The sequence below is a fragment of the Solanum stenotomum genome, chromosome 5 (genome assembly GCF_019186545.1).
Source record: "Solanum stenotomum isolate F172 chromosome 5, ASM1918654v1, whole genome shotgun sequence".
NCBI classification, from domain to species: domain Eukaryota; kingdom Viridiplantae; phylum Streptophyta; class Magnoliopsida; order Solanales; family Solanaceae; genus Solanum; species Solanum stenotomum.
Genome location: NC_064286.1, coordinates 30,571,357 through 30,643,445, shown reverse-complemented (window position 1 = coordinate 30,643,445; position 72,089 = coordinate 30,571,357). Strand labels below are relative to the sequence as shown.

At 37.8% G+C, this 72,089-nt stretch overlaps 1 pseudogene; it reads right to left on the bottom strand.

The window, feature by feature from the left end:
• Nucleotides 1-37,063: 37,063 nt before the first annotated feature.
• Nucleotides 37,064-70,159, bottom strand: LOC125863856 (high mobility group B protein 13-like; annotated as a pseudogene).
• Between the last annotated feature and the right edge of the window lie 1,930 nt (nucleotides 70,160-72,089).

Here is a 72,089-nt window from a genome sequence, read left to right as displayed (position 1 = left end):
TTGTGTTGACATATCACGGAAGAAAAGGCCAACCCGTTGTGGCGCGTATTTCTCTTTTAGATACCAGATACTATGAATACCAACATGCAAACTTGGGTACATGGGAAATCACTCTCAACACAGGGTTTGTCTTTGTTATTATATTTCAAAACTTCAACATGATCTGTATCTGATGGAGGCGTTGAAGATACAAGTCCAAATACTTGGAGCTCCTCAGGCTAGAGATGCCATACATGCTACTCTTCATTGTCAGTTGGCTTGGAGAGTCCAAAACTATGCTATGGGCCTATCTCTTCCTAGTGGCCAAGTTGCTTTGTTCCTAAATGTAGATGCCACCAATGGAACCACTCAGTGTATCCAGATCCCAAGGAAAATATCTAGAGAAGAGCTTGTCAAAGTTCTACCTAACACACGGATCACGAAATATGAGAAGTTGAGATTCCATCCTCAACATCTCTTCTTTGATGAGCCTAGCTTGACCATTCCAAAAGTTGATATGCTTAGTCACTTTCCCCATATAGGCCAAACCAAACAATTTCTATCCATATGTACCAATCCCATATTGATCTTCCTTAGGATAAGGACCCACAAAGTGTATCTTGGTTTCTAAGTGGCTTTAAGTGTGAGCATGATTGGATTTGACAATTCGATCATGATGGACGTGGTATACAATGGTTCACTCCATGGAACATAGATTGTGACTGCAAAGGATACCAAGAAGATGACTTGGATAATGCCGATACAAGAAAAAGGTATGGAAACTCTGAAAAGGAATTCAAAAGAAAATATGATGACGAACACCCAACTATTGGTTCTTTAAGCTATCCTGACAAATACGAATTCCTTGTTTTGTACAAAACACAAAATAAGTCAGCTTTACCCACTCAAAACGATACTTCCAGAAATGAACATGCTCTTTAGTTATTCATGATATCCCTATGGGTTCCATTCACACATATAATCTCCCCTCATATTGCACATTTGAAAAGGATAATCTAATCCATGCTCCAAAAATACCTCAAAATAGAGTTATCCTACAGTCGGGACAGATTCTGCCTACGGGCAACTTATACACAACTTCTAATTGGCAATCCAAAGATATCATGAGCAAAAATGGATTGTTGTCCACAAAGAGTCATTCTGTCAAGAGTATTACTCCTACACAACACAAAGGTAACTACATGGGAGAATAAATTGATAGATTCTTCTGTCCAGAATGATGCACTTATCAAAGCACTGGAACATAAACTACAACTTATCTGGCTTGATAAGTGCCCACAAGAGACATCACTCTTCTGATTTTTCGATCATCAATGAAAAGAGATGGACTTTATAAGTGATTGAATCTTGGAACTGAAATATGGTAGGATTGAATCAGCAGAAACCCTAATCTCTCTCCCTACATCATTTCCCTCGTCTCCACAGATATACCCCATATTGAGGCAAAATAATCCTTTCTTCATTTTCAATGATCATTCACATATGCCAATGTAATTCACCCCTGTAACAAAATATGAAAACAAGTTTGACATTGCCAAATTTGTTTGGGATCGAAAGGAAGCAGTTGCTCCCCAAAAGAAGACTTAAGCAACACTACGACAATCAAAAAAGAAAATGGATCTTCATACCAAAGAAGAAAACAAGGACGTACCTATATCAAGTTGCATAGCCCCATCTGGGGACCTTGTTTCCTTAGACCCAAGTCCATTCATCCAAAATGTTGACTTGGAGGCATCCATGTATGATATGTCACCTGAAGACCTCAACCCAATTGGGCATGGTCTTCCTGATGATGATTTGGTCTTCCATGAACGGAGCATCCTAGATAATTGATCAACCCTGATCAAGAAGTTTCACAACTCTACAACCTAGATAAGGATGATAACCCTAATTCTAATCTCCTTATAAAAGATACTTCATCGAGCAATGAAGAGTTCTATGATGTTGTTGATTCATCTTTAGATGAATATCCTGAACCCAGTATTGCTTAGATTGACTTCAATGAAGAATGTGGCATAATCTTTAGATGTTGATGAGCCACCTTAGCTCACCAAATGCCAGCAAAGGAATAAAAGAAGAAGAAAATGCCACAGGCAAGCTCGAAAGGCAAAAATGATTAAGCTAAGAGAGGAAGCATCTACCTCAATCGAATGACCCAATCCGCTAGATGATGAATATCCCTTAAATAGGCGATCCAAAAAGAAAAAAGAAAAGATATGTTTCATTTGCTGGAGGAACTCGCACCTTACAAGAGATTGTACATACTCTAGGAAAGCAAAGAGAGCCACCCAACTCTTAGCTGATGTAGTAGAAAATAGTAGCATCTGTACCATTAAGGATGATAAAGATGATATAGTGGCAAGTAAAAAAACACCAGAAGTGACTTCTATTTCCCATAGTCCCGTATCTCAGTTAAAGGATATTCTATTTCAAACATTTGATTTGAAAGAAACTGAAGTCAATGTCATCTCACGCGTTGAGACTTCTCATGTCCAACTTGCAATCTATCTGGCCAAATGGGATAGACCTATCTAGGTAATCGCTTTCATGGATACATGAGCAGTTGCATCAACCTTACTATCCTTCCAAAGGGGCAATGGATTCCACATTTTCAAAATTTTAATATGGCTTCTAAAGGGATCCTCACATCTAGGGTGATCACAAAGAGTCTTATCACAAATGAATTCTTCCCAGGTGTATAATTTATAACCAAGTTACTTGGCTCCATTATACCAGGGACTGATCTTATAATTGGATTTGACATCTACAAACAGCTCATGATAAACTCAAGGTAAAAACACAAGGTATTGCCTTCAGGGACAAGTTTAAACCCTAAAACACAACCACAAGGCTATTTCCAATCATTGAGGATGAATGGGTCAAAAATATTAAGTGTCAGCTAGTGGAAGAATCAAGTGCTGATTCCCACAAAGAGTTCATGAAGAAGCAAGATATGCTACTTGTGTGAAACATCCAAGTAGGTAGATAAGGTACTAGTAGGTATCTTGCAAGTAGGTGGATAAGCAGTTTATTGGCAAACTTTTGTAGGAAGTCTTGTGACGAACTTTGCTAGGATGTTTTGCGGTAAACATTAGTGGGTGGGTGGTAAGTGGTAATTCCTTGCACATGTCATCAGGCGTCATCCGATTATGCAGAGGTTTGAAGTGTTGAAGATGATATTGAATATCCTTCTTCCATCCACCAATCGTCACCATATTTGGTGTGAGGTCGAAGAAGCTTAGTGGCCAGTTTTTTCTGTTCCTTGTCGGGCTCAGTTTTGAGTCTTCTTGAAAATGTCTCAAGCCTTGACAAGAAATCTTCCATGATATTGTCTTTTCCTTTGAGATGTTTCACTCAAAATTTATAAGGAGAGAACTATTGTTCCCATCAAAGGATCTGGGGTTCGGGATGAACTTTGGGTTTATCTGGATCAATTTTGGGAAAGCCCTCATATCCATTTCAATAAGAAATTCCGCATGGATTAGGAATAAGTTGAAATTCTTAATTCCATTTTGCAGCTAGAATCTCCTTGAATGTGGAATGATAATGTTGTGCTGCATCCTTAAATTTTTCATTGACATATCCACATATTTTGTGCTGGCCATCTTTTCTTTCTAAAAGGATAGCACTAAAATATTCATTACTAGCATAAATCTGCAATATCTTCAAACCAATAGAAGGAATATGTAGGGTTTTAACCTCTTTGGATTTGTCTTTGATTTTGCAGACTGTGATGAGTATGAGATTTTGACTCATTTAGGGCTTTGTTTTCATAGTTTTACTGTCCTCGATGCCTAATATATGCTCTAAACTAATGTTAAAGTGTTGATTTGCAGCAATGAAGGCTAAGGAGCAAGGAAAGGACATTACCGGGCAAAAGGAGTGAAAAGGTTGAAGAAGTTGAAGGAAGGCAATCTTGGTGATCGCCAAGACCACTCGGCAAGCCGCTGAGTGGCTCTTTAGCTCGCCTAAAGTTCCAGTGTGCCATACCTAGTAAAGAACCTACTTGGCAATGGAAATGGACAGTTGGTGGACCATCGAATGGATCGGCGACCTCGACCCTGATCGCCTAAAATCACAAAACCCTGAGGGTAAAAGGCCAAGGCAAATCGGCTATGGAATGGAGCAAAGGGCGCGTCGCTGATTTGGTCGGTGATGCTCAATTTACTTCGCTTAATGGTCCTGAAGGCCAAAACTTAGGATACTATAATTGAAATTTGAAAAGCAAAAAATATATCTGGCAATTGGGAATCTAAGCTGAGTCATATCCAATTTTTCCTGAGTTTTTCTATTGTAGAACTTAAAGCTTTTGAGACTTGGTTTTGAGGAATTTTCAATTGGGTTTGTTAATCAAGTTGATTTGAAGCATTGTAGAGATTTGGGAACCATTACCGAGTTCATGGATAACATAATTGGTAATTGTTTCTTCCTTTTTATGATGTGTGGTTAAAACCCCAATTCTTGGGGTGTGGTCATGTGATTATTGGCTTAATTAGCTTATGGGTATTGTCATTTACTGATTTAAATGCTTAATTGAAGTGGATTTAATCGATAGTTGTATATTAATATATGAATTTAGGTACAAATGTAATTCTAACTTAGTGTTCTGGGCTTGCTTGAGAAAGAGGTTTTAAAACCAAGGTTTTTGATTGATGATTGTAGTTATTGGGTTGATGTGGGTTCAGCTTGAGCAAGTGAATTCTAAACTCGATTCTACCTATCTAGCTCGAGAGAGTAGATAAATTATGGTTTTGTGTTGTTTATATTGTTAAGCTTGTCGAGGTTCGAGAGAACTCATTGAATCGTATAGTTGTTCGAGAGAAAGCTATTGCATTTATAGTCTCGCCTATCCACTGAGATTCTGCATTTGTTAGTGAATTTCAATTACCCATATAGTGAAATTAGCGTATAATTGATCATATCCCAAAATTCCTCTCTACTTATTGTTTCCCCTGTTTTTGCAATTGTTTGAGTTGTTAATTGACAAATCAATTCCCCTATCTGACATTTGTGTCACCCCTTTCGAGTTATCTTATTGTTTTCGATAATATTTATTCCTATTAGACCACATTTAAAACTTCATAACTGAATTCAAACTTGTACCGCTCCCTGTGGGTTCGACCCCAACTCTTCGTTGGATTTTATACTAGATTACGATCGCCTACACCTAGTATTGGATGATGTGTAGTTGAGCGTTTATCAATATGGCCCTGCTGCCGGGTGATGAGTCCATAAATTGGACTCATTTAGGGCTGTATTTTGATAAAATTAGTGTCCTCAAATGCATATTTTGTCTCAATATCTAATGAAAACCCTTAAGTTTTAGGTATTTGGAGTTGGAGGGAAAGCATGGACACTACTTAGCAAAAATGAACAAAGACAGCTAAAAGAATGAAGAAATGAAGATCTGAGAATCGCTGAACCCGTTCGGTGAGTCACCAAAAGTCTTATCCTCACCTTTTGTTCCAATGTGCTGAGCCCTGAAAGAAAGGAACAAATCGGCGGTGAAAAGGAGCAATCGGCGTGTCGCCGAGTAGTTTTGCGAAGCAGTACTATGTCGCCTAATGATCCAAAACACGACGATGCTGAAGGATAGAGCAAGACGGCGATGAAACCTACCAAAGGGCGGATCGCCGAGTTGGTCGGCGATCTCGACTAATGACGCTGAATGATCCGCTGCAACACAGATTTTTGAAAACTATAAATATTCGTTGAGAGTTGTAGCTTAATATCAAATTTTTAATATAGAATTTTTAACATAGAATTTTGAGTTCTAAGTTTGGAGAGGGTTTTGAAGAACTTGAAGATTCAAAGGGTTTCAACTCCAAGAATTTAGACTTGGGTCTTGTGGATTCTTCACTCTTGGCTTGTTTTGAGACTTAAATCTTCATACCCATTTGAATGCAAACTCATATTGGTATAAATTCCTATCTCTTTTACATATCTAGCTAAAATCCCAATTCTTAAGGTGTGATTTTGTGAATATGGGTTAGATTATCTGTTGGGTCTTGTTTGTTATTGATTTATTTATTGTTTAGATGTGATTTCGTTTAGTAGTTGTGGTGGAACTTAATGAAATTGTAGTCGATTTCACCTTTGTGTTTTCAGCTTGCTCGAGAGAGAGGTCGTAAAACTAAGACAACTGATGGCCGGTGGGATTGGGTCGACATGAGGTTCAGCTCGAGAGAGTGAACCCTTGTCCTTCTCCCACACACTCAGCTCGAGAGAGTGAGTGGGCTAAGGCGGAGGCTGTTCTTCATGCGGCAACTCGGTGTTCGAGAGAAATTGAGTTGATTTGGGGTAAGTTGCTCGAGAGAGAATTTACCCCACTATAGTCTAGCCTAGTCACAAATATTCAATGGATTTATTATCAAAAGCATGTACCAAATAATTTAGTTTATCCCGTATTCCTATCACATCCCAAGAATCCCATCTCCTTGATTAGTACTCTTTGCATTTTTGTTGTTTTTTCTTACTTATTACAAACCCCCATTGTTAATTGACACTCTTGTGTCACCTCTTAGATTTAACATGTTCTTATTCGATAATGTTTTTAGCTATGACTAGTTAGGACTAAATTTATTTTTCTATTAATTCTCAAAACCACTCCCTTGGGACTCGACCCCAACCCTTGGTTGGGTTACTTTACTATTGTACTATCGTAGACACTTGCATTGGAAGTTGTGTCTTGATTACGCAAACATCACCGGGGAGTGGTGTTTTGAATTATGTTATTGAAGTTTAGATTGTGATCTTCTTGTGTTGTAGTTCAATCGACTTACTTTTTTTTGTGTTTGTGTGTAACAACCCTAAAAATGAACTAGTGAAACTAGAGCCTAACGTGTGTGCGTTTGTGTTTGTTTTGAGTTTTGAAGTGGTTTAATGTTGTCCTGAGTAATGGTTGAAGCGTTTAGGGGCTAAACATCAAGATACGACTTCCCTTGGACCACCCTAGTGGTCCTTGAGGAGGACCCTAAGTCTAATCCCAAGACCCCTTGAAAACCACAAGGCTGCCCCAAACTTGGTGGACCACGGAAGGGGACCACTCCCCGTAGGTCCATCCAGGTCCCAAGGATGGCCTCCGTGGGTCATGGCCCCCAAGTGCAAGCGACAACCACCATTGACGGATGACCAATACGGTCTGTTAACCCATCCACGGTCCGTGGATGGGGGTCCATCAATTGGACCTGGTTTGCTGTCAAGTGACACAACCAACTTAGGAGTGAGTTAGTAAATTAACCCCAAGTCCTAATTAATGTATGGACGGTTATTTTTAAGTGTTTAAGGTATTTTAAGAGTATTAAAATATTAAAATGGTATTTTAGATTTCATCTCTCAAATCAAAACCCTTCCCCTCCTAAAAAGTTTTCTCTAGAAACTCCATTGGAGATCAAGGTCAAGTTCAAGCTAGGGTTGGGGATTTCAAGGTGTTTCTTCTTCAATTTTCATGGGGAATCAATAGCAAGGTATGGTGATCCTTCATCTAGGGTTAGCTTTCACCCTAAAGTCAATTTCGAAGAAGTTTTCATGGTTTTCAAGTTTCACAAAAACCCTAAGTTTCACTCAATCTCATGGGTTCTTGCATTAAACGTTTACAAATGATAAATTACGATTATATTGATGTTTAATTGATGATTTAAGATGAAAGTACTCTAGGAACCCATGATTTCTCTCAATTTCTAAATTGTGACTTATGAAGTGGGTATGTTGATTATGCATGAATGTTGATGGATTTATGCCTAGATTGATTTAAATTGTTGAATTCTATCATCATCTATGCCTAATTATGGTGAATTGTTGGTGAATTAAGGATTTGTGATCATAGCCTTGAAAGGGCAAGTTTGACCCTATTTCATGTTAAAGTAGAATTGTGCTTGAATTGTTGGTCCACTTGAAAGGTGGAGGTGTTTACTTACTATGTACATTGTGATCATGGCCTTTAAGGCATAGTGTGAAGGATTGAAGTATTATCATGATGTTATATATGTGAAGGATTTCCATGTGATTTCAATGATAGAATGATGATCATGTTTAAAAGCTAATTGTGTTAGGATTGAATGTTATCTCTCTACTAACACTCATGAATGTTGATGATGGAATGTGAAGGGTTTTATAATGTAATGCTGTATATCTTGAATAGGTAGACTTAAGTGCCCTCTTCTTGATAAATGAAAGTTATGTTGAATGTGATCTCTTGAATTAGTAGGCTAAGGCATCCTTTTCTTGTATTGATGAATGTGACCATGAATGAAGTATCTTGACTTGGTAGCCTTAGGCATCCTCCTCTTGAATAATAAATGTATCTTGACTTAATGTCTTAATGATCATGAATCGGTAGGCCTAGTGTTGGTAGACCTTTCATAATGACTAATGAATGTGTTGATGATGTAGAATTGGTAGACCTAGTGTTGGTAGCCTTCTATAAAGGACTAATGAGGTATTTTAGGCTATGTCTTGAACATGTAGACCTAGATGTGGTGGCCCTTCATGATGAGTCTAGAACCCAATGCGAATGTAAAACCTTGAATCGGTAGACCTAATGGTGGTGGACCTTGTGGGTTTGTTGATTATGAATGAATATTGATGGATTTATGCCTAGATTGATTTAGATTGTTGAATTCTATCATCATCTATGCCTAATTATGGTGAATTGTTGGTGAATTGAGGATTTGTGATCATATCATTGAAAGGTCAACTTTGACCATATTTCATGTTAAAGTAGAATTGTGCTTGAATTGTTGATCCACTTGAAAGGTGGAGCTGTTTACTTACTATGTAGATTGTGATCATGGTCTTGAAGGCATAGTGTGAAGAATTGAAGTATTATCATGATGTTGTATATGTAAATGTATAATGTGAAGGATTTCCATATGATTTCAATGATAGAATGATGATCATTTTTAGAAGCTAATTGTGTTAGGATTGAGTGTTATCTCTCTATTAACACTCATGAATGTTGATGATGGAATGTGAAAGGTTCTATAATTTAATGTTGTATATCTTGAATTGGTAGACTTAGGTACCCTCTTCTTGATAAATGAAAGCTATGTTGAATGTGATCTCTTGAATTGGTAAGCTATGGCATCCTTTTCTTTTATTGATGAATGTGACCATGAATGAAATATCTTGAATTGGTAGGCTTAGGCATCCTCCTCTTGAATAATAAATGTATCTTGACTTAATGTCTTAATGATCATGAATCGGTAGGACTAGTGTTCGTAGCCCTTTCAGAAATGACTAATGGATGTGTTGATGATCTAGAATTGGTAAACCTAGTGTTTGTAGCCTTCTATAATGGACTAATGAGGTATTTTAGGTTATGTATTGAACCGGTAGACCTAGATGTGGTGGCCCTTCATGATGAGTCTAGAACCCAATGTGAATGTAAAACCTTGAATCGGTAGACCTAATGGTGGTGGCCCTTTCATTTGTGAAATGATGAAGCTTGTATCGGTAGACCTAAATGTGGTGGCCCTTCTTGGAAAGTCAATGAGCCATCCTTAATGTACCTTGAATCGGTAGACCTAATAGTGGTGGCTCTTTCTTGTGTAATGTACTTTGGGTCGGTAGACCTAGTGATTGGTAGCCCTCTCAAGTACAATGATGTTAATGTGAATGAACTACTCTATGGGAATGGAGGCAAAGCACCGAGTGGATATGGCTAAGATGGTGGCTCTCCCAATGTTAGGCTAGAGTCCAATGAACATCTTTCTTATCCCATAACTATGTGCCTACATAGGATGCTTACTAGTTCTACCTTAGGCAAGTAGAACAACTTTCTTCGGTGTGGGGTTTCATGACACCAGATTCCACGATGTAGCTCTCATGGTCTATGTTGGTTAATGCCTATTCCCATCATGTGAGATGTGCATTATGGTTTCTTGAGGAGTTCTACAAAGTGTGAGTCGTAGTATGGGATGCCATCCATGCATTGCACGAGTAGGCTTTGAGAGGGTCATAATGAGTTCTCTAAGTTTTAATGACTATTGTTTGAATGTCCTCCTAGGAAGAAGTTAAGGAGAATATTTATCTAATGTCTAATGAATGAAAGTCCTCTAAATTATGTTATTGAGTAATGTTGACTCTTATATGCTTAAATGTAAATGATGCATACTATAGTTGGATTGTATTATGAGTACTTCCTTGTCATGACTTATTGTATATGAATGTGCCTTGTCTAGGGTGACTTCAAAGTAGTACTTATTGTGAGTAGTAGTACGGGATGCTACTTGAACATTGCACAAGTATTAGTTAGAGTTGTCATAGATGTTGGTCTTAATGTGATGATGTGATTCATGTATTGTTTATGTCTTTTATATGCTTTATTGTGTAAAGGTGGAAATGATGAATGGTAAGTTCACTTATGGTGACCTTAAGGTGGTTCCTTAATGTGGATGGTGGTATGTGACACTATCCATACATTGCACAAGGTATAGCTTGAGGGTTACTTGAGGTGAAGGCTTAAGGTAAAGGTAAAGGTTTATATGTTGATCCTGTTCAAATGTGAAAATGTGACTTGTATGTTGGTTGTGACTTATATTATGCCTCTTTTATCAATGTTCATGAAGTTTTACCAAATGGCATAAAAGCATGACTTTCAATTCAAATGTCATTTTTAAGCATGTTTTTGCATGGTCATCATACTTAGTACATCTAATGTGCTAACTCCATTCTTTTCCCTTTTTACAAAAGTGTAGGCTTTGGAGATGTTGGTGTTCTATGCTTGATGGATAGGTTTCTAAGGTTCTTGAAGATGAAGACTTGGTGAGTCCACATAGTTTCGAGGACAAAACCCATTATGTTCCTTTTATGTCTTGTAGTTTATGTTAAAGCTTTTGTATGGGCTAAGTCCCAATGTTGTATTCAAAGTATTAGATGGTTTGAGACATAGTATATAAAGTCTAGAAAGTCTTCCGCTTGCTTTTTAATGAAATGTCTTCGATTGTAAAGAAAGTTTTAATTCCTCTCTATTTCCCTATGTTCTTATGTTCAAGAATGCTATGAGACTTGTATTAGACCCCTTTGGGGTCGAGTACATTGTGTTACGACTAGGGGGTGCTCTCGGGTCGTGACATTGTGTTGGCTGATTTTGAACAGATGATGAGATGAGTGTGAACAGAAGTAACAGTAGCCAACTTGGCCACCAAGATGATATTGGAAATATGAATAATGTCAATGACCCAATGTAATTGGGTGGCGTTACTGCTATACGTTTACCTCCGGTTGAGGGGAATGTTGTCTTCCATGGCACTAGCACAATGTTGCAACTCTTGCAAATGAAAGGATTATATGGAGGACTAGCTCATGAGGATCCCCATGATCATATTCAGAACTTTTTAGGCGTATGTGGTCCATTCTCGTTCAAAAAGATCTCACAAGAATCAGTTTGTCTCCGGTTGTTCCCTTTTTTATTGATGGGAGAAACCACTAAATAGTTAGCTGATCTACCAAGGGATTCCATTACCACTTGGGATAAACTTACAGAAGCGTTCTTCATAAGGTTCTTTCCTCCTTCAAATATGATATCATTGATAGACAATATTCAGGGCTTCAAATGTTTGTAGGGTGAGCCAATCCATGAGATATGGCTAAGATTTCAGAAGTTGCTACTTATGTGTCCGACTCACGAGCTTCCAGAAAATGTTTTGTTACAACACTTCTACAGGAGTCATGACTCGATGAACAAAGGTGTGGCTGATCAACTTGTACAAGGAGGTATAATGTAACAACCTTTCGAAATAACATTTAATGACCTTGATGGGATGACCAAAATTAACAGTGCATGGTACACTCGATAGGACCAGGTGTCTCCTCTAACCTTTAGGATGACAAAAGAGCAGATCAAGAAGGACAATGAGCGAGACCAAAATATGGCCAAAATGATGACCCAACTGGATATTTTGTTGAAAAATATGGTGGGTAGTGGGTTGAAAAGTGTAAATGTTGTTGGTGTTAGTGGAGTAAACCCTGAGGAGGTACACTTTGATGCTCTATATAACGAGGAAGTGAATTTTCTTGCAAATCAAGTAGGAGGTTTCCATCCGAGCTATCCAAGGCCGGGCGGGAATCCTAGTTGGAATAGTGAAAGGGATGATGGATGGAGAGACCATGACAAAGAATGGCGTGATTGTGGGGCTAATTGGAAGGAACATGATGGTGAAAAGGAAAAATACGTTCCTCTTCAATGAACGTCAAAAGCCAAAGAGCAAAGGGCTGACCTGAGAACTTTGGTACGGAAGAAATGCTTGCACGCATTCAAAATAAAGTGGAAGGGTCAGACAAGGTGCTAAAAGAAATGAAGGATGATGTTTCCACACTTAATCAAACAGTCACCTCTTGCTCAGTGTCCATCAAACAATTGGAAACACAAATGGGTCAAATCTCATCTTAGTTGAACCCAAGGCCGAAATGGGGTCTACCAAGTGATACCTTGGCTAATCCAAAAAATGAACCTAGAAAAACGTATCCACGATGTTAAATAAGGTGCTTCTTGGGAGGCAACCTAAGTGTTTAAGCTTTTAATGTTGTTGTTTGAATAACGAGTGTTAAATGTGCAAGTTGAAAAGGTGAAATATTGGGAAAATGACAGTTAGGCGAGCCAAAGGTTCGGTAGGCGAGCTCGACTTGGATCGCCGTTGGAACCACCTAGTTTGCTTGGAGTTCTGTAAAACTCAGTTAGCTAAAGTACAACTTGGCGCATCGCTGAGTGGGTCGGAGGCGTAGGTTGTGGTCGCCGACTGGCATGCGAACTGAAGAGTTTTAAAGGCCAAACTGTTTTAAATTCAAAATCTTTTCATTTTCATACTTTTCGACTTCTAAACTTTCACAACCGCTTTTACTTTTTTCCATATTGCATTTTAGTACCTTTTTTGTGTGTGATTTACGACTTGGGGAGGGTTTATGGATTCTTTGCTTGCCTAGCTTTTCAAATATTCGGCATACAAGGTTGGTTTTCCGAACCCCACTTTACAATTGGTTGAAATCGAATGCATGATCGTTTTGTGGTTGTTACTTTTGCTTGGTGTTGATTTGTGCATCGTGTGGTGGTTTGTTTGCTTGTATTTAGTTGAAATTGTGATTAATTGGCCTTAAATAGTGAATTCCCGTGTCTATGATTGTTAAAATTGTTGGGTTGTGTTGAAATTGTTGTGGGTCTGGTGGGAAAATGTTTGAGTAACCCCGAATCATGACAATTGTCGAATTTTGTCCAATGATAGAGTGGTTGACGTCATTCTTAAGGGGAAAAGACGTCAATTAGATATTTTTGGCCAAATTGGGGGAAGTTTGAGTACCCCGTGGGCATGGGTCTTAGTTGAATTGCATGTAATGAGTGTTTAATTTTGTTTTCGTGGGTTGCGGGTTAGATTTTGAAGTTTGTGGTACAAAAATGGCTGGTTGGGCTATTCGAAGAGCTGTGTCGAGCTTGCCGAGTTGTTCGGTGGTTCACCTAACGTCCCCTAGATCACCTTTTCATTCTCTATTTTATGAGTCTATGTTCTGTAACTTTCGGCGATATGCCTGATCTTGCCGAGTTCATTCGACGACTCGCCGAAAGAAACTCCTGATCATCTTTCTACGCTCTTTATTTCTATAATTGTTTTGTAACTCTTGGAAAATGACTTTTAGTTCACCAAATGGAATCACCGATCCACCGATTGGCCTTGGACATCGCCGACCTGCTTTTAGTTTTGATCATTTGTTTTTTGGAATTTTCGGCAAGCCCGACCTGGCTCGCCAAAAGGGTTCGGCGAGTCTTTCTGTTAGTTTTTCATACTTTGCTTTTTTTAATTGAATTTAACATGTGTTATTTTATGTTGTAGAAATGGCTAAACCTAGAGTAGCAAGAAGGAATCATTTGCCCCGAAAGAGGGCATGTTGAATCGTAATCAATGAGGAGGCTACTGCTTTCCATGCCCCGACTACTAAACTTCCTTCAAGAAAGGAAAAGGGCCCTATGCAGCCGACACCTGCGGAGGAGAGCTCCGATAGTGAGGGTATCTATTCTACATACCTCACTTCCTCCGGCAGTGAGGGTCAGCCTAAGGATAGTTCTCCGACATCCATTTTTTAGTCGGAAGATGACCAACTCCTACATGCTAGGAGAGTGGAGCTACGCTCCAAGGTGATGCATGATCCGTCTAGGATCTCGGTGCCTCCTACGCTTCCTACAACTGCAACTACAGCTACAGAGCAGACAGTGGAATATGCACCACCAGTTCAGGGTTTTCCTCTCCGGTCACTCAACAGATTAATGGCCAAGAGTTCGAGCACCATTTTGGAAAAAAAGCATTTTTCTACTGACAGTGTGGTGGACAAATATCCTGAGGTATGGAACACCTTCAAGTTCCACAAATTTTAAGTGTTCACTAAGCCCCGAAGCTTTTATATCCCTAATTGTGCCCGCGAGTTTTACTCTTCTTATGAGGAGCTGGTTCCTAAAAGAAAGAAGAAGGCCAACATGTTTAAGCTGGTTGATGAGGTGATGGTTCGAGGCCGAAAGGTGAAGTGCAGCAACTTAGATATAAATGCAGTACTTGGGTGTTCCGAGGACTTCATGCATGATTATATAAACCTCATAAAGAAGAAAACCCTAGATGATATAAAGGGTTGGATGGCACCCCTTATTTCTGATGTGATACCGAGGTGGATCGAGGCAGGTGCACTGATTGAGAAGAAGGACGTGAACGTTGTGGCTAGTTACCGGTTCAGGTTTATTAACAACACCATCATGCCTTCACAGAATGAGTCGATCCTTCGACACTCGAAGGCTGCGTGTCTTGGTTCCATCATGGCTCGACAGAGGCTGAACTTGGGGCTGCTTATTGAACAAGAGATGGCCATAAGGGCCAAGCAGAGTTAGACCTCCCTTTCATTTTTGGTGCTGATCACTGAGCTGTGTAGGCAGGCCTATGTCTCGACAAATGAGAAGATAGATGTAACGACCAGTAAAATGGTAGGATGAACTAGAGCCTAATCGTGAGGGTCAACGTCAAGGTACGTGTTAGACTCTATAGTTGAAGGGCCTTTAATTTTGGTTAAGGGTTGCTAGGGCATGTGCCAAGCCAAGGGAGCAGGGCCTAAGCCAAAGGCCAAGGCTACCCAACCTTGGCCAAGCACTACCTCATCACCACGACCACTTTTACGGCCAGTGGTCTTGACCACGCACCATGAAGTGGTCCGTGAAGATCACTTGGGCAATTGGGAGGCAAGGCCTTGAGGCCAAGCTACTGCCCCAAGACCATGACCACTTTCACGGCCAGTGGCCTTGACCACGGACCGTGAAGTGGTCCATGAAGATGCCTTAACATCTTGTGGCTTGGCAAGGAAAAAAGGAGACACTACCCAAGAGGACCACGTGCACCTTCATGGGCCGTGGTCCCCTTTCACGGTCCGTAGGAGTGGACTTGGTCCTTGACGGGGCTGCCCAAGTGAGGGGTTTTTAAGTAATTTTGTTTTAATATTTTATTATATGGGGTTGATTTTAGATGGTTTATATAATAAATATAAATAGTTTCTAGTCCTAAAACACTTCATTTACTCCTTTATTCAAAACACCCAAATCAAAACCCTCTCTCCCAAATATCTTCTCTCTAAGAACTCCATTGAAGACCAAGAGGAGAAGAAGACATAGGGATTGAAGAGGAAGGCTATTGGGTAGATTTTAGTGGGATTCTTCAAGTAAAAGGTATGGTGATCCTTCATCTAGGGTTAGTTTTCACCCTAGAGTCAATATCAAAGAAGTTTCAATATTTTCAAGTTTCATGAAAAACCCTAAGTTTCACTCAATCTCATGGGTTCTTGCATCAAATGTTTTCAGATGATAAACTATGATTATATTGATGTTTAATTGATGATTTAAGATGAAAATACTCTATGAACCCATGATTTCTCTCAATTCCTAAATTGTGCCTTATGAAGTGGGTTTGTTGATTATGAATGAATGCTGATGGATTTATGCCTAGATTGATTTAGATTGTTGACTTGTATCATCAACTATGACTAATTATGGTGAATTGTTGGTTAATTGAGGATTTGTGATCATATCCTTGAAAGGAAAAGTTTGACCTAAGTACTTGTTGTAGTAGACTCGTGTTAGAGATGTTGATCCACTTGAAAGGTGGAGGTGTTTAATTATGATGTAGTTACTTGATGTTAGTATAATTCTACATGTATTCTTGATTAACCTAAGATTCTAGGTTTATGTCATGAAAGAGGCAAATTGAGGGTTTAAATGTGATCCTCCTAGAATGATGAATTCTCACTTCAATGCCTTAGATTAGATCACCTAGACTCGAATTGGTTTAGGGTAATGCTTCTAAAAATGAATTGACTTGATCATGATATTATGTGAATGTTGATGAATACTTGAAGTATAAAGTGTCAATCATGATGTGATTAATGTATTGATGAGTTGTCGGATCATGGTATTCCCTTATCTATTGTGCTATTGCTATATGTTGGGATGAGTTGATCCATAACCCTTGAAGGGCATATTGTGAAGGTTTGTGCATGTTGACAAGATTGTGTGTGAACTCATGATTTACGAAGTTGAAGGTCACATGAATATTATGTATATTGTGGTGTTGTTGAAAGGCCATTCTTCCCTTACCCTTACACTTAATTATGAATTAAGTGTCTAGGATATAATGTTGTTGTTTGTGTCATTGCAAGGACAATTACACACAAACACACACACACTCCATGCATAAACATGATTACGATGTATCAATGGTGTTTATTGAAAGTATAGTTCTCATATGCACCTTTACACATTATTATGCATGAAATGTACATAACCATGTTGATCCTATTGTGTTGATTGAAAGTCCATTCTTATGAGAACACATGATCTTGGTGTGATAGTTATTCTCACACACTAATGTTAATTCTAAGGTTAAAGGTAGTTCTCACCTAAATGAATCTATGGGCTACTTTAGTGAGTTGTATTGAACGAAGGGTAAAGTATGCCTTCACACATGTAGATACAATTCCATGCTAATTATGTATAATTGGGAAATAATGCCTAGTACTGAGTGGATATGGACAATGAGGAAAAAGGCCCCTCCGCTAATGCAATAGGTTGGGTCATCTATAGTAAACTCATGAGATGGAAGCTCCTCCGCTAATGCGATAGGTTGGGCTTCTAGTAGCAATCTCCCTATCCCATAACTATGTGACAAACATAGGACTTAGCTAGTGCATCCACTTAGAATCTAAATATAACTAGTTCTACCTTCGGCAAGTAAGAACTCCTTCTTTCGGTGTGGGGTTATATGACACCGGATTCCACGTAGCTCACATGGTCTATGTCGGTTATGGCTAATATTCCCTAATAACAATAAGATAATGGATATGATAGGAACTATACTATGACTTCTTAATGGGCTTACTTAGTAGGAGTGGGGGTATGGGACATCACTTTTACATTGCCCAAGTAGACTTATTAGGATGTTATGGAGTGGTTTCCTTATGGTATAACGAGATATGAATTTATGTATGTATAATGAATGAAAGGTGTTAAAGATGACTTTCCTTATATTTAGTTCATGTACTTGTATAATTCCTCATTTATGACTATGGATTATGGTAAGCTTGAAGATTATGGAAATGAATATATGGCTTCAAGGAATGCTTAGTAAGGTTGGTATGATGGGATGCCAACCATACATTGCACAAGTGTTCTTAGAGGTTGCTAAGATTTTGATATTACAATGTTAGAAGTGTATTGTGACTGTAGCTTGTCTTCTATGTTTGAGAATGCATATTGGCTTTCCAAACATAATGTATTAAAGTCCTCTAAATGCATGAATTTGTCCTAAATGAATCTAATGAAGAAGGTTATCTTAAATGCTTAAATGTAAAAATGCATGCTATACTTGGATTGTATTATGAGATACTTTCTTGTCATGTCTATTCTATATGAATGTGCCTTGTCTATGGTGACTTCAAAGGAGTACTTAGTGTGAGTAGTAGTATGGGATGCTACTTGCACATTGCACAAGTATGACTTAGAGTTGCCTTAGATGTTGGTCTTAATGTGATGACATGATTCGTATAATGTTTATGTCTCTTAAATTCTTTATTGTATAAAGGTGGAAAGGATGAATGGTAAGTTTACTTTTGGATGACTTTAAGGTGGTGCCTTAGTGTGGGTGGTGGTATGGGACGCTACCCATTCATTGCACAATGCATAGCTTGAGGGTTACTTGAGGTGGAGGCTCAAGGTGAAGGTAAAGAGTTATATGTGATTTTTCTCAAATGTGAATTATGTGACTTTGTATGTTGGTTGTGACATATTATGCCTCTTGTATCAATGTTCATGAAGTTTTACAAAAATGGCATAAAGCATGACTTTCAACAAAATGTCCCTTTTAAAGCATGTTTTTGCATGATAATAATACTTAGTACATTTTTGTGTGCTAACCCATATTTTCTTATCTTTACTACAAGTGTAGGTTGTGGCAAGTGATTGCTTTCTCTAGCGAAGCTTGGGATTAGAGTTTCTCTCAAGACCTATTTTGGTATGTCCTCATATGTCGAGGACAAAGATTTTATGTTTCTAGTTTTTTTTATGTTTAAGACTTTGATTGTAAAGGGCCGTGACCCTATCTTGTTAAAGTTTGTCTAAGGTGGCCATGTGAGACTTAGTATTTTGCTGCTTTATAAATGTCTTTTGATGTTGAATTTATTAAAGAAAAGTTTTAAATTCCGCACTATTTTTATGTATCTAATGTTATGAATGCTAAGAGGCTTGTATTAGACCCCTTCGGGGTTGAGTACGCTGTGTTACGACTAGGGGTGCTCTCGGGTCATGAAAATAGATGTGGAGGTGACCCCCACCTCTTCTACTGACATCACACGTATCGAGGCTGAGTACTTGAGGGATGAGGCCGACAGGAGGAGGGCTACAACAGTGGATACATCCCGGGAGGTTGATGTTGATATGTTGCCGAATAAGGCAATCATGCCCCCTCAGGCCAGTGGGCCTATAGGTACATCTGGTCCCTCTACTTTTGACACTCCTAGTTATATTGTTGCACTCCATCCTAGTACTTCTGCTACTGCTGCCTCCCGACCCCCTATCACCTAGGCTATGTTGTACAAGATGGGCGATCTGGCTCAATCTACTGATGTGCGTGCCTCTTGGGTAGAGGCCACTGTGCCTGGGGTGATAGAGCGGGAAATTGCTGCTGTCTTGTCCCCGATTAGGCTGAGATGAAGGAACATCGAGAGTTGATTGACAGCCACAAGTTTTCTTTAGATGCCCTTACTGTGAGGATTGAGGCTTGTGAGCAGATCCATAGTGCTACTGATGCTGTGATGTTAGGCTGTGCAAGGATTTGGACGAGCTAAAGTCCACAGATTTGTCAATGGTGTTCGACATAGTTGAGATTCCCGACATTCCAAGCACCGCTATTCCAGCCAAATTTGAGGATCCTCCAGCTACTACGACTAGAGATGTTGCTAAGGCTGATGATGTAGATGCTGAGTCTAAGGTGGAGACTGATGAGGAGGAGCTCGGTGTCCGTGATGATGCTCATATGATTATTTGGCATATCTGGAAGATGCCATGGTCGAGACTACTATGCAGGCATCACGTAGAGAGACGTCGATGGTGGGCTTTAGTGGAGCCAAGCATCATAAGCGGGGCACTGGTTCCCCGACAGATGGACTTACAGACATGTAGACTTCACCAAAGCTTATCTTGGAAGGATGATTCACTCGATGATTCTCTTCACTCTATTTCTGTTACTTTTTAGACTATTTTTATTATTTCTTTACATTTGAGGACAACTGCTATTTTTGTTTGGCGGGGTGAGGTATTTCCATACCTACCTTTATTAATTTTTTTTATGGATATTGTTGTGTTGTTGATTTTGGCTTTGTGAATGTTAGATCATTTTGTGTTATATATATATATGATTTTGATCTATTGTTCTTGGCCGTTGTTTTGAATTGCAAATGTTTTTGTATTGATTTAAAAAAATTTGCCACCTCTTTTGTGACTTGAATAGTGCAGCTACGATGAGGCAAACAGAGTTACATAATTCATATGTGAACTCCTAGCATCTTCTTATGACTAGCTGGTTGTCGAATCAATCTCTCGTGATGATCATTGCACGCTAGCTAGAAGTTGTGAAGTCTTGTTTGATAATTGTATCGAATGCCATGTGGGGTGAGGTTGTCTTGAATATTGTGCTTGATGTTGCCTAGAACTTTCCCCGTTAGTCCAATTGATTGATTGAAGCAAACGATTGAAATAATCTTAGGCAAAATTTGTGAAGAGTGAACCTAATTTGATAGTATACCTCTTTGTGGCTACCTTGTGAGAAGTGTGAACCTTTTTTGGCGCCCTTTGAGCCTATCCTTTTCTTTGGAAGAAACATGTACAACTTTGACCTCTTTGTCCCATCACCTATAACTTTCATGAAGTATTGGTTAGTTGAATAGCCAACTTAGGCCAAAAGCCTAAGTTGAGGGTGTGGTGAAAAATAAGCAAAGCCATGAAGTGTAAAAAATCCCCCTTTGAAGTAATGGTTTGAAAACGATGGAACCCCTCCATGTAAAAAAAAGAGAAAGAAAAGAAAAAGGTAAAAATGGGAAAAAACTAAAAAAAAGAAAATTTTGAGAAATAAAGTTTGTGAACGGAGCAAAAGAAATGGGGTATCCAATGAATCATGCTTAGTTGAATAATAGGGAACATGTTTGAATATGAAAGAGAAGGAGAAAAAGTGATTGTCACGCAACACTTCATGAAGGTAGAAACACTAAGCCAAAATGATCATACCTTTACTCTGAGCCCCGTTACAAGCATTGAAAAGACCTTTGTGATCCTGAGTGAGTTGAAAAGGATATTGATTGGAAAATAAGGGTAAGCCTATGGGTAGAATCATGCATGTGTTCATCTTTGTGAGTGTGAGAGCTGTATTTGATTCCGATATTATAAATTGTTGATGTATTTTGTATGGGCATGGAATCGTCCATATTATGAGGGCATTTGAATGCTTTTGTTGAACTTGAATTTGCATTTGAAGCAAACATTGTGAGCTTGAGTCTATTTGATAATAGTGAGTCACAATTTGAAACTTAGAGTGCACAATTGAACATTGTATGTGTATTTTAAACCTTTTGTGTGCATTTGTGTTGAGTCTTGAGTAGCACTGTTTGTGTCACGACCCGAGCCTACCCCCCGTACGTGACACGACGTACAAAACTCCGAAGAGCCTAATACAAGCCTCATGGCATTCATAACACAAGACATAAAAAATGATGCGAAATTAAAACTTTTTACAATCAAAGTCTTTTCATAAAATCAAATGGAAGCCTAGACATTATCTCATTAACCATCTAATAAAATCTAGTATCAATAAGGGTCACAACTCTTTACAACATAGTCTCAAAAGAGAATGTAAGAAAGAAACTAGAAATGAACAACTCTCGTCCTCGAACCATGAGGACTCACCGAAAGCGTGCAGAATAGTCGATCCAAGCTTTGATCAAGAAGGAATCACACCTCAACAACTGGGCTCTACACTTATAGAAAAATGTAGAAAATATGGGTTAGCACCAAATTGCATTAAGTATGGAAGCCATGCATAAAAATCCTTAAAACATGCAAAAATGGACATTTTAGTTAAAACCATGCACTTTACCAACTTCAAGAGTCATCATGCATATTAGTGTAAATACATAAGTCAAACCATCTCATAAGAAACCCTAAGCTATACATGTGCAATGCATAAACAAGATCCCATAATCCTATCTATTGCCAAGTACCACTTTTAGGTCACCATGTTCATGCATATAACATCTTGACCTCATTCATAGCCAACACTCATAGACAAGTAAGCATTCATGTTCATATCTTGTAACAAGGAAGCCACTCATAGCAATAATCCATATCACACATGCATCAATTCATATATTTTCATAGCATAAGAAAACAACACTATAACCTCTTTCTAAGTCTACTTGTGCAATGCATGAATGAAGTCCCATACCCCCATTCACACTAAGTAGAGCTCCTTGAGAAGTCATAAGTATAGTTCATGTTCATGTTCTTGTCATAATTCATATTCTTGTCATGTAGGGATATTGCCTTAACTTACATAGGCCATGTGAGCTACATGGAATCCAGTGTAATGCATCCACACCGAAAAGAGGTGTCCTACTTGCCTTAGGTAGAACTAGTTTGTTAGCTTAGGTGGATCCAATAGCTAAAGACCTATGTGGGCACATAGTTATGGGATAAAGAGATTGCTTCTAGAAACCTGGACTAACTGAGGTAAAAGGTTTCCATCTCATGAGATAATTGTTTTGGGAACCCGGAGTGAATGGTGTAAAAGGAACCCATTGGGAAGCCGGACTACCTGGCATAAAAGCTTCCATCTCATATTATATCCATTCGGTGCTAAGCCTAATTCCCTTTATAATCCATGTTAAGGCTTAACTTAAGTTCATGTTAATGAAAGAATTCCCTAGCACTCAAACCAACATGGCATCATGATAGCTCATGGATTCAATAGGTGTGAATGGCCTTTTAACCTTGGAATTATTAATTTGTGAGTAAACCTTTCACATCATGTTCATAGTGTGTTCATGAGAATAGCCTTTCAATCAACACAACAACATTTTCATAATCATAGACATTTCATGCATAGTCATGTGTAAGGGTATGGGGAGAATGATCTTTCAACAATACCACAATTACACTATAGTCATAGGATCTTCACTTTCCAAGTGAATCATAAGCTCATACACAATTCTCATAAACATGTACAAACCCTCATAATTTTCCCTTCATGGACCATGAATCACATTCAACCCAAACATATAGAATTTCTACACTAGATATCGATAGCATCATGATTTAATAAATTCAATTAATATAGACATAATCAATTCACATGCTTCTATAATCAATCAACCCACATCATGAAGTCACAATTTAGTAACATGGGGAATTCATGGGTTCTTGGGGATATTTCATCATAAATCAATAATAAATCATCATTTCAATCATAATCCATCATAAATCAACCATTGAAGACGTCTGAGAAAGGAACCCATGACTTAGAGTGAAACCCTAACTTTTTGGGGAAATTGAAAGCTTTGAAATCAAGATTTCAAGGGACTCTATGGGTGAAAGCTACCCATAGAGAAAAACCACCATACCTTCATAAGGAATCTCCAAGAAATTTAAGGAAGAAGACTTGATTTCTTCAAACCCTAGCTCCAATTCTACTCTTCTTCTTCTTTGAGTTTTAGAGAGAGAAATATTGTGAGGGAGATGAACTTTTGATTTTGATTTGGGTGTTGTGAAGAAGGACTTAGTTTTAGGAAATTTTGATTTAAAAACAACTTATATAATTTATAAAGTAATTCAAAACGACCCCACTTTAATAGGACTTAAAAAGGAAATGACTTAATTACCCTTCATTAATTGACCACGCCCAGCCACCACGAAGGTCCCGACGAGCCGTGGTCCCATTCGTCAAGTTTGGGCAGTAGCTAGGCACTTGGTGCCATAAGCTCACACGCCCAAGACATTCCCACGAGGGGCTCCACGAGCCATTGTCAAGACCACTGGACGTGGTTTGTCTCGTGGTCCTTGAGGCATTAGCTATGCTTCTTGGGGCGTTCAGCTCACTTGCCCAAGACATCTTCACGAGGGGCTCCATGAGCCGTGGTCAAGACTACTGGACGTGGTCCCTCTCCTGGACCTTATGGAAGTAGCTAGGCCACTTGGTGGATACTCCTCTTTGGCTAAGGCAACTCCACGAGGCCTCCCACGAGCCGTAGTCAAGACCACTGGCCGTGGAGTTGGGGCAGTGTGCTCCAAGTTTGGGTCAGCCTTGGCCTTTGGCCTTGGCTTAGTCCTTTTGCCTTGGCACTTGCCCTTTTGCCTTGACTCTTGTAGCCCCCATTTCAACTCTAGATGGTCTTCCAATCTATGGGGGGGGGGGGNGGGGGGGGGGGCATTTTTTTAATTTTTAACCCTTATGTTTAGCTCTAGTTTTGTCTATTAGTTTCCGGAGTGTTACATTATCTCCCCCTTGGGAACATTCGTCCTCAAATGACGATCTAAACACCTTAGGGAAATCAAGACTCAAGACTAGCAGCCCACCATGCATGCAATATTAAAAATAATGCACAATTCGAAGGAGGAAACATCAACTCCATCCCAAGACATAAACAATGCAATACAAGAAAGTAAGAGCTACATCCACAACCCATTATGCACAAAACTCATCATTTCACATAATCGTAGGCGGAACTGCCTTCTCTAACTCAAAGAAAGCTCAACACAACAATATGGAGCCAACATGCCATTTCATCAAAAACATATCAAAGCATGTTCATCAAATCATCTCATGAAGTCAAATATGAAATCACCATACTAAGGTGCAGAACAACATGAGGAACATATAAATCATGAAAACCCATTTTATACAAAACATGAATTTTGTCAAGAACATGCACGATCATGAGGAAATCATGGAACACATATATCACACATGACTCACAAAACTAGGAGCTCAAGAGGAATTACTTACCTCAAGCTTGAATAGGAGTAGAAGGAAAGAGATGAGGATAACAAGACTTCATATCGGCCTCGGCCTCCAAAGTTGCACCCTCAACTAAATGATTCCTCTATAAAACCTTAACATAAGCTATTTCCTTGTTTCTCAATCTCATGACTTGCCGGTTAAGAATCTCTACCAGAACCTCTTCATAGGAAAGGCTTTCATATACCCCTAATCCTTCTAAAGGAACAATGTATACCGGATCTCCAATACACTTCTTGAGCATAGAAATATGAAATACCGGATGAACCAGAGCCAACTCATTTGGCAAGTCTAACTCATAGGTAACTTTCCCAACACGTTTCAAGATTTGATATGGGACTACATACCGGGGACTAAGTTTCCCTTTCTTGCCAAACCTCATCACACCCTTCATAGGTGAGAATTTCAAATAGACCCAATCATTAACTTCAAATTCTAGATCCCTCCTTCTAACATTTTCATAAGACTTCTGCCGACTTTGGGCCGTCCTCAACCTCTCTTTAATGAGTCAAACTTTCTCAATCTCCTCATAAACAAGTTCGAGACCAATTAGAACAATTTCACCTACTTCAAACCAACCAACAAGAGACCTACATCTCCTACCATACAAGGCTTCGAAAGGAGCCATGTCAATACTTGAGTGGTAACTATTATTGAAGGCAAACTCTATCAATGGTAGATGGTCATCCCAATTACCTTTGAAGTCTATAACATACGCCCTCAACATGTCTTCTAAGGTTTGAATGGTACGTTCCGCTTGACCATTCATTTGTGGGTGGAAATCGGTGCTAATCTTCACCTTAGTACCAAGCCCTTTTTGGAATGACTTCCAAAAGTGTGAAGTAAATTGAGTACCCCGATATGAAATAATAGATAAAGGAACCCCATGCAACTTCACTATCTAACAGATGTACAATTAAGCATAGTCTTCCACCGAGAATGAAGCTTTGATGGGAATGAAGTGGGCTGATTTTGTTATTCGATCTATGATGACCCAAATGTAATCATGTTGCCTTCGGGTACGAGGCAAGCCCACTATAAAGTCCATGTTCACATCGTCCAACTTCCAAGTGGGAATATCTATATCTTGGGACAAGCCTCCCAGTTTTAGGTGTTGTGCCTTAACTTGTTGACAATTAGGACACTTGGCTACAAAACCCGCTATATCCCTCTTCATACCATTCCACCAATAGACTTCCCGTAGATCACGGTAAATCTTGATGACTCCCGGATGAATAAAATACCGTAAACTATGAGGCTTTTCTAGAATTTTCTCTCTCAAACCATCAACATCCGGAACACATAATCGACTTTGGTACCTAAGCACTCCATCTCCCCCTTGAGAGAAAACCTCAACAAAATTCTTGAGTATTGACTCCTTCAACTCAACTAATATAGGATCAAGGTCTTGCTTAGACTTCACATCCATCAAAAAGGATGATTCGAAACCATTATGGACCATGACACCACCCTTGGTGGAATCCACTAGTTGAACACCTACTCAGGCCAACCTATGCACATCACAAACCAATTCTCTCTTTTCATCCTCTACATGAGCCACACTACCCATGGACAATCTACTAAGGGCATCCACAACTACATTAGCTTTGCCGGGGTGGTAAAGGACACTCACGTCATAATCTTTCAAAAGTTCTAACCACCTTATTTGTCGGAGATTCATGTCCTTTTGACTAAACACATATTGAAGACTCTTGTGATCGGTAATGGACCCCATACAAATAGTGTCTCCATATTTTCAGATCAAACACAACCACCGCTAATTCAAGATCATGGGTCGTATAATTCTTCTCATGTATCTTAAGTTGCATTGAAGCATATGCAATCACTTTGCCATGTTGCATGAGCACACACCCCAATCCCACTCTAGAGGCATCACAATAAACAACAAACACATCGGTACCCTCCAGTAAGGTCAACATCGGAGTGGAAGTAAGCCTATCTTTCAACTCTTGGAAGCTTCTCTCACAAGCCTCCGACAACTCAAACTAAACTTTCTTTTGAGTCAAAGCCGTCAACGGAGAAGCAATGGAGGAAAATGCCTCAACAAATCTTCAATAGTAACCGGAAAAACCTAAAAAACTTCTAATATCGGTAGGAGTTGGAGGTCTAGGCCAACTCTTGACCGCATCCGTCTTCTTCGGATCTACCTCTATACCCTTGCTCGACACAATATGACCAAGGAAGGCTACAGATCTCAACCAAAACTAACACTTACTAAACTTAGCAAATAGTTGGTGGTCTTTAAGTACTTGCAACACAATCCTCAAATGGTCCATATGATCACCCTCACTCCTTGAATAGATCAAAATATCATCGATAAAAAAGACCACAAACGTATCAAGGTACTGCCTAAAAAACCTATTCATTAGGTCCATGAATGTCGCTGGGGCATTAGTTAAGCCAAATGACATCAAAAGGAATTCATAGTGCCCATACCTATTTAGCAAAACCGTCTTGGGTATATCATTTCTTCTTACCCTAAGTTTGTGATAGCCCGAACGAAGGTGAATCTTTGAAAAGTAACTAGCCCTTGGAGTTGATCAATAAGTCATCGATTCTCGGAAGAGGATATTTATTCTTTAAGGTTACTTTGTTCAATTGGCGTTAGTCGATGCACATTCTAAGGGACCCATCCTTCTTTCTAACAAACAATAATGGAGCACTCCATGGAGAGATGCTTGGTTGAATAAAACCCTTGTCTAGCAAATCCTTTAGTAGTTCCTTCAACTATTTCAACTCAGACGGAGCCATTCTATAAGGAGGAATGGAGATAGATTGCGTATCCGGCAAGAGATCAATGCCAAAATCTATTTCCTGTTCAGGAGGAATGTTGGGCAAGTCATCGGGAAAGACTTCCAAAAATTCATTCACCACGGGGACCGACTATAGAGAAGGGGTTTCAGACTCAACATCTATCACCCCAACAAGATGGTAAATGCAACCTTTAGAGATCATTTTCCTAGATTTAAGACAAGAGACAAATTAACCTCTAGGGATAGAATTTACCCCTTCCCCTCTAAAGTAGGCTCATTAGGAAATTGAAATTTAACTACTCGAGTCCTACAATCAATAGGGTCATAACATGCATGCAACCAATCCATATCCAAAATCACATCAAAATCTAACATGTCTAACTCTACCAAATCCACCAAGGTAACTTTACGGGACAAATAAATAGGAAAACTTTTATAGACTCTTTTTGCCACTACTGAATCACCAAGCGGGGTAGACACCGAAAAAGGCTCTACTAACACTTCGGGGAGTATTTCAAACTTCATAGCCACAAGAGGTGTAACAAAGGACAAGGTGGCACCGGGATCTAACAATGCATATGCATCAATATAAAAGACTTGCAACATACCAGTCACCACATCTGGGGAGCTCTCTAGGTCACCTTAAGATTGAAGAGCATATACGCGATTTTTCTTGGGAGCATCAGAATTTGAACCACTAGGAGGGACTTGCTTGCCCCCTCTTCCTTGATCCTTAAGTATGGGACAATTTATCATCATATTACCGCTCTTCCCACAACTATAGCAACTAGGCACTTACCATCATGTTTCTTGCCGCACTTGGCACAAGTAGACCTTGCCATAGATGATCCACCACTATTTCCTCCTTGAGGCTTAGGGTTAGGCTCCCTATCCTTATTGACTCTTAGAGCACTAGAGGAGCCTTGGAAGGATAACCTTTGTCAACCTTGCCCCTCGGACTTAGCATTGGAAAAATTCCCTTTACCGATTCTAGGTCTCTTTACTTCCCTACTCTTTTCTTGGAGTTTCTCATCCTCCATTTGTTGAGCATACACCATAAGATGGGATATATCCATGTTATCATTAAGCATTGTCGAACGACATTCTTTTCTCACCAATCTAGACACATATGTTACATAGCTACTCATCTCATCCCTTTGATCCGCCACAATAGCTGGAGCATTCTTGGACAATTGAGTGAATTTTAGAGAATATTCTTGAACACTCATACCTCCTTGATGAAGGTTGATAAATTCTTCCACCTTATCTTCCCTCTTCTCTTGGGGAAACAACCTATCAAGGAATGCTTTCTTGAACACTTCCCAATCTATAGGACCTGCTCCTACCGGCCTATTCCTCTTCAATTGGGCCACATCTTTCAATTGGTAAGCGGCTAGCTCCTTTTTCTCTACCGAAGTCACCCCCATGGCATCAACTATCTTGCAAACCTTTTTCACAAATTCTTGAGGATCTTCTCCCACTTTGGAACCAAGAAAAATGGGAGGGTTCATTCTTGTAAAATCCCTCAATCAAGAAGCCACAATATTCATATTAGGGTTCACACGAGGCCCAACATCTCTGTTGGCTTGGGCCGTCACAGCTTGGGTCAAAATTTGGAGAGCCGACCTTACTTTCACATTAGTCATAGCCCCCTCATCAATAGGAGCTTGAGGAGCTTGATTACCTTGAGGAATTCCTTGATTCACATTCTCCTCTTCCACCCTTCTAGCATTCGCCCTTCGTGTATTCATTTCCTGAATACATAAGAGAAGGGTTAGGGAAAGGACTTTATAGAGTTAAAACTCTAAGGCACGACTAAAGAATATTGAAAGAAGTGGAATTTCCTAACCATCTTATAGCCTCTTTGTCACACCCCTTTTTCGCACAGCGGCGGAAGGGTTTTTCCAATTTAAGTGAAGGTATTGATTTAGGAATTATTTTATTTTTGTTTCAGAGTCGCCACTTGGAATTGAATTGTGGTGTTCCAAGTCACCTTTTCGAATCCTTAATCATTAGGAAATGACTCTTTTAGTTTTGGTCTAGGAACTAGAAATTCAGGTAAGGAATTCTATTGACCGAGGGGAAGGTATTAGGCATCCCTCGAGTCCCGTGGTTCTAGCACGGTCACTTTTATTGACTTATACTTGTTTTAATATGTTTTTGGATAATTTGTGTCTAAGGTCATGGTTCACTTGTTTTTTAATTGTTGAATTTTTATTAGTCTTAAACCGGATGCATAACTGCATTCTCGATCTTGACATTTTAGAGACATAACTGTCTTCTTTGCATCACACTTAATAACCTTATTTTTTATAAGTCACTACCTTAAATTAATAAAATTTAATTGTATTTGTGGACAAGGTGTGTCACCGCATCCTTGAGTTTATTTTAATATCTCAAAAAAGATGTGTAACCACATTCTTAATTGAAACAAATACTTTTTAATTTGTTTAAGTGTTCGATCTAACATTAAAAGAAAATATGTATTCCTAAAAAAAAACAAATAAAGTAAAATACTAAACTTCTAGAATAATTTTTTTGATAATTTTTCATATGTTTTTATTTTTTGTAATTTCTTAAAGTTGAAGTCAAAATTAAGTGTACACTTTCTAATCAAAGAAAACAATACCGAATTGCGAAAAAATAAATCTCATTTTTTTTTGATAAAATAAAACAACAATAATTTATTTATATATTTATTTTTTAGCCTAACTGTACCTATTTTATCATTCTTATCTAAATCAAGACAAGAACAATGTTATGATCCGTTCATTTTTAAGAGACCACAACTAATAAATAAAAATAAATAAATAAAAAACAAAATCATCAATTAAAATTACCTTCATTCATGAAAAAGAGATATAACAACTAACAAATGAATCATTTCTATCAAATTCATGAAGGAAACAAAATATAATAAAACTTGTCATAAAATTACATCAAATTCCATGAATAAATTAAATAAAAAAGATAAAGTAAAGTTGAATACCGCAAAATCTTAACCGAAGCTCTATTAGAATACCCACAACTTTTGTAGATTGTTTGTGATGGTATATGTGTTTGTGTTTATATGAAAAGAATGGGTAAGGAAGAAAAGATGTGAATGTGTTGGCGAATTTTTAAAAAGGATAATCAAATAAAATGGGAAGGTTTTTCTTCTTCTTTTTTTCTCGTGTAATGTGTTGTTTTTTTTTGGTTTCTGTCTGGTCATTTTCTTTTGTGTATGTTGGTAAGTTTGATATATGTAGTAGTAGTAGTGTGTATCGTGTGAGTATGTGTGTGTATAGTGGGGGGGATTATGGTGTAGTGGGGTGAAATGGGGTTGTGGGGGTAGTGTAGATATATATAAATATAAAATATAATAATTAAAAATATTAACTAATTATTTTTAATTAATATAAATATAAAAAAATAGCTAGTTAAAAAAATAATCAAGAAACACTAGTTTATTTATTAAATATACATTAAAAAAAATATATGTTTTTTGTAGCTTCCTAATCTTTTAAAATAAGCTTACTAAATACGATGAAAAATAAACTAAAAAATAAAATATTTGATTTATATAAAAAAGCAATATTCATGTACTAAAAATGGTGTAATACCTTAAGTTCGGTAAAAAATTACGTGTCTACACTCTTATTCATAAATGTGGCGCGCTTCACACTCATGAACCAGACTCTACTAGACATGGTTTATGAGACATCATCCTAAAACCCATCCCAAAATCTTGTGCTATGATCCCACGTTTGTCACGACCAGAGCTGGACGTTACACGACGTACGAAACTTCGAAGAGCCTCATACAAGCCTCATAACATTCATAACATAAGACATAATAAATGATGTGGAATTAATATTTTTTACAATCAAAGTATTTTCGTAAAATCAAATAGAAGTCTAGACATTGTCTCATTAACCATCTAATACAATTGAGTATCAATAAGGGTCACAACCCTTTACAAAATAGTCTCAAAAGAGAATGTAAGAAAGAAACTAGAAATGAACAACTCTTGCCCTCGAACCATGAGGTCTCACCAAAAGTGTGGAGAATAGTCGATCCATGTTTTGATCAAGAAGGAAGCACACCTCAACAACCGGGCTCTACACTTATAGAAAAATGTAGAAAATATGGGTTAGCACAAAATTGCACTAAGTATGGTATCCATGCATAAAAATCCTTAAAACATGCAAAAAGGGACAGTTTAGTTAAAACCATGCACTTTATAAACTTTAAGAGTCATCATGCATATTAGTGTAAATATATAAGTCAAACAATCTCATAAGCAACCCTAAGCTATACTTGTGTAATGCATAGACAAGATCCCATAATCCTATCTATTACTAAGTACCACTTTTAGGTCACCATGTTCATGCATATCATATCTTGACCTCATCCATAGCCAACACTCATAGATAAGTAAGCATTCCTGTTCATTGCTTGTAACAAAAAAACCACTCATAGCAATAATCCATATCACACATGCATCAATTCATATATCTTCATAGCATAAGAAAACAACACTATAACCTCTTTCTAAGTCTACTTGTGCAATGCATGAATGAAGTCCCATACCCCCATTCAAACTAAGTAGAGCTCCTTGAGAAGTCATAAGTATAGTTCATGTTCATGTTCTTGTCATAATAAATGTTCTTGTCATGTAGGGAAATAGCCTTAACCTACATAGACCGTGTGAGCTACATGGAATCCGGTGTCATGCCCTCACACTGAAAAGAGGTGTCCTACTTGCCTAAGGTAGAACTAGTTTGTTAGCTTAGGTGGATCCACTAGCTAAATACCTATGTGGGCACACATTTACGGGATAAAGAGTTTTCTTCTAGAAACCCAGACTAACAGAGGTAAAAGGTTTCCATCTCATGGGATAACTATTTTGGGAACCTAGACTGACTGGCATAAAAGGAACCCATTAGGAAGCTAGACTAACTGGCATAAAAGATTCCATCTCAAATTCATATCCACTCGGTGCTAAGCATAATTCCTTTCAATATCCATGTTAAGTCTTAACTTAAGTTCATGTTAATGAAATAATTCCCTAGCACTCAAACCAACATGGCATTATGATAGATCATAAATTCAATAGGTGAGAATGACCCTTCAACCTTAGAATCATTAATATGTGTGTAAAACTTTCACATCATGTTCATAGTGTGTTCACGAGAATAGCCTTTCAATCAACACAACAACATTATCATAATCATAGACATTTCATGCATAGTCATATGATTTTCACTTTCTAAGTGAATCATAAGCTCATACACAATTCTCATAAACATGTACAAACCCTCATAATTTGCCATTCATGGACATGAATCACCTTCAACCCAAACATCTAGAATTTCTACATTAGATATGGATAGCATCATGATTCAATAAACTTAATTAATATAGACATAATCAATTCACATGTTTCTATAATCAATCGACCCACATCATGAAGTCATAATTTAGTAACATGGGGAATTCATGGGTTCTTGGGGGGTTTTCATCATAAATCAACAATAAATCAGAAATTCAATCATAATCTATCATAAATCAACCATTGAAGACGTTTGATAAAGGAACCATGCCTTATAGTGAAACCCTAACTTTTTGGGGAAACTGAAAGCTTTGAAATCAAGTTTTGAAGGGACTCTATGGGTGAAAGCTAACCAAAGATGAAAAGACACCATATATTGATAAGGAATCTCCAAGAAATTTAAGGAAGAAAACTTGATTTCTTCAAACCCTAGCTCCAATTCTACTCTTCTTCTTTGTGTTTTAGAGAGGGAAATATTGTGAGGGAGATGAACTTTTGATTTTGATTTGGATGTTGTGAAGAATGATTTAGTTTTAGGAAATTTTGACTTAAAAACAACTTATATAATGTATAAAAGTAATACAAAATGACACCAATTTGATAGGACTTAAAAAAGGAAATGACTTAATTACCCTTCATCAATTGACCACGCCCAAGTACTGCGAGGGGACTCACAAGCTGTGGTCATGACCACGAGCCGTGGTCCCACTCGTGAAGTTGGGCAGTAGCTAGGCACTTGGTGCAATAAGCTCACATGCCCAAGGCATTCCCACGAGGGGCTCCAGGAGCCGTGGTCCCTCTTGTGGTCCTTGAGGCAGTAGCTATGCTACTTTGGGCCTTAAGCTCACTTGCCCAAGGCATCTTCACGAGGGGCTCCACGAGCCGTGGTCCATCTCGTGTACCACTTGGTGGATACTCCTCTTTGGCTAAGGCAACTCCACGAGGCCTCCTATGAGCCGTGGTCAAGACCACTGGCCGTGGTGATGGCCGGGAAGTTGGGGCAGTGTGCTTCAAGTTTGGGGCAGCCTTGGCATTTGGCCTTGGCTTTTCCCCTTTGCCTTGGCACTTGCCCTTTGGCCTTGACTCTTGTAGCCCCCACTTCTACTCTATATGGTTTACTAATCTTTGGGGGGAGGGGGTCATTTTATGATTTTTAACCGTTACGTTTAACTCTAGCTTAGCCTATTAGTTTCCGGAGTGTTACAACTTGTAGACATCCTTGTTGAACTAATTGATCTTCAGTTTTACTTGAGGACAAGCAAAACATTAAGTCCATGTGTTGATGTGTCTAAGCTTTCAACTCATTTAGGGATTTGTTTTCATAGTTTTATTGTCCTCGAGGACTAATTTATGCTCTAAACTGATGTTAAAGTGTTGATTTGTAGCAATGAAGGCTAAGGAGCAAGTCAAGAACATTATCGGGCAAAATGAAGTGAAAAAGCTAAAAGAGTTGAAGGAAGGCAACCACTCGGCGAGCCGCCGAGTGGCTCTTTAGCTCACCTAAAGTTCCAGTGTGCCATCCCTAGTGAAGAACCTACTTGGTGATAGAAATGGACAATCGGCAGACCGCCATATGGATCAATGACCTTGACCCTGATCGCCTAACATCACAGAACCCTGAGGATAATAGGCCAAGGAAAATTGGCGAAGGAATGGAGCAATGGGGGCATCACCGATTTGGTCGGCGATGCTCGACTTACTTCGCTTAGTGGTCCTTAAGGCCAAACCTTGGGAAACTATAAATTGAAATTTGAAAATTTGAAAGTATATCTGGCAATTGGGAATCTAAGCTGAGTGCTATCCAATTTTCCTGAGTTTTCCCACTGTAGAACTTAGAGCTTTTGAGACTTGGTTTTGAGGAATTTTCAATTGGGTTTTAAATTAAGTTGATTCGAAGCATTGTTGAGATTTGGGAACCATTACCCAGTTCATGGCTAACATAATTGGTAATTGTTTCTTCCTTTTTATGATGTGTGGCTAAAACCCCAATTCTTGGGGCGTGATCATGTGATAATTGGCTTAATTAGCTTATGGGTATTGTTATTTATTGATTTAAATGCTTAATTGAAGTGGGTTTAATAGATAGTTGTGTATTAATCTATGAATTGTAGTTGCAAATATAATTCTAACTTAGTGCTCTAGGCTTGCTTGAGAAAGAGGTTTTAGAACTAAGGTTTTCGATTGACGATTTTAGTTATTAGGTTGATGTGGGTTCATCTCGAGAGAGTGAATTCTAAACTTCATTCTACCTATCTAGCTCGAGAGAGTAGATAAATTAAGGTTTTGGGTTGTTTATACTGTTAAGCTTGTCGAGGTTCAAGAGTACTCGCTTGAATCGTTATAGTTGTTCGAGAGAAAGCTATTACATCTATAGTCTAGCCTACCCACTGAGATTCTACATTTGTTAGTGAATTCCAATTACCATATAGTGAAATTAGCCTATAATTGATCACATCCCCAAGAATTCTTCTCTAATTATTGTTTCCCTTATTTTCACAATTGTTTTAGTTGTTAATTGACAAACCAATTTCCCCATTTGACATTTGTGTCACCCTTTCAATTTATCTAAATGTTTTCGATAAGATTTATTCCTTTAACTTATTAGACCACATTTAAAACTTCATAACTAAATTCGAACTTGTATTGCTCCCTGTGGGTTTGATCCTAACTCTTCGTTGAGTTATATACTAGATTACGATCGCCTACACCTAGATTGGATGAGGTGTAGTTGAACGTTTATTAGACTACATCATCTTGGTCTTTTCCCCAAGTTGGAGCTTATTTGTTAACATATTTGTAAGTAGAGAAATGTATGTAGGGACATCTAGGATAAAATCTCGAACGTAATTTATCACACCAAGAAATTAATGGAGTTGTTTGACTGTGAAGTTTGTATCATGTAATTTCACCAACTCCTGGAAAATGTTTGGCCTTGGGATATATGCTCCATGAGCAAAATGCCTTCCGAAGAAGTCTATTTCATCAGGCACAAGAATAATTTTCTTCTCAAATAGCATGATGACATATTGCTTCACCAATTTAGGGAATTTGCGAAGAATGCCAAAATGTTCCTCCATTGTATCACTAAATAATAAGATTTCATCAATATATACTAGTGATGTGTGGAGTATTGGCTGGAAAATCTTAATCATGGACTTTTGGAAAAGAGAAGGGGCCGACTTGAGTACAAACGACATAACTTTCCACTGGTAGTGGTGGTCAGGTATGTAGAAACTTGTTTTTGACTTATGTTCTAGGTGTATAACCAATTGCCAGAAGCCGGATTTAAGATCAAACTTGAGAAGTATTTGGCTTTGGCTAAATGTGAAAGCAAGGTCAAATTATTTTGAATGAGGAATTTATTATCTAGAAGGAAGTGGTTAAGAGGTTGGTAGTTGATGACCAATCGAAGTTCACCTCTTGCTTGTTCTCCACGGACCAGCAGGATGGTGGCGTAGCCCCACCTATGGTCCATAGGTGAGAGGAGTGGTTTGCACCTGTGTTGCTGTCAAATTTATCGGCCTAGTGGAGGGTGGTTTGGTAAATTCACCCTAAGTCTAGTTTGGTTGGGGGATGGTTTTAATTATTTATTTATGGTATTTTAAAGGTTTTTAAAGTATTAAAACACATTTAGACCTCATTATTTAAAAACCCCAAATCAAAACCTCCCCACCACTACAAGAAAATGCCTTAAGTAAGACCAACATTTAAGGACGAGTCTATATTCTTGTCTCTAAAAGTATATCTACTGGGACGAGATTATATTTCGGTCATTATTGATATATTTTATAGGGAAGGTATTAAATTCGGTCCCTAAAAAACATACTAACTAGTCCCAAAATGTAATTAGAGGCATTGAGGCGTGAGCGGGAGATTTTTCCACCAGATGAAAAAAAAAATTAATAAAAAATGTAGTGCACGGAAAAAATAGTACTAAAAGTAAAAGGAACAAGACTTAATCTCTTATAATCTCTTCAGCTCACCACAAAAAAAAAAACCTCTCCACTGAAATTCTTCAACTTACCATTTAAACTCAATGTGCTCTACCTAATCTCAACGATTCTCTGCCCTAATCTAAACAATGCTCTACCCTTAGATCGATAGAGGTGATCTTCTTTGATGTGTTGTTAATGTATGCCCTAATCTCAATGTCACTCTTCCATTAAATCGACAAAGATTTCTTCTTCTTCATCGATTTGTTGTTGCTCTGCTCGTAACAAATTCCATCGCAGTGGGTTTCTTCTTCTTCATCGATTTATTGCTGCTCTGCTCGAAACAGATTCCATCACAACTTTTTTGAGACAAAATTTCAGGTGGGTTCATCTTCCAATCAAGTTATTGTGTTAAATCCATAAGTTATATTGGTGGTGTTTTTTTCTTGTGTATTCAAGTTGCTCCTTCATCCTCTTTTTTAACATTAAATAGGTTAATGATTCCATATGTACAGTCAGTACAAAAAATATTAGTGTAGAGATTTTGCGAGCCATTTACACGAGAAATGCAGACATATACAATATGACTTGTAATTAGATGACTCATCTTCTTGGTTAAAAGTAATAACTTTTTTGAACAATTAACTCAGCCAATATGACTAAATCCAAAGTCATCCATTAGAAGTCAAATGAAATAAACTAACAACAGGAAAAAATGAAATGGACATCAAATGACTATTTCAAGTTTCAACTCTAACTAGCAGGCATTTTGTATGTTCAACATAACCAGTTGAACTTGTTCTAAGAAGCACCTATTTTTTATTGCTTCTAATTGTTGTTGTTCTGCTTTTCAGCTGCAGTTTTGTTGTATTCTTCCATTTCATTTTTGTAGGATTCCATTGCTTCAACTGTTGTGTTATTCCAGACTTGGTTTTCTTCTTCACTCAATTCCTTCCATTTTAGTGACATGAGAACATTAATGGTAGAATCGTTAATTCCAGAATGCTTTTCGATTAGTTTTTTTTCTTCTCTACTGAAACGGAAGAATGATGAAGCAGGCTTCTTTGGTTTGTTAGGATCCACATTGTCTTCTTTTTGTTTCTTCTTTTGGCGATTTTCTTTCGTTTTCTTGATCAAATTTTCTCTTTTCTTTCTTTTTGAGCAATTGAAGTGCTTCTTGATTCTTGAGTTTCATCGATTGCTCCCCTTCCTTCATGTGATCAGCAGCTTCTTCGTCTTTCTTCTTCTTCTTATAAACTTTCATTTCTTGCAAATATTTCCCTTTTTTCATCATTTTCATCTCTTCATATGGTGCGTTTTGTTGCTCTATCATGCTCTTCCACTCTTCACCACTAATCTTCGTCGCCTCCTTCACATTGTTGTTGTTCTCAGAGAGAAGAGCAGCTTGACGGACGTTTGTAAACATGAAAAATGCTGATAAAGGTTGTTTTGGTTTCAAGGGGTCCTTTTCTTTCTTTTTCTTCTTGTTTTCATTTACTATTGATCGTTGTTGAAATTGAATGTATTGTTCAAGTAACTCCATAGCTGTCTTTTGTTTCTGCTCGTCATCCAAGAGTCTTATCGCTTCATGTTTGCATTTCTCCATTCCAACGATTTTCAAGTATACTTCTTTCTCAGCTTGGTATTTTTCCTCAGAAGCTTTTTCTCTTCTGCACTTATTGTTTTCTTAGCACCCAATAAATTGCCTGGGCATAACCATAGACGTCATATCGTGTTGTATACCTTAATAACAACCATTCCAGTGGTTCTGATTACCCCGAGACTGGTTGCTTGTTTGAAGAACTAAGAGCCCATGAATTGTGTCCCTGTCACTTAAGAAAATATGCTCTATAGTGTCCCTGCCAGGTTTATAGCAGCAGTAACAGTCTAAAGGTTTCTTGACAAAGCTGATGAGCTTCTCATTAGTAGGAAGTTTTCCTCTTAAATTCTCCAAAGATGAAAAGAACACTTGAAAGGAATAAGTTTGTGCCAAGTATGGGAATTGATGAGGGTCTTGGTTCTTTTTCCCCTAATCTGATTCCATGCAGAAGTTCATTATTGCTAGTGCATCAAGTCGAAATTGAGAAAGTCATAATGAAATCCCCATTCACACTTTTTATAATATCTCTAATGCCATCCTTTTCATTTATTAGTATTGAAGCTGCCATTTGTGTATGCCTTAACAACACCTATTGGAGGCTTAATCCTATTAACTTTCCTCCAATTTAACACGCGCTTTAGCTTTTCAGAGTAAACAATAACATTATATTTCCTTCCATTGACAGGAACTTGATATGCAAAAGCTTCTTTATAATCACATTTGTTAAGAGCATTCTGATTTCTGCCTTGTCTATGATTAAAAAGATATATTTCCAAAGATAAGTCTTTTTTATTGGCCTTCTTGATCATGGTAATACTTACCTTTAATAAGTTGGAAAAAAGAGTAGAATGTATTCTGTCCATCAATTGTAATTAACTCTTCATTTTTATGTACCTTTTAAGGTTATAGCTCCTAGTAAAAAATGAATGCAACTTATTGATAATTGGCTCGATGAAGCCTATTTAGTCGGCGTGCAAAGAATTAGTCGAGATCAATGCAAATTAGTTTAAATATCATAGTGCTTGTGTGTTATATTGAGTGGTAATAACATGGATGTAGGAAGGTATAGTCAGCATCTCACTTTAGAAATGTATAGTTAGTATTCTGGTTCAGGTACATACAATCAGTGTTCTTGTTATGGACCTTTTAGGTAGCAATTGAAGTTGTTGTCCTATTAAAAACTGTTGCTGTCCAAAACATTGATTTGAGTTTCAATGACTTCATGGCTAAGGTCTTCATCATGTTATACCAATGATGCATTGCAGCTCGTATGCATAAATGAATTGCTTCCGTGCAGGTATTACTTTGAGATCTACTATGTATGTGTGTATTAAGTATGACTAGTTTTTATTAGTGCTGAATCGGAAAAAAAAAGAAGGCAAAAAACGTTAGAAGTCTTTTTTAAGCTCTAATTCTGTATGTTTGTCTGTGCTGGCTTTTGTGAATATTATCACTATTGTATTGTTAGTTAAATGGTACACAATTCTCAAGTATTGAGTTTCTTATTATTGGTTTTGAAGTCTTTTAATGTTGGATGCTTATTTGTTTATAAGTACTACTATATGGATAACCTATCATCCTATCCAAAGTTCTAATCGACTCGACAGATTGCCATACAGTAGATGACTTCTTTAATTTTTTTAATCCTATGTTAAAAGGTTTCACTTGATAATGCACATATTTATGGTTAATAGTGATTGCATTTTCTGAAGAATAAAAAATAAATTGTAAGGCAACAATCATTGTTACAAGCTTCAGTTCTTCGTAGTATATGCATCCAACACTTGTCTAATTAAGTGTTCTTGTATTCTCACAGCTTTGTTGATGTTTTGGACATTACTTAAAGGAAATTAGATTGCTTTTGAGGTAAGCTGTTTAGTTTTCTGTTGGTATATGTTGCGCTTGTTAATGTCCGAAATGAACTTAATCTTAATGAGGAATGCATAAGAGTTGTTATCTCCTAGTAGGTTGTCTACTAAAAGTTTGCTGCAGATTTTTTCTTCCTATAATGACTATAAATCAACAGTTACTAGTTTGTTGTATTTTTTTGTCTAGAATCATGAGTATTTCCATGTTAATATGCCATAGTTTGCACCATGGGAGTTGTGATTTGGATGCTCAGTTTGTGATTGGTAGAGGATGTTTTATACACTGTCGTTATATGATTTTTGCATTGTTCTGTATCCTTCAAAAGAAAAATATGTTCTGAAGTGCATGTTGGGTGTTTTCTGTAATATGTCCAACTAGGTATATATGTTGTTATTTGGTAACACATGTGAAATATTACCATAACAAGCAAAAGAGTACAGCATAATGAGCATCTAGAGTTCCTCAACCAACTTCTAGGAAGGGTGTCTTAAAACCACTAGATCTCCAGAAAAACTAGTTACAAATTAGTTGTATAAAACTATGACATTTATGTGCTTTTCTTGACCCCTGAAACATATCTATTCTTTCTCTCAGTTCCTCTTGTAGTTGTGCAGTAACAAATTAAACATTTACATTCTGGTGATTAAAAACTCTCTTATGCCTAACTATCCAGGTGTAGTAGACCAATGCACCCCAGGCTGCTGCGATAACTTCGTTTTGAAACTGCTTCCATCTTCTCCTTTTGATCCATTTAATTGTTTTGTTAACTCCTCTGCATGGTAATTGAACACCTAGCCGTGTACACATCATGATTTTCATACCATTAATCCACCTGCAATCCATAAACAAGTGTTGTTGTTTCTCCAGTACCCTCTTATCACACAAACAACAATTCTGATCCTCCACTAAAATGCTTATTTTTAGCAATCCCTCACGAGTGAGTAGCCTCCTTTGACATGCCAGCCATGTGATAAATCCCTTTCTAGCCTCCTCCACAGTAGCATTCCATAAGAACTCCCTACACTTCCTATCAATCTCCTTTAAAACACTTTCAGGTAAGATAAAAACTGCTCATCAATAATTATGAATGAAAAAAAGCACTGCCATAACTATTTGTAATCTACATGTTTATAACAAATGCTTAGCAGAAGTAGCTTGTATTTTTGTTATAATTTTATCCACTAGTTGTTGGCAATCCATATTTGTTCACTTCTTTGAGGTAAGTGGCAGTCCCAAGTACTTGATAGGGAGAATACCAAGTGCGAACCTAGTTTTTTCCAGAATTTGGATGGAATTTGAAATGGGGTAAAGCACTAATGTTGTTCATAATCCTTTACAAATATTCCATTAACAATGTATGTTGTTGTTTTTTGTATTATACCATTAGTTGTTTTACCCTCTTTTCAAAATTTTGTACTTGCAGATTTTGAAGAATAAAGTTTTACAAGTCAAGATGCAAGTTTAGAAGATGCACAAGAACTTGATATATATCATAGTCTAGCTCAAGATATATTTCCTAAGTTTTTTTTAAGGTATTGCAAATATTGAAACTAACATCAATTATGGGATGTTAACCATTTTGTTGTAATTAATAACACTCTATATATATATATATATATATATATTATCATTTTGTATCAAAATTTTCAGTAGTGATTTTGATTTTTTTTATGAAAAACATTTTTTTGTGACATAAAGCTTGGTTGTTTACAATTACAAACCATAAATGTTACTTGTCCCTAAAAGATATTCTAGGACTAGAACGTTTTTAGTCCTTAAAGATAATTTAGGACTAGTTAAAAATTGGTCCTTAAAGATAATCTAGGACGAGTTGATTGTTTGTCGAAAAGATTTAGCGACTGAAAATTCAATTTTTTCCCATGATATAAATCGATCTATTAAGACCAGATATGTGGTCCCTAACTGTATATTGCGACCATTCTTTTTACTGGTCTCTAAATGGAGTTTACGACCAGTATATTGAACCTGTCGCTATTGACATTTTGCGTCGGAGCCAACAAGGACGGGTGGCGACCAGCTATTTCCCTTCGTAATTGATCTTCTGGGACTAGATTTAGACTTCTAGGGACCAGATTTCCCTTCCTTATAGACCGTTTTTCTTGTAGTGCACCCTCCAAAAGTTTTCTCTCTAGAAACCTCCATTGGAGGTGAAGACTTCATGCTTCCAAGGTCAAATCTTCAAGTTTTTCAAGGAATTTTCGTGGGATTCTTCCAATAAAGGTATGGTGGTCTTCATCCTTGACTTAGTTTCTTTCAAGGAGCCAATCTCAAAAGTGATTTCAAGTCTCCAGTGTTTTCTCTAAAACCCTAAATTTCAATCTATTCATGGGTTCAATTCTAAATGATTTCCAAAGGTTTTATTGCATTGAATTATTATTGAATTGTGGATTTAAATATGAATTAAGGTGATTTATTCCTAGAACCCATGTTTCCCCCCCAATTTTCTAAATTGTGATTTGTGATTGGGAGTTGATTGATTATGCAAGTATGTTGAATTGTTGATTCTTATATTGAATTAAGTGATTGAATCATGTCAATTTCATTATCTATTGTAATATCTTGGATTTATGGATTGATGGATTGATGTTGGTTCTTAGTCTTAAAGGGCAAGTTATGATCGAATTACATATTGAAGTAGAATTGTGCTTGATCTATTGATCCACTTGAAAGGTGGAGGTGTTTACTTACTATATATATTGTGGTATTGAATTAATGGATATCTTCCTTGTACCTCTATAAATGAAGGATCTATGTATGATCATGATGTAAAGTAGATGTGTTTGATTTCAATGATTGTATAATGAATATGTTAGAATGTAATTGTGTTATGATTGACTGTTATTTCTCAATTAGCACCTATGAATGATGAGACTATATGTGAAAGGTGATTCTCACATACACACACTCATGAATGACAAATGAATGAAGTTTCTATGATAATGTTAATGATGATGGGTTGATTGAAAGACTATTCTCAATTATACTCTAATGAATGATAATGACTTACAATGAAAGGACTTTCACACAATAAGGTGATTCTTAGGTGAAAGGTTATCCTCATCTTTTAATCTATGAGCTTTACAATGAATGAATGATGGGTTTGAGATGGATACTCAAACGTGAGTTGAGGCGGGCTATGTAGTAGCAATCTCTTATCCCATAATAATGAATGAAAGTAATGAATGTCAACTACTCCATGGGAAATAATTCTAAGCACCGAGTGGATATTGGTTGAGATGGATATTCATACGTGAGTTGAGGTGGGGTATCTAGTAACAATCTCTTGAAATGGATGCTCATACGTGAGTTGAGGTGGGGCATCTAATAGCAATCTCCCTATCCCATAACTATGTGCCCACAAAGGTCTAGCTAGTGGATCCACTTAAGCTATAAAACAATGGTCCTACCTTAGGCAAGTAGAAATCCCTTATCCAGTGAGCGTGACACCGGGATTCCATGAATTTCTCACATGGTCTATGTCGGTTAAGGCTTACCTCCACAAAGAATGTTAATGAGCTATGGCTTCTTAAGAATGCACTACTTAGTATTGGTGGTGGTATGGGACACCATCTATGCATTGTACAAGTAGGCTTTGAGAGAGGTTGTGGTGTGTTCCTTTATAATGTTAAGGATAATGAATGTGCTCTTATGATGATGTTAATGAAGAATGTTGGTATAATGTCTAATGAATGAAGGTTTTTTTAATGAAATGAAGCTAATGAAGAATGTGACTTATGCTTGAATGAGATGATGCATGCTATACTTGGATTGTATTATGAGTTACTTCCTTGTCATGATTTAATGAATATGAATGTGCCTTGTCTATGGTGGCTTCATTGAGTACTTAGTGTGAGTAGTAGTATGAGATGCTACTTATACATTGCACAAGTATGACTTAGAGTTGACCTAGGTGGTGGTCTGTATATGTTGATATGACTCATGGAATGTTTATGTCTCTTGTGTATTAGTATTGTGTAAGAATGGAAAGGTTGAATGGTAAGTTCACTTTTGGTGACCATAAGGTGGTACTTTCGTGTGGATGGCGGTATGGGCTATCCATACATTGCACAAAGTATAGCTTGAGGGTTACTTGAGGTGAAGGCTCAATGTGAAGCTAATGGTTTATATGTGATTATGTTCTAATGTGGTTAAATGACTTATATGTTGGTTATGGTTGAATATTATTCCTCTTATGCTTATGTTCATGAAGTTTTATCAAAATGGCATATATCATGAATTTCAAGTAAAATGTCCATTTTAAGCATGTTTTTGCATGGCTATAATACTCTGTACTTAATTGTGCTAACCCCATTCTTCTTCTATGTTTACTACAACTGTAGGTTCCGGTAATTGAGTGGTTTTCTCTAGTGAAGCTTGGATTTGAGATTCCCCAAGACTAAGTGGTATGTCCTCATAGATCGAGGACAAGTGTTTAGATGTTTCCTTTCTTTTCATGTAATAGACTATTGTTAAGAGTTCTATTGTAAAGGGACGTGACCCTATTTTGTTTCAAGTAGGTTGTTTAGATGGCCATGTGAGACAATAGATTTTCGCTTGCTTTTAATGATTTTGATTTTTGGATTTATATAACAAAAGTTTTAAATTCCGCACTATTTCTAAGTATCTTATGTTATGAATGCTATGAGGCTTGTACAATACCCCTTCGGGGTCAAGTACGCCATGTCGCTTCCAGGGTGTAGACTCGGGTCGTGACAAACATGGTATCAGAGTATAAGGTTTTGGGAATGGTTTTTTAGTTTATGTCTCACAAGCCATGTCTAGTAGAGTCTTGTTCATCGGTGTGAGTCGCGACACATCTATGAGCGAGAGGCTATACGACGTTAGGAAGTTACACTTCTTTCATATTCTTGAAGTCGTCCCTTAGGGTTTATCTCTATGAGCGTCATTTTCCTAATCCTTCTCTTGTGTTTATAGGATATGAATACAAGAAGGACACCCGCAAGGAGAGTGGAAGAGGAGAATGTAAATGAGGGAGTTCCTCCCCAATATCTCCAAGGTCCTCATGGTGGCCAAGTTCCTCAACACAATCAAGTTTCGGTTAATGCTCCGGACATGACTAATGAAGAGATTAGGTCAGCTTTTCTAGCCTTAGCCCAAGATATGACGGTCTAAGTTAATCGGGATGTGGGGCCTAGAGTGAATGCTATTGAGAGTACTATGGATTCTAGGTTGAGGGACTTTGTGAGGATGAATCCTCCGGTTTTTCTTTGTTCTAAGGTGGGAGAGGATCTTCAAGAGTTTTTGGATGAGGTGCATATGATAGTTAATGCTATGGGGGTGATTTCTAGAGAAAAAGCGAAACTTGTCTCCTACTAATTGAAAGATGTTGCCCAAGTTTGGTTCACTCAATGGAAAAGCAATAGACCTATATGAGCGGGTCCTATAGAATGGGAGGAGTTTAAGAAATCTTTCCTTTGTAGGTACTTTCCCCGTGAGAAGAGGGAGGTTGAGGTGGAGGAGTTTATAAACCTTAGGCAAGGTAGCATGAGTGTGGAAGAGTATTCCTTGAAGTTTACCCTATTGTCTATGTATGCTCCATCTTTGGTGTCCAACCCTAGAGATGAGATGAGTAGGTTTGTGACCGGTGTATCCGACCTAGTTAAGGAAGAGTGTCGTATGGTGATGCATCATGATGACATGAATATTTCTAGACTTATTGTGTATGCTCAATCTATTGAGGAGTCCAAACTTGACAGGAAGAGTAGAGAGATGAAGAGGTCTAGGTTCGATGAACAATGTCAACCAAGGTCCAAAAATAGGTTTTACAACCAAGATTCTCCTGTGGTCAACAATGATAGGGTGTCTAACTCTAAATCTCAAGGAGGGAAAGGAAGTGGTTCTTCTTTCGAAAGATCTAGGTGTGCCAAGTGTGGGAAGCAACATCTGGGTAAGTGCCTTGCCGGCATGTACGGGTGCTTTGGATGTGGAAAGAAGGGTCATAAAATGAGAGATTTCCCAACACTCATGGCAAAAGCAAGGGAGGCCAAACAAGTTCTCTTAAAGGCCTGGATCTTGTTGTTCCAAATTGGAACCGTTTTTATACTCTTCAACCTAACAAAGACAAAGGAGCTAATCTGGATAAAGGTATCGGTAAGTGACAGTTCCTTTTGGTTGTGAATGTCTTGTTGATGTTCTTATGTTGTTTTAATGATTAGCCTTAGTTGGGTTTTTTCCTAAGTGGGGGATAGTATGTTGAATAGTAAGGTTGTTGAGAGTTCCGATATCCTTATCTCTTTCCTTCTATCCTTATTCAATCTTGAGACCAAGAGTTCCTTGTAGTTTGTTTCATGTTTTGGAGTCATGTGTGTTTGTGTATTTCCATGGTCTCCTTATGTTATGTATGTTCTTAATGAGTTTATGTTTGAATGAAAAATGAGTTTATATGAATTATGTTCCTCTTGTTAATATGCATTTAGTATGAGTTGCCTATATGCTTCATGAGGTTAATTGTTGAACATGCCTAAATGTGCTTTTATGAAGAAATTGAATAATGTGCTTAATGATGTTGTGATGAGCATGATATGAGTTGGAGAAGGTAATTCCTCCAATGAAATGAGAAATGTTGAAGTTATGATGCATAATGAGTTTGTGGATGTAGTTCCTACCTTCTTTTTTATGCTTTGAGCTTGTTGATGTTTCCTCCTAGTTTTGTGCATTTGTTTATGATGTTGCATGCGTGATGGGCTGCTAGTCTTGAGTCGTTAAGCCCCTTAATGTGTTTCAAGTGTCATTCGAGGATGAATATTTCTAAGTGGGGCATAATGTAACGACCTGTAAAACGAATAAGTGAAACTATAGCCTAACTAGTGTGTCTTGGAGTTGTTGTGAGGTTTGAAGTGGTAAAATATTGTCCCGAGCTATGGTTGAAAGGTTTAGGGATTAAACGTCAAGGTACGGTTCCCCAAGGACCACCCTATGGGTCCTTGAGGAGGACCCTAAGCCTAACCCCCAAGACCCCTTGAAATCAACAAGTTGGCCAAGTTTTGGTGAACCACGAAATGGGACCACTCCCTGTAGACCAAACCACGACTCGTGGTCTTGATCCATAGGTCAAGGGCCACATTTTCAAGTTGCAGCCCCAAACTACGGACCAGCAGGACGGTGGCGTAGCCCCACCTACGGTCCGAAGGTGAGGGGTGTGGTTTGCATCTGTGTTGCTGTCAAATATCTCGGCCTAGTGGAGGGTGGTTTGGTTAATTCACCCTAAGTCTAGTTTGGTTGTGGGACGGTTTTAATTAGTTATTTATGGTATTTTAAAGGTTTTTAAAGTATTAAAACACATTTAGACCTCATTATTTCAAAACCCCAAATCAAAACCTCCCCTCCCCATCAAAAGTTTTCTCTCTAGAAACCTCCATTGGAGGTGAAGACTTCAAGCTTCCAAGGTCAAATATTCAAGTTTTTCAAGGGATTTTAGTGGGATTCTTCCATTAAAGGTATGGTGGTCTTCATCCTTGACATGATGATTATGAGTTAATGCATGCTTTATATGAGTTATGAACATGAACTATACTTATGACTTCTTAATGAGCATTACTTAGTGTGAGTCGGGGTATGGGACTTCACTTATACATTTCACAAGTAGACTTATAAAGGGATTATGGTGTGGTTTCCGTATGCTATGAAGAGATATGAATTTAGGTATGCATGACATGGTTTGTTGCTAAGAGTAACTTTACTTATTACAAGATATGAACATGAATATCTCCTTGTCTATGAATGTTGGCTATGGATAAGGTCAAGGTATGTTATGCATGATCATGGTGGCCTAGAAGTGATACTTAGTGTAGATAGGATTATGGGATCCTATCTACGCATTGCACAAGTATAGGTTAGGGTTGCTTATGTGATAGTTCTATTATGATGAGATGGTATTGGTATTTAATTATGTATGAGAACTATGTCTTGTGAAGATTGCAGTATGCATTATGTTTATGTTGGAGACTATGCTTGTGATTATGATGATGTAACACCCCGGAAACTAGTAAGTTGAACTAGTGGGTTCTAGAGCTTTTCGTAAGAGTTTTGGAGTGTTGTATGAGGGTTAAAACTCATAAAAAGGGTTCCCATACTTAGAATGGAGGTTTAGGGGTTAGGGGATCAAGGTACGACCCCCAAGGACCACCCAAGGGGTCCTTTAGGAGGACCTCAAAACAGCCCAAAAAGCTGCTTTTTGGCAGCAACCTACGCATGGCCACCTACTGGCTGTAGGTGGACCCACGCCCCGTAGGTTGGGGTCGTGGGTCAAGGCTTTGGTTGGCCTGTAAATTTGAGCTTCCAGCCCCCATCTAAGACCTGCCAGCACGGGTAGTAGACCCATCCACGGTCCGTGGATGGGTGGGGCTTAGGTCAAGCAGTTTTTAAGATGTTAGTTTTAGGTTAGGTGTTTGGGAATTGATTAGTTAATTAATTAGGGGTTAATGTAGGTCGGTTAGTTAGTTATTTAAGCACATATATAAGCTTAATAGGCCCCTAAAATAATTCATTAACTCATTCATCTAAGAACCCCAAAATACTCTCCAAAAATCCTCTCTCTAGAAGTGAAGAAGAAGAAGAAGAAGAGAAGGGAAGAGGGAAACAACTAGGTCGAAATTCACCATTGATTCAAGCTTTGTTTAGGGATTTGAAAATAGGTATGTTTAGCTTATTCATCTATGGGTTCTTCCCCGATAGAGCCCCCTTAGTTTCCCCCAATTGTGAAGGCAAGAACCCAATTCTAGCTAGGGTTGTTCTTACATTGTGGGTAGCCCTTAGGTATGATTCCAATCTAGTGGATAACACCTAATTATGATTGATTTAGATTTGTTTAATGATATTATTATTAATTCATGTGATTTATATGGTTAACCCTAGTTTACTTGATGAATTTGATATGTTGTGGGTTTATGCCATTAGAAATGAAATTGAAGGTTCATGGGTGATCTTCCTAAATCAATGTCATGTGTAGTAATTGTTCAAAGTTAGGAACATATAATCATGAATTGAATTAGACTCTATTGTATATGATGAATCTTGACATGTAAAGTTAGAATTGAACCTTTATGATAAATTATGACTAGAATCACCTAGTAATGATGAATATGATTAGAATACCTTGAAATCTAGGTATAAATGAAGGTTGCAAGAAGTAAAGCTTGAAGGTAAGGCTTGTAGTAATTGAATGTTGATTACTAGGGTTTGAAGGTAAATCCAATATGATGAATTATGAATGTTAAGGCTTTGACAGTAAAGTCTATATGTGAGATTAGAAGATTAAAGTATAGAATTGTGGTAGAAGGCCTATACCTACCTAATCTACATTATGAGTGCTTAAGTGCACAAAGTGATAGAATCACTTGAGTCATGAGGATACCAATGTCTAATGTAGAATTCTAGATATGGTATTATGCATGAATATGATATGACATGAAAGGTTCTCTCACATAGAATGATTCTAGGTTGAAAGGTTTGCTCACCTAAAATGAATCTAAGTCTTAGGACTATGAAATCTGCTGAGGCTTGTGGTGATTCCCCTAAATGACCTTTACATGATAGGAATGTGTGGTGAGTTCCCTTACTCCTAATTGGATAAGCATTGGGAGTGTGAGGTGATTACCCTTTATATATGTGTGAATCCCGAGGCAAGTGTCACGACCCGAATCTACACCTCGGAAGCGACACGGCGTACTCGACCCCGAATGGGTCTCATACATGCCTCATAGCATAATCATTGCATAAGATACTTAGAAATAGTGCGTAATTTAAAATTTTTCTTTTATAAATCCAACAATCGAAATCATTAAAAGCAAGCGGAAGTCTATCATCTCACATGACCATCTAAACAACATACTTGAAACAAAATAGGGTCACAACCCTTTACAATCGAAGTCTTAACAATTGTCTATTACATGTTAAGAAAGGAAACATAAACTACTTGTCCTCCATCTATGAGGACATACCACTTAGTCATGGGGAACTCATATCCAAGCTTCACTAGAGAAACCCACTCAATTGTCGGAACCTACATTTGTAGTAAACATAGAAGAAGAATGGGGTTAGCACAATTAAGTACTAAGTATGATAGCCATGAAAAAACATGCTTAAAACAAACATTTTATTTGGAAGTCATGATATATGCCATTTTGATAAAACTTCATGAACATGAGCATAAGAGGCAAAATATTCAACCATAACCAACATACAAGTCATTTAACCACATTAGAACATAATCACATATGAACCATTACCTTCACATTGAACCTTCACCTCAAGTAACCTTCAAGCTATACTTTGTGCAATGTATGGATATCGTTCCATACCACCATCCACACCAAAGTACCACCTTAAGGTCACCAAAAGAGAACTTACCATTCAACCTTTCCATCCTAGCACAATACTAATAGACAAGAGACATAAACATTACACAAGTCACATCAACACATAAAGACCATCACCTAGGGACACTCAAAGTCATACTTGTGCAATGTATGAGTAGAATTCCATACTACTACTCACTCTAAGTACTCTTTGAAGCCACCATAGACAGGGCACATTCATATTCATTAAGTCATGACGAGGAAGTAACTTATGATACAATCCAAGTATATCATGCATCATCTCATTCAAGCATAAGTCACATTCTTCATTAGCTTCATCTCATTAAAAGCACTTTCATTCATTTAGACATTAGATCAACATTCTTCATTAACATCATCATAAGAGCACATTCATTACACTTAACATTATAAAGGAACACACCACAACCTCTCTCAAAGCCTACTTGTGCAATGCATAGATGGTGTCCCATACCACCACCCACACTAAGTAGTGAATTCTTAAAAAGCCATAGTTCATTAACTTTCTTTGTGGGGGTAAGCCTTAACCGACATAGACCATGTGAGCAATTCATGCAAACCCGGTGTCACCCTTATCGGATAAAGGGATTCCTACTTGCCTAAGGTAGGACCAATGTTTTATTTCTTAAGTGGATCCACTAGCTAGACCTATGTGGGAACATAGTTATGGGATAGGGATATTGCTACTAGATGCCCTGCCTAAACTCATGTATGAGCATCCATCTCAAGAGATTGTTACTGGATACCCTACCTCAACTCACGTATGAGTATCCATCTCAACCAATATCCACTCAGTGCTTAACATTATTCCTCACGGAGTAATTAACATTTATTACATTAGTTCATTATGGGATAAGAGATTGTTACTAGATACCCCGCCTCAACTCATGGATGAGTATCCATCTCAAACCCAACATTCATTAAAATGGGATATAGGGATTATTACTAGATACTCCGCCTCAACTCTCGGATGAGCATCCATCCCATCCCGACATTCATTCATTGGAAAGCTCATAGATTCAAAGATGAGGATAACCTTTCACCTAAGAATCCCCTTATCGTGATAAAGTGCTTTCATAACAAATCATTATCATTCATTAGAGTACAATTGAGAATAGCCTTTCAATCAACCCATAATCATTAACATTTTCATAGAAACTTCATTCATTAGTCATTCATGAGTGTGTGTATGTGAGAATCACCTTTCACATATAGCCTCATCATTCATAGGTGCTAATTGAGAAATAATAATCAATCATAACACATTTACATTCTAACATGATCATTATACATTCATTGAAATCACACACATATACTTTACATCATGATCATACATAGATCCTTCATATATAGAGGTACAAGGAAGATATCCATCAATTCAATACCACAATATACATAATAAGTAAACACCTCCACCTTTCAAATGGATCAACAGATCAAACACATTTCTATTTCAATATGTAATTTGATCATAACTTTCCCTTCAAGACTAAGAACCAACATCAACTTATAAATCCAAGATACTACAATAGATAATGAAATTGACATGCTTCAATCACTTAATTCAATATAACCATCAACAATTCCATGTACTTGCATAATCAATCAACTCTTAATCACAAAGCACAATTTAGGAAATTGGTGGAAATCATGGGTTCTAGGAAGAAATCATTTTAATTCATCTTTAAATCCATAGTACATTCATAAATCAATGCAATAAATCCTTTGGAAATTACTTAGAATCGAACCCATGCATAGATTGAAAATTAGGGTTTTAGACAAAACATTGGAGACTTGTAATCACTTTTGAGATTGGCTCCTTGAAAGAAACTAAGTCAAGGATGAATACCACCATACCTTTAATGGAGGAAATCCAAGAAAATCCCTTGAAAAACTTGAAGTCTTGATCTTGGAAGCTTGAAGTCTTCACCTCCAATGGAGGTTTCTAGAGAGAGAGATTTTGGAGTGGAGGGGATGTTTTGATTTTGGGTTTTGAAATAATGAAGTCTAAAATATGTTTTAATACATTAAAAACCCTTAAAGTATTTTAATAAACCAATAATAACCGTCCATGACCCAAACTAACCAACGGAGGAATTTACCAAACCACCCCTCACCTTGGTTGACTGGGACAGAAAACTGGCAGTGAACCATGACCTAGACTCACGAACCGTGATTCCACTAAGGACCGTCCTATTGGTCTGTGGTCTGGGGCTGCAGCTTGGAAATAGGGGGCTTGGCCTTTGGAGGCCATCCACGGGGCGTTGTTTGACCTACGGGGTGTGGTCCCCTTCCGTAGGTCACCAAACTTTTGGTGACTTTTTAAATGACCCAAAAAATTCTTAAAAATGTGCTTCGGAAGTTACCGAAAACTTGTTTAGCTATATCAAAAAAAATCCGTTTCGTTTTTTGAAAATCTGACTTCATATTCTTGTTTAGGGGGTCAAATTGAGTGGGAAATGGGTCTAACCCAAATTTTAGAGCAACCACAATAAAATCCAAAATTTCCTAGTGAAGCCTTTTTCGAGGGTCTACTTTGGAGGGTCATATCTCCTAGCACACAAATAATTGGTTGGCCCATAACATATCCATGGAAAGCCCTTTGAGTTAGCTACCTAAATCACTTCGTTTCATCTCATTCGGAGTTCAGACGAAGAAGTTATTCCCATTTTCGTAAAATCTGTCCGGCAGGAAATGCAATTTCCAGTGAGCGTTTTTACTGTTCACCCGCCTCATTTTTTTTTAAGTGTTGGACCATTTTTTTCCAAAGGGCATATGTTATTTCCTATATACCATTAGTTCAATTCCCATCTCTAAAACATTTCCCAAAACACCTCTCCCATACTTAGACACATTTTCTCTCAAGTTCTCTCAAGAACCCTAATCCAAAACCTTCCTCAAGATTGAAGAGACTCTTGCTCCAAGTTCCAAGCTTCCATTGAAGACACTCTCAAGACCTTCATAAGAACTCAAGGTATGTGGTGTTGAACTCATGGGTCCTTCCACCCATAGTGCCTAGACTCTATTCTACTCACTAATTCATGGTTTAAGTTAAGATTCATAAATTAGTCTTGTTCTTTGTAATAATTTCCTGCACATTGAATTTTAAACATGAAAAGTGATTGTTTTGAGCATGTTGTGACTCTAGAACTTGAATCTAAATTTGGAATGGATGTGGAGATTTTCATGTGGTATTGTGGGTGTTAAAAGGTGTTGTTGTAGGTTGTTCACTGGTTTGGCTGCATAATTACTACCCTATTTTCCATGCTCTTTGATTCCATTACATGCCTTCAAGGTGTTTGACAAAATGTCCAACTATGGAGAATTGATGAATCGATGCTTTAAAGCTTGAGTTATGAGATGTATGGCAATCCAGAGATGTGTTGATGACAAACTAAGCTTGTGTATATGTTCATTCCATACGTGAGATTGCATTAGAGCCTAATGGGAATTTCCTATATAAAGTGTTGCATGACCATGCCCGGTCCGGGGGAAAAGAACCGGACAACCATGTGAGAGGTTTATATCTCACCACCTAGGATGCTTGGGGTGTGACCAACATCAACCATGTGAGAGGTTTATATCTCACCACCTAGGATGCTTGGGGTGTGACCAACATCAACCATGTGAGAGGTTTATATCTCACCACCTAGGATGCTTGGGGTGTGACCAACATCAACCATGTGAGGGGTTTATACCTTGCCACCAGGGTGTCCGGGTGTGAACGGCATCCCCCATCCTAAGTTGGGGTTATAGATTGGTTGGATCATGCATACACATATGATATCTACTATTAGTATAGATTTACTTAAACATGTTTTGACTTCACTTTGATCATGCATCCTCATATTGTTATTCATAATGCCTATGAAACTATTTCTTGTATTTCGATTGTGTCCTTGTCTATTGTTGTGTTGCACCCCGCATACTTAGTACATTCCAAGTACTAACGCATATTTTGCCTACATGATGTCACCATGTAGGGACCGGAGCTACTCTTGATCCTTCTCTCCATTCACGTGGCTAGTACGGTGCTTATCCGAGTTTGTTGGTGAGTCCTCATTGATTCGAGGGCTATGTTATGTTTCCTACTCCTATGTTTTGAGACTTTAGCTTGCAATTGTATTTTGACTATGAGGGGAGCCGGTAGTATGTCATGGCCCCCGTCCTATCTATGTATGTAGAGATGTGCGTTGGACAAGTATTTTGTAAATGAGCTTGACTCTTGTTCTATGATGTCATTTTGAAATGGTTTGCCCTTAGTCCCTATTTCCCTTTAATTAATGTTGAATGTGCTTCCGCGACCGATGAAGTGTGATGACAAGTTTGGGAGGCTTGTTTGGGGTTCCTTCGGGTTCCTCATTCGCCATGTCACGTCTAGGCCCTAGGCTTGGGTCGTGACAACTTTCATGGTTCTTTGGGATCTTGGGGGTTAGACTAAGGGTCCTCCTCAAGGACCCCTAGGGTGGTCCTTGGGGAGTCGTACCTTGACGTTTGACCCCTAAACCCCTCAACCAAAGCTCAGAACAACATTAAACACCCTCAAACCTCACACCAACTCAAACACACACATGTTAGGCTCTAGTTTCACCTATTCGTTTTACGGGTCGTTATATTATCTCCCACTTAGGAACACTCATCCCCAAATGACACTTAAACAAATTAAGGGGTTAGCAACTCAAGACTAGCGGCCCATCATGCATGCAACATCATAAACAATAGCACAAAACTAGGAGGAAGCCTCAACTCCACATCAATAAGCTCAATGGAACACAAGAAAGTAGGAACTACATCTACAAACTCATTATGCAATATAACTTCAACATTTATCTTTACATTGGAGGAATTACCTTCTCCAACTCATATCATGTTCATAACAACATCATTAAGCACATTATGCAATTACTCTCAAAAGCAAATTTAGTTGTGTTCAACATTTAACCTCATGAAGATTATAGACAACTCAAACTAAATGCATATCAACAAGAGGAACATAATTCATATAAACTCATTTTTTTTCATTCAAACAAGAATTCAAATAGAACATGCATAACATAAGGAGACCATGGAAACACATAATCACACCTGACTCCAAAACATGAAACAAGCTACACGGAACACTTGGTCTCAAGCTTGAATAAGAATAGAAGAAAAGAGATAAGGATATCGGAACTCTCAACAACCTTACTATTAAACATACTATCCCCCACTTAGGAGAAAACCCAACTAAGGCTAATCATGAAAACAACATAAGAACCTCAACAAGACATTCAACCTTTCCATCTTTACACAATACTAATACACAAGAGACATAAACATTACATTAGTCACATCAACACATAAAGACCATCACCTAGGGCAACTCTAAGTCATACTTGTGCAATGTATGAGTAGCATCCCATATTACTACTCACACTAAGTACTCCTTGAAGCCACCATAGACAAGGCACATTCATATTCATTAAGTCATGACAAAGAAGTAACTCATGATACAATCCAAGTATAGCATGCATCATCTTATTCAAGCATAAGTCACATTCTTCATTAGCTTCATCTCCTTAAAAGCACTTTCACTCATTTAGACATTAGATCAACATTCTTCATTAACATCATTATAAGAGCAAATTCATTGCACTTAAGATTATAAAGGAACACACCACAACCTCTCTCAAAGCCTACTTGTGCAACGCATAGATGGTGTCCCATACCACCACCCACACTAAGTAGTGCATTCTTAAGAAGCCATAGTTCATTAACTTTCTTTGTGGGGGTAAGCCTTAACCGACATAGACCATGTGAACAATTCATGGAATCCCGGTGTCACCCTCACCTGATAAAGGGATTCTTACTTGCCTAAGGTAGGAACATTGTTTTATAGCTTAAGTGGATCCACTAGCTAGATCTATGTGGGCACATAGTTATGGGATAGGGAGATTTATACTAGATACCCCACCTCAACTCACATATGAGCATCCATCTCAAGAGATTGTTACTAGATACCCCATCTCAACTCACGTATGAGTATCCATCTCAACCAATATCCACTCGGTGCTTAGCATTATTCCTCACGGAGTACTTAACATTCATTACATTAGTTCATTATGGGATAAGAGATTGTTACTAGATACCTCGCCTCAACTCATGGATGAGTATCCATCTCAAACCCAACATTCATGTCACGTCCCAAATCCTATTAAGACGGACAGGCACCCGATACCCTCTAGGCCCGAGAGAACCAAAATGTAACCTGTGCTTACTATGCATATAACTATGACAATCTTGTGACAAGTTCACATAGGATGTAGTGATACAAACCAACATAAGTAGACCCAAAACTTATATACAAAACTTAGTCGTTGAGGCCACAACTTGTTAAGACGAACTGAACCATAACTACAAAGCCTCTAAAAGATAGAAAACTTTAGAGTAGGTCGGGACAGACCCCGCCTTACTTTTAACTACAATACAATACCCAAAATGAATCTACCAAAGACTCAATAAAGCTCTGAATCAATCTGGAGCTCACCAAAAGTAGCTGAATGTCGTGTGCTACTATAGAGGAGGTCTACTAGCTGAAGTACCTGTGCCTGCAGCATGAAATGCAGCGTCCCTCGTGAGGGACGTCAGTAGAAAAAAATGTACTAAATCTATAAGGCAATAACATAAATAAAATAATAGTTTGAATGAAACCAAGTATCAATATATGTGTGCATAAATCAGAACAGAAGACCACCTTTGTTAGCTCTTGTGGGATCATGTATGTTACATTCTTATCTTTACCTTTCTGTGTGTTATGATCTTTATAAGGCATGTGATACGAATGACTAGCTGATCAGTGGTAGAAGAGGATGACCCATGCTAGGCATTTTAACCCCTGGAATGCAGTCCTCATAATTACACAAATTAGGATTGGCCCATGCTAGGCTTACGCCCCTGAGCTGCCACCCTTCTATACCAATTGGGATCGGCCCATGCTAGGCTTTCGCCCCTGAGCTGCCACCCTTAATTATACAGATTTCTTTATTTAGATTCTTTAATCTTTGAGATTGTTGTTTTGGTGGTCATAATCATTTTTGATATTTGGAACTACGGACCAGTAGTAGAAGACATGAAAATAATACTTCAAGGCAGTAACAATGACATAAGGAGCTATGTAACATCAATGCATTACTTGTGAGCTTAAATGACACAATTGACTTCAACTGACTAAGAGGAGGATTCACCAAACTTGCTTTTGCAAATACCATTTATATACCAACACATAGGAGGATAATTACACAAGTATAGAGTACTAAACATATAATGAAGTAATTCTATACACTAAGGAGAGGGGGAAAATATTGTTAGCTATTTGGAGATCATACGCTGCCACTATATTTTCTTTACTAGGAATAGAACTTAGGAAATTCACTTATTGATATTAATCTCAAGTATCAGATTTTATGCCGAAGAATATTGAATCGAATAGCCTTACATACCTTATCTTCTGATCAATACAACTATCACGATTCAGCCTCCTATTTCAGGTTTTAATCTACAATATAAGTCATGATAAATTTAAATTAGTAGCTATCACACCGTGAGCCTCGTAAAACAGTAGCTAACTTTGACGGATAATGAGCCTATACAGCCCTTAAAATAATGTGTATCACCATACCCTCCTTCTTTGCCCAATACATACATTATATATCCTTTGCCAAGATTACCCAAACTGCACCAACAAAAATACTCATAAAATAGCCTCAAGTATTCTTTATCATACAACCAATTATTGAACTCACCACCTCCTTGAGTTCTTTATGACAACACACCCATAATTCCTCACTCAAACTCATACATAAGGAGGAAGAAAATGGAGCAGTCACCTTACCTCAATTTCTGCAACTTCTCCTTTTAAGTTGAATTCCTCTAGAACTTCAACTCCCCTTCACACTTAAACCAAAAAAGAAGAGAAAAGTATCTTAATAACCAAGGAAGTGAGCAGTAGCTTCTGGAAATATTAAGCCTTTATACCTATACTTAGCATGAATAACATGTTTTCCTAATCATCCATGGGAGAATTAAGCTAAATCCATAAGTGTTTTCACTTACCTTGTCTTGCAGAGATGAGGGCTTCTTCAAGAACCCTATAAGAACTTTAAGGCTGCTGTTTAATCCTTAAGAGAAAAGTGAGAGAAAGAGCTGGAGCTAATCCTCAATAATGTGTGTTAAAATGAGTGAGAATAGCAGCCAATATATCTTTATATTGAGTTTTCTTCACCTTTAACAATATCCACTAGAAAGCTTCATTTTCAGCCACTAATTGGTCAAGTAGATGATGCACCTACTTATGTATATCAAGCAGCTCAAAAGGTTAAACTAGGTGATGCACGTACTAGCTTTCACTTGAGCTTAAATATATTGGGCCTTGGCAGATTTGGCTGTTAGGGTTTAATTTCATTTTGTTTTATTTAACATAGTTTGGGCCTCAAGTGAGTCCATTAGCATAGGCCCAAATCTGATCCATAAACCTTGGCCTTTTTAACTAGATCCATATAGCTCAAGTAGGTGATGCACCTACTTGGTTCTTTGGACTGGTCAATAAGTCAAAGTAGGTGATGCACCTACTTGTCACCTACTAGATTAGTTAAGTCAAGCAAGCAACTCACCTATTTTATTCCATTCTCTAATTATTAATCTCTTTTTCTTTAACTTAGGACTTAACTTTTAACTTTAAGCTCAATTACCACCTTTCCGTCTCGAGTTTAAATACTTCCGTTGGAGTTATAACTTGCAGTACACATGCTGCAACGTGCAAGGCATCACATCACCTTCCGAGCTAGTTTAAACCAACGCTAATCATATAAGAAACATGGTCCCTCACCTATAATATAAGGCTATGTCAAGTATCACAAAAATAGAATAAGCATATGCATAATACAGGCTGCTACAATTCATTAAAATGGGATATATTGATTGTTACTAGATATTCCGCCTCAACTCTCGAATGAGCATCCATCCCATCCCAACATTCATTCATTGGAAAGCTCATATATTCAAAGATGAGGATAACCTTTCACCTAAGAACCCCCTTATTGTGAGAAAGTCCTATCACAACAAGTCATTTTCATTCATTAGAGTACAATTGAGAATGGCCTTTCAATCAACCCATCATCATTAGCATTATCATAGAAACTTCATTAATTAGTCATTCATAAGTGTGTGTGTATGTGAGAATCACCTTTCGCATATATCCTCATCATTCATAGGTGCAAATTGAGAAATAACATTCAATCATAACACAATTACATTCTAACATGATCATTATACATTCATTGAAATCACACACATATACTTTACACCATGATCATACATAAATACTTCATATATATAGGTACAAGGAAGATATCCATCAATTCAATACCACAATATACATAGTAAGTAAACACCTCCACCTTTTAAATGGATCAATAGATCAAGCACAGTTCTATTTCAATATGTAATTTGATCATAACTTGCCCTTCAAGGCTAAGAACCAACATCAATTACTACAATAGATAATGAAATCGACATGATTCAATCACTTAATTCAATATAAGTATCAACAATTCCACATACTTGCGTAATCAATCAACTCCCAATCAAAAATCACAATTTAGGAAATTGGGGGAAAACATGGGTTCTAGGAAGAAATCAACTTAATTCATCTTTTAATCCACAACTCATTCATTAATCAATGCAATAAAGCCTTTGGATATCATTTAGAATCGAACCCATGCATAGATTAAAAACTAGGGTTTTAGACAAAACATTGGAGACTTGAAATCACTTTTGAGATTGGCTCCTTGAAAGAAACTAAGTCAAGGATGAAGACCATCATACCTTTAATGGAGGAAATCCATGAAAATCCCTTGAAAAACTTGAAGTCTTGACCTTGGAAGCTTGAAGTCTTCACCTCTAATGGAGGTTTCTAGGGAGAGCTTTTAGAGGGGAGGGGAGGTTTTGATTTTGGTTTTTGAAATAATGAAATCTAAAATATGTTTTAATACATTAAAAACCCTTAAAATATATTAATAAACCAATAATAACTGTACATGACCCAAACTAACCAAGGGAGGAATTTACCAAACCACCCCTCACCTTTGCCGACTTGGACAGAAAACTGGTAGTGAACCACGCCCTAGACTCACGGACAGTGAGTTCCCTAACAAACCGTCCTGTTGGTCCGTGGTCTGGGGCTGCAGCTTGGAAATAGGGGGCTTGACCTATGGAGGCCATCCATGGGGTGTGGTTGGACCTACGGGGCGTGGTCGCATTCCGTAGGTCACCAAACCTTTGGTGACTTTCATGGTTCTTTGGGGTCTTGGGGGTTAGACTAAGGGTCCTCCTCAAGGACCCCTAGGGTTGTCCTTGGGGAGTCGTACCTTGACGTTTGACCCCTAAACCCCCTAACCAAAGCTCGGAATAATATTAAACACCCTCAAACCTCACACCAACTCAAACACACACATGTTAGGCTCTAATTTCACCTATTCATTTTACGGGTCGTTACAAGAGGTGATTACCCATTAGCCTTTATGTTGTTCATGGAGGCAATTACCTATGATCCTTACATGGTGACGTGGAGGTGAATACCTACATTATACATTAAAATGGATACGGAGGCGAATACCTATATCACCTTAAAATGAATATAGAGGCGAATACCTATATTCCTCTACTAATGAACATGGAGGCGAATACCTATGATTCATTGATATGTATGACTAGAGGTGAATACCCTTGTATTTATGATTCATTGATATGTATGACTAGAGGTGAATACCCTTGTCTTTATAATTCCATGATATGTGTGGCTTGAGGTGACTTCCCTTGTCCTTAATGATGAACTAAACATTTATACCTTGAGGTGACTCCCCCTTGCATATATGAACATGAGCATGATTAGTTTGGATAGTAGTTCTAGATAACTCTCCAATACATGCATGACTAAGAGGTGATTACCCTTTTCTTTATGATGTTAAGAGATGATGAACATGAATTATAAACCTAAAGTGTCTAGCTTAGCATGGGTAGGATTATGGGGTCTTGTTCATGCATGACATAAGCTTGCCTTAAGGTGACTGATGAGGTGTTTCTCTTATATTATATATGCTTAGATAGGATTGTGCTATAGTTGCCTTCCTTGACATGATATGATTGACTAAAGGTGACAGCTCCCTTGTATATATGAAGTAAGCTAGTAATGAGACCAAAGTAGGATAAATATGACTATGATGACTTCAAGGTTATACTTAGTGTGAAGGGTAGTATGGGATGCCTTTCATACATTGCACAAGTGTGATTTGAGGTTACTTAGGAGGATGGTTCCCTTATGGTAGAAAGATTAAGACTTAACCATGTATATAGGCTATGATTTAGATGACCAAAAAGGGATACTTGGCTTGGGTGGCATTATGGGATGCTATTCATGCTTTGAACTTGTATGCTTTTAAGGTTCCTTGAGAATGGTGCTATTATGGTAGATATGACTAAGAGCCAGTTATGTTTATGTGATGCTTATGTCGAAGACTTGGATAGATTATGAGTTATCTCCTATGCTAATTAAATATGTCTTATGTTGACTTATTTTGATATGATGCTTATGTTGGAGATTATTCTATGACTATGATGATTATGCTATGACTATGATGATTATGTTATGACTATGTTATTATCTCATATGATTATGTCTCATGCTGACTTTGTGCTAGCTTTTATGGTGTTATAGACTCTCTCATTTTATAAAAGACTTCGATTGGAAAGAAAAGTTTTAAATTCCGAACTATTTTCCTATGTTCTTATGTTCATGATATTCTATGAGGCTTGTAAGAGGCTTTTCGGAGCTTTGTACACCGTGTCACATCTAGAGGGTAGCCTTGGGTCGTGACAGTAGTAAATGCTAGATGTGTTGACTGAATAGGCCCTATGATCCTTAAATGCAAGATATGAGGAGTATGCATGATTATGATATTATGTGCATGTTTTATGAACACTTTGAGAGTGAAATGTCTATGAGGATAATATTATTGTTGTGTCATTGAAAGGACAATCACACACACACACCACATGAATGAACATAAATATGATGTGACTAAGGTGTTGTTTGTATTATTGAATCATGATATTCCCCTTTTCTAATGTAGTAATTCTAGATGTTTGGGTTGAGTTGATTCATAGCCCTTGAAGGGTAAATTTATGAAGGTTTGTACATGTAACACCCCGAAAATTTTATGACTTAAGTTAGAGCCTCACCTAATGAATAATGACTTAAAAATAGTTAAAATGATGTTTATAAACCTAAACTAATGTAATTGACTTGGTTTGGAAGAGTAAAAGTCTAAATGTCAAGAAACGATCACGACGTCTGGAAACTAGAGAAGAATATGCTCTAGTGTGTCCTTAGGTTTTGGGCAGGTTTGGGTGTGTCGTATGATGGTATAATCTTGTAAAAAGGTTTAAAACAGTTAAATATATGTTCATAGGATCAACACGTTTGAATACGACTCCCCGGGGCCACCCTAAGAGTCCCCGAGGAGGACCCCAACCTTGGCCAAGCAAGCTGCCAAGGCAGCTTACAAATTGCACTTGGTGGGAATAGGTGTGCGTCGCGGCCTTGCTCCCCCAAGGAGCAAAAATCTTGTTCATGACGCGGTCGTGTCGCGGACTCTACTGTCACAAAATTTAATTCCAAATATCTTCAGGGAATAGCTCCGCGTCGCGGACTTGTTCCGCGACGAAAATGCAGAAATTCATAAATCTATTTTTACTTCATTAAAGAGTCCATTTAAGTAAGGGGTATTTAGGGTACTTTAGGGGACATGTATATAATGATTTTTAAGTCAATTTACCTCACTTTTATCACTCAAACACAAAACCCCAAAGATCTAAACCTAAAGTTCCTCCTTCTCTCTACTCTCTCTCTCTCTTCTCAAGAACTCCATTGAAGAAGATTGGAACTTTAAGAAGAAGACCAACTCTCCAAGGTTTCAACTCAGATTTTTGTGGTTAATTCATCTATAAGGTATGGTTGCTTATCACTCTTGGGATTTCTTTCCCCAAGAGGCCCATTCAAGATGAATTTCAAAATCTCCAATTTCTAGGTTTCAATCGAAAAACGTGGGTCTTCTTTCTAAAGTGAAATTGATGTTATAAACCAACTTTGATTGATGTTATATGAACAATTATGGATGAATTTATGTTCTATTTGTGGCTTCTTGAAGAATTCCCCATGAGACCTATGTTTCTCCTTCTTTTCCTAATTCTAACCCTAGTTTGTGTTGGATATTGATTGAAGGCTATGAATTGAATGTGATGTCATGTAATTCATGTTTGTATGATGATTCTACCCTAGGTTATGTATAATTTTTATGAAATAAGGGTTGAGTCTTTGAATGAAGCCTTGAAGGGAATATGTCAATTGCTTATATTGATGTTGATTATGTTATTACTTCATGATTTACTTTGTATTATGTATTGGTTATGAATTTCTTGGTAATTGAAGTATGGATGTCCCACGAAGGGCAAGAAGGTATGAAGGTTGGTTCTTCTTTGAACTCAAGTATGAAAGGTGAATTACTTAGATTGTAATGATGCTATACCTAATGTGTTATTATGGTGTTGATGACCTAGTTTCCTCAACCTTAACCCTATACACTTGAATTATGTATGAAGTATGTATGTATATTATGGTATGATTGCTATATGATTGAAAGGTAGTTCTCATGATTGTAGTGTCATGTAAAGTGAAAGGTTTACTCACTTGCTAAGTGTCTCTAAAGTGAAAGGATTGCTACTCACTTATGAACACATATGAGCGATTATGGTAAGATGTCTACATAAGGGTCTATTAAAGGCTAATGTGAACTTATGTGATGACTAAAGATGGTTACAAAAGGGAATTAGATGCTTAGCACTGAAAGGGCATGTAAATGGAATGGGGGTCTCACGTTTAGTATGCCCGGCTCCCCACATGGGTTTCCTCACGTTTAGTAAGTCCGGATTACCTACGGTATGTGTTGTCTCATGAGATGGAAACCCCTACGTTTAGTAAGTTAGGGTTTCTAGAAGCAATCTCCTTGACCCTTAACTATGTACCCACATAGGACTCTAGCTTAGTGGATCCACCTAGATAGCTATGTATGAATGGTTACACCTTAGGCAAGTGTTAACCCTCTCTTTTCGGTGTAGGAGTAGAACACCGGATTCCATGTAGCTCTCACGGTCTATGTCGGTTTTTGCAATATTTCCCTAATGTAAAAGTAAATGGAGGTATGAAAGGTGTGAACTCTTACTAGGGCTTTATTAAGAGTTTCTACATAGTGTAAGGGAGGGTATGGGACTTCTCTTGCACATTGCACTTGTGGGATCCTAAGAGATGGTTGTAGTAGTGTTCTCTTAAAATTATGATTATTATGACTTATGTATGTTGAAGCTATGTTATGTATGATCTTATGAATGAATGCATGAAGTAGGTTGTTTAATGTGATACTTGGCTTTGAATAGGGTTATGGGTTCTATTCTTTGCATTGCACTAGTATTGCTTGGGCTGTCTACATGTTGGGATGATATTATGTTGGTTTGGACTATGATACTTAATTTGTGTGCATATATTGGATTTACTTGGTAAAAAGCATGTTTTGAATAAAATGTCCTTTTATGCATATTTCAATGGTTTTTATACATAGTAGCCATACTTAGTACGTGTGTTGTACTAACCCATATTTTCTCCCATTTCCCAAACATTTAGGTTCGGGCCGTTGAGGATTCAAGCTTACTTCTCAAGACACTTGGAGTTGCTTCCCCAAGTTGGTGAGTCCTCAAGTCCGAGGACAAGACCCTATAATCTAGCTTCTATGTTTAGTTCTTTGCTTATGTTGAAAGACATTGTTGTACTTCTTATTTTCAAGACTTCTTATTGATGTAAGGGCTAAGTCCCATTTTTGATACTTCTATGTCTAGTTGGTGCACTGTGACGAAGTTAGATTCTATTTTTCATATATGAAGTGAAGTTGAACTTCCAAAGTAGAAGCTTTAAATTTTCCGTGATTTTATTCTATGATACATGTTTTGACAAATGTTAAGGGCTTGTATAAGACCTCTTTGAGGTCGAATACGCCGGTAACGACTAGGGGGTCCTTTCGGGTCGTTATAGTACATGTTTATAAGAATTGTGTATGAACTCACGATTCACTTAGAAAGTAAAGATCTTATGACTATTGTGTACTTGTGGTATTGTTAAAATATAATTATCCCCATACCCTTACACATGACTATGCATGAAATGTCTAGGACTATGATAATGTGTTGTGTTGATTGAAAGCTATTCTCATTAACACTATGCACCTGATGTGAAAGGTTTACTCACATATTAATGATTCTAAGGTTGAAAGGTTGTTCTCACCTAATGAATCTGTCATGACCCAGAGGTACCCCATAGACGTAACATGGCATACTTGACCCCGAAGGGTCTCATATAAGTCGTTCGCTTCATAACATAGGGAATATAAATTAAAATATGGAACAATTTAAAACTTTTACAATCAATGTCTTATTTTGTTAAAAGCAAACAGAAGTCTTACTAAAAGCTTTGTCACAAACCATCTATTTAAACTCATGAATAGAAGTCTTTGGGACACAGCCCATACAAAGTCTATAAACATAAAGAAATGACATAAAGGGAATAAGGGTTTGTCATCGAAGCTATGAGGACTCACTAATTTTTCAACTCTTCTTGATACTTGGAAATCTAGCCTTCAAAGAAATTCAATATCCTCAACCCTACATTTGATTAGAATGTAGTCAATATGCATTAGTACAAAATGTACCATGTATGAAAGCTAGCACAACATCATAAGAGCATCTCAAAATGGTTAGTCAACATAAGACATAAGCGTAAGAGATAATAACATAGTCATAACATAACCATCATATTCATAGCATAGTCTCCAACATAAGCTTCATATAAACATAAGTCAACATAAGACATAGTCATACTCATATAAGCATAATAGGCTCTTAGTCCTATTTACCATAATAACACCATTCTCAAGTAACCTCAAAAACATACATGGGCAAAGCAAGAATAGCATCCCGTATTAGTACCCAAGCCAAGTATCCCTTTTTGATCATCTTAATCGTAGCCTATATACATGATCAACTCATAAGCTCTTCTTTTCATAGGGGAACCATACTCCTAAGTAAAATCAAGAAACACTTGTGCAATGCATGAAAGGCATCCCATACTACCCTTCACCTTAAGCATGGCCTTGAAGTCATCTTAGTCATACTCACCCTCCTTTGGTCTCATTATTAGTTTAACTCTCATAACTAAGGGAATCTCTCACCTTTATTCAACTATAACTAGGAAGGGAAACTATAGCACAATCCTATCTTACAACTTCTCTTTAGTAACCCTAAGTCATACTTGTGCAATCCATGAATAGCACCTATAATACTACTCACGCTAAGTACTACCTTTAGGTCCTCATACTAACACTTCTTGGTGTGGAACCTAGTTCCTCTCTTTAACTTTAGAACACTATGAGGTACTCTCTTAAGCACATCTTAGTTCATTACTAGGTTGAACCCTATGAGATACTTCCTTTAGTATGTCTATGTTCGCTATTAGCATGGATACTATGAGATACTTACTTAAGCATGCCTAAACCCCTTTCTACTTTCAACACTATGAGATACACTCTTAAGTATGTCTATGTTCCTTCTTCACATGGATCCTATTAGATACTACCTTAAGCATGTCTAAGTCCACTTATACTCTTGAACACTATGAGGTACTTCATTAAGTAAGTCTTAGTTCAATTACGCTTTAGAACACTATGAGATGCTTCTTTAAGCATGTCTTAGTTCATAGGATATGAAGATTGCTACTAGGAACCTTAACTCAGCTATGTGAAGGCCCCCATCTCATGAGACCTAACTTTGGGTAAACCTACACTCTACTACATAAGAGTTGCCCCTTTAACTTGGATAGTCCTCACATCAACTAGGTGTGGCTCTCCTTTATTCTTGGAGTTCGGATCCTATCTTGTGTGACACTCCATCTCATTGTCAATATCCACTTGGATCCAAGCATACACCTCAAGGTTTACTTGTTAAGCCTTACTTAACGCTCATAAATCATGGAAGGATGTCCTTAACAACCAATCCATGTTCAAGTGATTGTATCACTTTTATCTATCAAGCATACATAAGGTAAGTTAGGTGAGTATATGCCTTTCACCAAAATCCAACCTATTAGACTTCTTTTCTCTTTTAGTCTTTACTCTCAAAGCCTTAGCATTAATAGTTAACCACCTTAGCTTCACCCTAAAGCCCTAGCTATCATGATCACAACCTTACTCTCAAGGTTTCTTTCTTAATCTCTTGTTTATACCTAGATTTCCAGGTAATTTGATCACATCTTTCATTACTAGGTGATTCTAGTCTTAATTGATCATAAAGGTTCAATTATAACTTTACAAGTCAAGATCAATCATATAAAATAGAGTCTAGTTCAATTCATGATTTTATGATCCTAACTTTGATCAATTACTACATATAATATTGAATTAGGAAGATCAACTATGAACCTTCAACTTTGCCTCTAATGGCATAAACCCACAAAGATCACATTCATCAATTTATATTAGGGTTTACCATAGAAATCACATGAAATCATCATAATATCATTAAGCAAAGCTAAATCAATCATAATTGGGTGATTTCCACTAGATTGGTATCACACCTAAACCCTACCCACAATGCAAGCACTACCCTAGCTAGAATTGGGTTTTTGATTTCACAAGTGGGGAAACTATGGGGGCTCTATGGGTGGAAGAACCCATAGATGAATAATCTTAACATACCTTAATTCAAAGCCCTAAATAAAGCTTGCTTCAATGGAGAATTTCGACCTAGTTGCTGCCCTCTTCCCTTCTCTTCTCCTTCTTCTTCTTCAATTCTAGAGAGATAATATCCGGAGAGTATTTGGGGGTTCTTAGATGAATGACTTAAATCCATTAATTTCGGGGTGTATTAGACTTATATAGGTGTCTAATTAACTAACTAACCGACCAACCTTAATCCCTAATTAATAACTTAATTAATTCCCATACCCCCTAACTAAAACTAAAACTCTAAAAACTGGCAGCACCTATGCCCACCCATCCACGGACCGTGGATGGGGCTAGTGCCCGTGCTGCACCCTCGTGGTTTGCACCTGAGGCTTCCCTTGGCAGGCCTTAACAGGCCTTGACCTACACCCATGACCTATGGGGCGTGGATTGATCTACTGGCCGTAGATAGCCATCCGTAGGTCACACATTTGACAGTTTTGGGGACTGTTTTTGGGGGGGCCCCTCAAGGACCCCTTGGGTGGTCCTTTGGGGGTCGTACCCGGATGTTTAACCCCTAAAACCCCTACTCTAAGTACGGGAATCATTTATTTTGATTTGAATCCTCATACACCACTCCAAAACTCTTACGAAAGGCTCTAGAACCCACTAGTTCAACTCACTAACTTACGGGGTGTTACAATATCCCCCACTTGGGAACATTCATCCTCAATGACACTTTAAACACTTCCCAAAGTCACAACTCTAACTTAGCAGCCCATTATGCATGCACTACATCTAAATGCACACAATAAAGCAAGACAACTTTAATTCAAAACTAAACTCGTTCAATGCAACTCAAGGGAGTAGGAACTACATCTACCAACCCAAAATGCATGAAACTCTATATCTACTACTCATTCTCAAGGAGGAACTAACATCTCCTAACTAAAATATGCTCAATACACCCTCATGGAGCCAAAATGCAACTTTCTCTCAAAAAGCATTTATTTAAGGAGGAAATCTTTCAACTCCAAACTAAGGCATGCTCATAACTCAACTCATGAAGTACATATGCAAACCTACTCAAATGCACTTCAACACGAGAAAAACAATGTATATAAGTCATTTCTTACAAGACCCTTGCATTTTCATGAACATGCATATAAGGAAATCATGGCAACACCTAAGCACACAATAGCCCTACTAGATAGGCACACTATCCCTCACTTGGGAGTAAGCCTACACAAGTTCTTCTATACACAAGTCATAACATAAGGCAACAATGAAGCACCACTCATAATAAAGACAACTTCAAGTCCATCATAACAAGTCATACAAGACAAGAAATCCGGAAATTTACTAAAACATAAACACATACCGGAAGGGACATGAGGTGATCACTCTTGATCTTCTCTAGATTGGAGAGCATAAAACCTATTTTTCTTTTGAAGTTCTTCATCAACACCACTAGAGTCAACTTTCTTACCCTCTCTTCCTTTAGCTTTAAGGACCAGACAATCTCTCATTTTGTGCCCATCCTCCCACACCCATAGCAACCATCCATGCAGGCTAGGCACTTACCAAGATGATTCCTCCCACACTTGGTGCAACTAGGCTTAGGAAATGGAGATTCTTGGCCAGAATACTTTGGTTTAGTCCTAGGCCTACCTTGTCCATCAGACTTAGCATTAAGAAAGTTCCCATCATCAGATCTAGCTCTTTTCTCCTCCCTATTCATTTTCTTAAGATTTTGCTCCTCAATTTGTTGAGCATGCACCATGAGACAGGAAATATTCATACTAGGGATAAGCATTGCCAAACGACATTCATTGACCACTAATTCGGACACTCCCATCACAAACTTATTCATCTTGGCCCTAGAATCCCCCACTATGGTTGGAGCATATTTGGATAGTTGGGTGAACTTAAGGGAATACTATTTTACACTCATATCCCATTGCTTAAGATTTATGAACTATTGCATCTTTAGCTCCCTCAACTCTAGGGGAAAGAACCTATCAAGGAATTCCTCCTTAAACATCTCCCAATCTACGGGAACCGCCTCTACCGGCCTACTATCTTTCCATTGCTCATACCAAATTTATGCTACATCCCTCAATTGATAAGCGGCTAGCTCCACTTTCTCTACCGAAGTTAATCCCATGATGGCAAGCACCTTATACACCTCATTTATAAAACCTTGAGGATCTTCTTCCACTTTAGAGCCATAAAACTTTGGAGCGTTCATCCTCAAAAACTCTCTCACCCTAGAAGAAGCCATCCCCCTTATTGGGTTTGCTGGAGCCACCACCTCTCTATTGGCTTGTGTCGTCAAGGCCTGAGCCAATAATTAAATAGAAGCCCTAAATTCCACAAGAGTAGCATTCCCAATTGGAAGGTCATTTGGAACTTGAGGAGGAACTTGGTTTGGAACTTGTGGAAGAATCTCTTGTTCTCAATTGTCTTCCTCATCCCTCCTAGCATTAGCCCTAGTATTAACCATAACTTCAAAAACCATAGGGAAAACGTTAGGAGAAAGACCTACTAGATCTAAACTCTATAGCATGAATTTAGAGAATGAAGCAATGAGATTTCCTAAACATCCAATAGACTCTTATTCATATATTTGGTGTGCTTCACATTTATGAACAAGACTCTACTAGACCTGGTTTGAGACAATCCAAGAACCATTCTAAACCTTGTGCTCTGATTACCAACTTTGTGACGACCTAGGGGTACCCTCTAGATGTAACATGACATACTTGACCCTGAGGGGTCTCATATAAGACATTAGCATCATAACATAGGTAATATAAATGAAAATATAGAACAATTTAAAACTTTTACAATCAATGTCTTATTTTTAAAAGCAAACAAAAGTCTTACTAAAACCTATCTCAAACCATCTATTTAAACTCATGAATAACAGTCTTTGGGACGCAGCTCATATAAAGTCTAAAAACATAAAGAAATGACATAAAGGGAATAAGGGGTTTGTCCTCGAAGCTATGAGGACTCACCAATTCTTCAACTCTTCTTGATACTTGGAAACCTAGCCTTCAAAGCAACCTAATCTCTTCAACCCTACATTTGATTAGAATGTAGGCAATATGCATTAGTGCAAAATGTACCAAGTATGAAATCTAGCACAACATCATAAGAGCATCTCAAAATGGTTAGTCAACATAAGACATTAGCATAAGAGATAATAACATAGTCATAACATAACCATCATAGTCATAGCATAGTCACCAATATAAGCTTCATATAAACAAAAGTCAACATAAGACATAGTCATACTCATATAAGCATAATAGACTCTTAGTCCTCTTTACCATAATAGCACCATTCTTAAGTAACCTCAAAAGCATACATGTGTGAAGCAAGAATAGCATCCCATAATACCACCCAAGCCAAGTATCCATTTATGATCATCTTAATCATAGCCTATATACATGGTCAACTCATAAGCTATTCTTACCATTAGGGAACGATACTCCTAAGTAACCTCAAGACACACTTGTGCAATGCATGAAAGTCATCCCATACTACCCTTCACCCTAAGCATAGCCTTGAAGTAATCTTAGTCATACTCACCCTCCTTTGGTCTCATTATTAGTTTAACTCTCATAACTAAGGGAATCTCTCAGCTTTAGTCAATTATAACTAGGAAGGGCAACTATAGAATAATCCCATTTTACAACTTCTCTTTAGTAAGCCTAAGTTATACTTGTGCAATGCATGAATAGCACGCCATAACACTACTCATGCTAAGTATTAACTTTAGGTCCTCATACTAA